The 72,089-nt window shown below is 43.2% G+C and overlaps 1 pseudogene; it reads left to right on the top strand.

Annotated features, from left to right (window-relative positions):
- Positions 1-20,473: 20,473 nt before the first annotated feature.
- LOC126238228 (5S ribosomal RNA) lies at positions 20,474-20,591 on the top strand (annotated as a pseudogene).
- The last annotated feature ends 51,498 nt before the right edge of the window (positions 20,592-72,089 follow it).

The raw sequence follows: 72,089 nt of genomic DNA, 5'->3' as shown, positions 1-72,089 counted from the left end.
GGCTCACGGTTCGTGGTGTGCACACAACACTCAATCACTGAAATAACGGGCCACTGAAATAACGGGCGAATGGCGAAAACTAGTCCAGGTCAACAGTGTGGCAATGCTCTTCGTTTAGTTGCATGGCGAAGGAGTAACAATCACCAACACAGTGCGTATTGAACAAAATTTTTATTAAATAACTGTAGCACATATACACAAAGCGTGAACATTCGAGAGAAGAACCGCGTGAAGACCGACGTATCAAAGGTCCTCAATCAAAGAGTCTACAAGTCGAAATCGAAGCTATGATGTTTCCTGAGGTAAAAAGCCACCACAGAAATATTCACTGAATACAGTTTAGATGCTGGATCTCAACCAGGCTAATGAAATACATAGAAAGGAGAAAACGAAAGTCTGAAATACAGTGTGTTAAATAGATGAGTAAATCTTGAAAAAAAGGTTATAATCTTGCTTGGTTAGATGAAGTGACAGTTAATAACTCCAGTAAATAGGAATTTCATATCATTTAAACTCCTTATTTTTCTCCAGACAGAATTCCTGAAGTTTCTGTTCATGTGATTTTAATTGGACAGGTCGTGTAACAAGGGATATTTGTGCAGTGACTTAATAAGGCTAAAGTCGTCGACGTTTATAATTATAAATGAAACAGCAAGCAACAAAATAAAAAAGGCAGAAAACTCAAATAGTTTACGAATTTTACCGGCCGTGAAACGTGGGTGTACGGAGTGCCTCCCCCCCCCCCCCCTTTCATAATAAAATACTTCACTAGCCGAAGTCACATCCCGCCTCACCATACAGACAGAAGAATCAAATCAGTTTCAAGAAAGAGGGAACAGGTATAATGGTGGCTGAGTAGCAGAAAGTGTGCCCAGCACCTTCTGCCATGATATCTAAAAACAATTTCGCCATTGTTATCTGCGTCCCCCCTCCTCTCCCCCAGCTCAGATCCTGGATACGGTCTGACTGTGCGGTGACAGAGATAACTCCACTGGACATGCGCCAGTCACAGCATGGTGGCGCCGACAGCACTGTTGGCGTAGGCGATGTCATGTACTGCCAGAGGAATGAGCGCGGAGCGCTCACGGCACAGTCACGTGATATGTGAATGTGAATCGACCCTTGCTGTCACAAATATTATTTGTTCTTTGCGCGACATATTCTCCAGAATATGATACTTCTTCCTCAGCTTCAACGGTGACAACGCAGAGATGTGTAACTCGGTGCGTGAAGAACGCTCGTGTCACGGAGGATATATTAACATACTCACGAGAGTGCCGCGTGCGCTGTGGACAGAATTCTTGACCTCTGGCAGGGGCGAGGGGCCGACCGTGTTTGCTGACAGCATCTGGATTGTCCTCGGAAGGGGCAGAGACACACGCAGCTGCGAGGCCGCGGTTAACCCTAACTGTCGGCCGCGACCGTTACGCCGCTCGCTGGGGCAGGTACAGAACGCAACAGGACAGCTTGCGTCGCTCAGGTCGCCTACGAGGCGAGGGCAGACTGCGATACCCTTCAGCGTCTCCATCGTCTGCAACTGGTAACTCATCGCGACGTGTCCCTAGTGCAATTTCTAACATCACTGCTATAGTAAAACTTTGCCCCCATGGACAAGAGACACTTACCTAGATGTCTGCGTCGATACTTGAACTGTGCCCCCATGGGCAAGAAACACTTACCAAGATGTCTGCGTGGATACTTGAAATGCTATCCGTAACTCAGCCGCAAGTCCTTGATCCGCATCCATAACCACATACAGCATCTATTTCAATCAGACGGACTCTCTTTCTTTCTACTGTACTGATTTTCAAATAATTGCTGCTTTAAATGTACCCATACCTCAACACACAGCTTAGAAGCCCCAAGCAAGTCATGTCTTTAAAAGCTTTGTGATGTTTTAGACGATCAAGGTGGCTATAGTCCAAGCTGCGAGTGCACTACCATGACAAGCAGGGTCAGTAAATACAAAATTCCTTCAGATTATGGGCTAATACCGACAATTACAGACATCGATACGGTGGATTTTGTATTATCACTCTGTAGTTTCGTACGTGATTCTTTTAAAGGGGGAGGGGGTAAATGCCTTTGTTATACGTGCGTTAGTCTCCGTGCATAGTCTCCGTGCATCAGACGAGCTGTGAGATAAAGTGCTAGAAGATGTGGAAGGTGCTCCTGGCTATTGGAGGTGCGCAATACGTACGCAGTGTGTGTACAACACGGTGATGGTGGCCGACAAGAGGACTATCAAGGGAAGTAAACGAGGATAATTCAGTTTCAACATTTAATTATTTTTTACGAACTGATTTGTGTTTTTATTCACCGAGAAATTTTGATTCATGTGCTGGTATCTGTGGGTGAAGAGGGAAGCATGTGCTATCGAAACGCATCATGTTAGACATGATCAGATTCTACCGTGAGGAACATTACACGTATTAATGTGGTTGAGCCGAAATGTTATGTGAAATTAGGAACTACTGCTCCTTAAACATTCGTTCAACATTGCTACAGCACATAGGCGTTACTTCCTAACAGGATGTGCGAGTAACTGGATCTGATTTTCATAAAGCTCCTGAAGGAATAACTATATCGTATGCCCTCGCGAAATCTCTGTCATGTCAGTAACTGTACTTAGACGAAGCAAAACATGACGTACACTTACCTTACGTTGGCTAAGGAAGTAACGCATAAACAACATAATTACAGCACTAAATTTTGTACTGAGCCATTTAACACATTGACTGTAAGGTTGTGTGTGGAATGATGCATTCCATTTCCGACAAATAATTTTCTCGTTCATCGACTGCGTAAAATTTAAACTTTATTACTACAGCTAATAATGAAACACATTATTTATGTAAAAGACAGGTAAGAAATCATTTCGTAACCGATTTTATACGTTATGAAAGATTGATCTCGTACTTTGGATTCCACAAAATAAGAGGGCAGAGGTCAAATTTTTAGCCAACGCGGCCTGTAGCATTATTGATACGGTCCGCTGGTTATAAAATTCGATCACAATTACTGGAACGATTTGATGAAATATACTGCAGATGATTCCCGCGACGTTGGGAACTCATGTTACAACTTGTCGTCACCCATCGCATACTCGTATTGTTAGGTATTAATCGCATGTTTTGTTCATCATGTTGTTGTATATGTCTGAATCCTAAAACTGAATTGATGAAGCTAGTTTACCCTATGCAAACCTTTTCATCTTTGCATGGATACTGCAGTCCACATCTACTAGGACATGCTTGCGGTGGTCAAGCTTTGCCTTCCCTCTAAAATTTTGCCGCCCACACTTGTACTCATTACCAAAATGATGATTTCTTGGTTCCCCAGGATGTGTCCTACCAAACGATCTCTTTTCAGCATTCTTCTGTAGCACCACATTTCGAAAGGTTGTATTCCCTTCTGTTCTGAACTGCTTATTGTACACGTTTCAATTCCGTATATGACTACATTTCAGACAAATACCTTCAGAACAGACATCTTTAATTTATATGTAAAGTTACCTAATATCTCTTTTTCAAAAACGCTTTTTTTTGCTATTGGCAGTCTGCGTTTTGTATCCTCCCTACTTTGGACAACGTGGATCATTTTTCTCCCCAATTAGCAAAACTCATCTACTGCTTTTAGTGTCCCGTTTCCTTATCTGTTTCTTTCAGCACCTCTTGATTTATCTTGACTGTTTTCAATTATTTTTGTTTTGCTTTTCTTTATGTTAATCTTATACGGTCTTTTCAAGTTATTATCCATTCCGTTCAACTGATCTTCCTTGCCGTCTCTGACAGAAATTACAATATCATCGACAACGCGCATAATTTTTATTTCTTCTCCTTTCCAAATTTCTCCGTAGTTTCCTTTAATTTTTGCTCATTGTACAGATTGGATTTCATCGTGGATAGGTTACAATCCTATCTCAGTCCCTTCTGAACTACTGCTTCCGTTTCGTGTCCTTCGACTCTTATAATAGCCATCTGGTTTGTGTACAAGATGTAGATAACCTTTCTCTCCCAGGATGTTACTCGTGCTACCTTCAGCATTTGAAAGAGAATATTCCAATAAACAACGTCAAAAGCTTTCTGTAAATGCAGAAGAACTATAAACGTAGATTTTCCTCCGTGCAGTCTATCTATAACTCGGGAGGTCAGTATTGTCTCGCAGGTTTATACAAACTGTTCATCCCAATCTAATCTTTACCGAGATTGGCTTCCGCCAGTCTTTCCACTCCTGTGTAAATAATTCGTGTTCTTATTTTGCAACCATTATTTATCAAACTTAACTAAAAGTTCACATCTGCCAACACATTGTTCTTGAAACCTCATCGTTCGTGCTTTAATTTGTTAGAGTTTTAAAGAAAGTCAATGTGCTACTCATATCGGTGTTATGAGCGTCCCATTGGAGTGTACTTGTAACTATTTTCAAAGGAACTGTGGATAGGTGTACTGATTTTCTACCGGACATTATTTAAGTCATTTCTGATACAGCAAGAGGAGTCAGACAATAAAACCAAGATGAACATTACTTGACTCACATGTGATAGACCAACAGGAGATACTTAGTACCACCTTTCCCTCAAAAGAAGCGGGTAATAGAAATACATGCTCATAATATCTGGAAACGATCCGATCAGCGCTAAAAGAAAGTGTGGAATCTACTCTGAGCTACAGGTAATTTACTGTTGAATAACGTTTGGAGATTACCGAGAATCGGAAGAATACCCTTCACTGCACGCTGCTGTTCCAATTGCTGCAGTATATCTTCTCCTTCATAAGTGATACGACACAGGAAATCATGATCTTTCACAAGATGCCGGGCCAACGAGTCCAATGCAGCAACTTTTTTTTTCTGCCACTGTTTTCAGCAGTCATGATGCACTTTTTTTCCTAGTCTTCAGTTCTACATCCTCCATTTTTGTGCAGAATTTTCATGAGTTTCTGGAAACTTGAACGCAAGTTTCTTGAAGCTGGAACGCAAATTTAAATCGTCTGTTCTCTCTAGTCGCTCCTTCTGACGTGTCCATCAATTTCTCAGTTTCGGCGCCCTGAATGGAAGATTTGCATCTGCCTAAGAACTACTGATGCACCCACTGTCTCGTATGCTTATACCTTTGGCGTCTGGTGGTGAATATAATCTGCCTGAGTCGCACATATGGCTGTATCACGGTATTATTCATATTTGTAAAAACATTCCATCACTTGCTCAAAATAAAAGTACCTGAGTATGTATCTGTTCACAAATAAAACATTTTTGTATGGCGCATGATATTACAGTTTCAGTGACTATTATTACTCAGATGAGCAAAAACAGCTGCAATTTGGCTATTGTTCTTGCAAACTGACCATTTTCCTGTTGAGATCGAAGACATTGAATTCCAATCCGTTTTACAGCTGTTTTCGTAATATTCCTGCTTCAACTGTTCTTTTACCCGAGTAGTGTTGAAGGTAGAGTGCGCACTTCTTTCTATGGTAAAAGTATGTCTTGCCTCTGTTTTGCTATTCATCAAGTACACATAGTAATTGTGGCATAAATAAATTACCTGTGATCTGGCTTCATCAGAATAGTGGAATAACAAAATGCGTTCTAAATGAGCTCTAAATGAAATGAGACACTGCTTTTGCAAACATTGTTTATCTGTGTGCTCAGGTTGTTGAACACCTTACACTAAATGTAAGTAACGTAGTTATCCAAGTGTATACTGTGTCACACAAACTATTTTAATAATACCAACGCATGGCGAGATAGAATCAATAATCCTAACAATTTACTTTCGGGGAAAGAAAAGAAAAAGCTGTACTTCGTTTCGTAGCGTCTGACTGCAAGATTAGGCATAAACACTACTTCCGTTTCCAGTCCCAGTTTTGTTACAGACTTATCTGTTTCTCATTATTACATCACCATCTGTACCAAAACAGCTACGTTTTCGCAAAAAGCAGATATTTGGAGTGACAGAGGCCATTATTCCTGTGGTATCACGTGTCAATACCATCTTAACGGCATCTCAAAGTTGGCAACAGGATTGCATGTTTTCGTCAGATGATGATAGCTATCATGTGGCATCTGGCGGACCCAGTGGAGCATGCCCGCTGTCCCGCACCTTCAGTGCCCTCTGCTGCCACATATAGGACGGTCGGCGGCAGGAACACGCCCCACTCACGCTCTGGCCCACTTTGCAATGCGATTCTACGTGGACGCTGCCTAGTAGTAGCTCCGACTCTACCATTCAAGCTTAGTTCAGAGAGCCTCATCCTTGTTGACAATGAGAGCTGCACTTAACTTCTTGCTGTGTTATTTGAAATGAGTCTTCGTACACCTAGAGAAATACAAGTTAAGTAAATCTTCTCCTCCCGTCCAGCTTTCATACATCGACAGTTGCTCCACCACTCTGTAGCCCAGCTCTTCCTACCACTGCGTACGAAGTTGCTTTTAGTTCTTCACAAATAGTGGCATAAACAGTTTTGTACTCTGTTATACGGCACTGAACCTCTAAGTGCTTACTGTGTACAGATCAATCTCCTTCCACATTCTTGTCCAACTCAGCTAATGAACCTCTAATAATCTTGATCTTGATGTACAATAACTCACCTTTCACAGAGTTTTCACTTCTTTCAGTTGGATAATCAGTGAGTTAGGGAAATTTGCCTATGCCCTTGTTGAATCTTTAATGAGAACACACGACATGCATCCCTTGATAAATCATTAGGTATAATTCGAAGTACAAGCGAGAGCGCAATGTATGCACAATATAGACGAAACAACTGAAATTACGCTGAATTTCCTGTACAAATGAGTGCGTCTACGCACACATATGAACTTTGGATAAGGAATCTCTCAATACATTTTATTATGAACAGTATAAATTGTTTTATTACAAATAAGTGTAAGGTATACAGTAATGGAACAAAACTGTTGATTTGTTAGTGTCTATGGTTAAAAGCAAACTATGAGCTACAGAAAGAAGTTGTAGTAGCCTCATAAATTGCAGATGCATGGGAAGTTCTTCATCCATTCATTTATTTATTCATACCATGACAAAGGAGAATGTTAATGGATGGGAAACAAGTCAAGGTATACAGGGTGGTCCATTGATCGTGACCGTGCCAAATGTCTCACGAAATAAGCGTCAAACGAAAAAACTACAAAGAACGAAACTTGTCTATCTTGAAGGGGAAAACCAGATGGCGCTATGGTGGGCGCGCTAGATGGCGCTGCCATAGGTCAAACGGATATCAACTGCGTTTTTTTAAATAGGAACCTCCATTTTTTTATTACATATTCGTGTAGTACGTAAAGAAATATGAATGTTTTAGTTGTACTCTTTTTTCGCTTTGTGATGGATGGAGCTGTAATAGTCACAAACATATGGCTCACAATTTTAGACGAACAGTTGGTAACAGGTAGGTTTTTTAAATTAAAATACAGAACGTAGGTACGTTTGATCATTTTATTTCGCTTTTACCAATGTGATACATTTGCCTTTGTGAACTTATCATTTCTGAGAACGCATGCTGTTACAGCATGATTACCTGTAAATACCACATTAACGCAATAAATCCTCAAAATGCTGTCCGTCAACCTCAATGCATTTGGCAATACGTGTAACGACATTCCTCTCAACAGCGAGTAGTTCGCCTTCCGTAATGTTCGCACATGCATTGACAATGCGCTGACACATGTTGTCAGGCGTAGTCGGTGGATCACGATAGCAAATATCCTTCAACTTTCCCCACAGAAAGAAATCCGGGGACGTCAGATCCGGTGAACGTGCGGGCCATGGTATGGTGCTTCGACGACCAATCCACCTGTAATGAAATATGCTATTCAATATCGCTTCAACCGCACACGAGCTATGTGCCGGACATCCATCATGTTGGAAGTACATCGCCATTCTGTCATGCAGTGAAACATCTTGTAGTAACATCGGTAGAACATTACGTAGGAAATCAGCATACATTGCACCATTTAGATTGCCATAGATAAAATGGGGGCCAATTATCTCTCCTCCCATAATGCTGCACCATACATTAACCTACCAAGGTTGCTGATGTTCAACTTGCCGCAGCCATCGTGGATTTTCCGTTGCCCAATAGTGCATATTATGCCGGTTTACGTTACCGCTGTTGGTGACTGACGCTTCGTCGCTAAATAGAACGCGTGCAAAAAAATTGTCATCGTCCCGTAATTTCTCTTGTGCCCAGTGGCAGAACTGTACACGACGTTCAAAGTTGTCGCCATGCAATTCCTGGTGCATAGAAATATGGTACGGGTGCAATCGATGTTGATGTAGCATTCTCAACGCCGACGTTTTTGAGATTCCCGATTCTCGCGCAGTTTGTCTGCTACTGATGTGCGGATTAGCCGCGACAGCAGCTGAAACACCTACTTGGTCATCATCATTTGTTGCAGGTCGTGGTTGACGTTTCACATGTGGCTGAACACTTCCTGTTTCCTTAAATAAGGTAACTATCCGGCGAACGGTTTGGACACTTGGATGATGTCGTCCAGGATACCGAGCAGCATACATAGCACACGCCCGTTGGGCATTTTGATCATAATAGCCATACATCAACACGATATCGACCTTTTCCGCAATTGGTAAACGGTCCATTTGAACACGTGTAATGTATCACGAAGCAAATACCGTCCGCACTGGCGGAATGTTAGGTGATACCACGTACTTATACGTTTGTGACTATTACAGCGCCATCTATGACAAAGCGAAAAAAGTGGTCCGACTAAAACATTCATATTTCTTTACGTACTACACGAATATGCAATAAAAAATGGGGGTTCCTATTTTAAAAAACGCAGTTGATATCCGTTTGATCTATGGCAGCGCCATCTAGCGGGCCAACCGTAGCGCCATCTGGTTTCCCCCTTCATGCTAGACGAGTTTCGTTCTTTGTAGTTTTTTCGTTTGATGCTTATTTCGTGAGATATTTGACCCGGTCACTATCAATGGACCACCCTGTATATTAACAAGAGATAAGCAAATCATAAAAACTCAATCTTTAGCACCGAATTAACAATAAACCATCACTATATTGCTTAGTGCTATACTTGTTTATGCCAGCTGAATTCAAGCAAGTAAATTAGGAAGGAAGTTGGTAATTTGATAAAAGCAGCTGCTTCCCTACATTGTGTTAACAACTGCTGTTTAATACAACGATATGGCCAAAGAAGGTAGTTACTAAAAATCTGTAAACACGAGGGTCATTCAATAACTAAACAAACATACACTGAGGTGACAAGTCGTGGAATACCTCCTAATATCGTGTCGGACTTCCTTTTGCCCCGCGGAGTGCAGCAACTTGACATGGCATGGATTCAACAAGTCGTTGGAAGTCTTGTGCAGAAATACAGAACCATGCTGCCTCTAAAGCCGTCCACTGTTGCGAAGTAGTTGCCGGTGCAGGATGTTGTGCACAAACTAGCCTCTCGATTATGTCCCATAATGTTCGATGGAGGGAAGCTAAATCATTGTCTCAAACTGTCCAGAATGTTCTTCAAACCAACACCGAACAGTTGTGACCCGACGACATGGCCCATTGTTATTCATAAATTGTTTGGGAACATGACGCCTATGAATGGCTGCAAATGGTCTCCAAGTAGCCGAACAAACCAGGAGGGCCAGTCCATTCCACATAAAGGCAGCCTACCTCATTGTTGAGGCAGCACCAGCTTGCGCAGTGCCTTGTTTACAACTTGGTCCATGGCTTCGTGGCTTCTGCGTCACACTCGAACCCTACCATCAGTTCATACGAACTGAAAACGGGACTCATCTGACAGGCCACGGTTTTCCAGATGTCCAGGGTCCCAGCAATACCGTCACGAGCCCAGGAGATATGCTGCAGGCGAGCTATTAGCAAGAGCAACCACAGCGGTCGTGTGCTGCCATAGCCCATTAACACCAAGTTTCGCCGCACTAACGGATACGTTCATCGTACATGTCACATTGATTTCTGCGGTTATTTAACGCTGTGTTGTTTGTTGATGCCACTGACAACTCTACACAAACGCCGCTGCTCTCGGTCGTTTATTGAAGGCCGTCGGCCAGTGCGTTCTACGTGGCGAGAGGTAATGCGTGAAATCTGATATTCTCACCTCACTCTTGACATTGTCGATTTCGTAAATTTTGAATTCCTTAACGATTTCCGAAATGGAATATCTCATGCTCCAACTACCATTCCGCGTTCCAAGTCTGTTAATTCGTGTCGTGCGGCCGTAATCACGCCTGAAATCTTTCACATGAAACACCTGAGTACAAGTAACAGCTCCACTAATGCACTTCCCTTGTGTACGCGATACTACCGCCTTCTGTGTATGTGCATATCGCTATCACATGACTTTTGTCACCTCGTGCGTATAGTGAAGGCGACGACTAATATAAGGAATAGAAGCATTCGTATGTGTTATTTAACAACCTTACGAAGAATGTTCGTCATTTGTACCATTAAAGCTTATTAAACATAACATCATGGTCTTATCTACGATGGCGTATATGTTCGAAAAAAGTATTTTTGAAGAACAACGTTCTGTGATCAGGTTTTTACTTTAGGAAAGTCTACAATAACAAGACATAAGGGTACGGATAAAAATACCACAAATACGACGTATTAACATACCTAATACGGGGTACGAAAAGCACCGGCATTCCAAATCGCTTCCAGTCATCTCGGGTTGGGTAAGTATAGGTGCTGAATGGTTTCCAAATGCTCATTATACCATTATTCCTGGAAAATAGTGGCAAAAAATGGTTCCAATGGCTCTGAGCACTACGGGACTTAACGTCTGATGCCATCAGTCCCCTAGAATTTAGAACTACTGAAACCTAACTAACCTAAGGACATCACAAACATCCAAGCCCGAGGCAGGATTCGAACCTGCGACCGTAGCGGTCGCGCGGTTCCAGATTGTAGCCCCTAGAACCGCTCGGCCACCCCGGCCGGCCCGAAAATAGTGGCAAACTCAGGTAACGATAATGGAGGTTGATAACGATCACTCACCCTGCTCTGCAAAGTAAGCTCAGAGGATCGATAATATTGACATCTGGTGACTGTGGTGGCCACACGAAGTGTGACACTTAATCCTCATTCTGACGGAACCACTCCTCATTGATGCGAGCCGTGTGAACAGGGGCCATGTCATCTTGGAATACATCACCACCATTGGGGGACGAAGATTGCACCATGCGACGGATCTAATCGGCCAAAATGGTCACACAATCCTTGGCAGCAATGCTATTTCGCAGGATAACAATAGGGTCCATGGAACATGACGATGCGGCTGCCCAAATCATCAGCAAACCCTTGCCATGTTTCCCCCTTGGGAAATAAACGCAGCTAGAAGTAGGAAACAATGGAAACAAGACTCATTCTACGAAGTGACATTCTTCTATTTTTCCACAGTACAGGTTTTATGGCTTCAGCACCCCATTATCCTATTACAGGCATTTGCATCACTGATGAGTGGTTCTGGAATTTCAGCTCGCCCTGTATTTCCTGCTTATGAAGGTTCCTTCTTGTTGATTTGGTGCTGACAGGGTTCGCGAGTGCGACATTCACTTCTGCACTGACTTTTGCAGGTGTAGTCGTCTTATTTTTCGCCAGACTTATCTTCAACGACCGCCCTTCATGATCACTCAGTATACTCTTTTGTCTGCATTGCGACTTAGCGGAGATGTTTTCCCCCTTCCCCTGTATGCGCTAGAAATCTTCTATACGGTGCCTCTTGAAACTTCAAACTTTCCGGCTACCTTTGTTGCGAAAGCCCCCACCGAACTAGCACCAACAGTTTCCCCATGTTCGAAATCACTTCAGATCTACACGGAACACTTTTCTGACCACAACTAACACTTGCAGCGTTTTGAGGACTTTTACAGATACCGTTCGTATCAAGTACAACAGCGCGACCTGCTAACATCTCCGCCGGCCGGTGTGGCCGAGCGGTTCTAGGCGCTACAGTCTGGAGCCGCGCGACCGCTACGGTCGCAGGTTCGAATCCTGCCTCGGGTATGGATGTGTGTGATGTCCTTAGGTTGGTTAGGTTTAAGTAGTTCTAAGTTCTAGAGGACTGATGACCTCAGATGTTAAGTCCCATAGTGCTCAGAGCCATTTGAACCATTTTGCTAACATCTGCATTTATGTTCAGGTATGTGTTTCTATCAATGTTTCCATGCTGCTGTCCAACCCATTTATTCCCATTTATTCACTAGGCTGAACGATCAAAACGGCAGTAGTTGCATAAAAGATGCGAGTTTTAACGCGTGGTGGGTGCAGAAGTTTAAAAGTGACCACAAAAATGTAACCAACGAAGACCGCTCCTGCCCCAAGTACCAGTATCTAGCTCAGTGTTGCACGCTCGTATTGCTTCACTTACCGAAAAAGACCTACGACCCCCATTTAAACTAACTGCAGAAAAATACTGAGAAAGTATTGGCACAACTCAATGCATCTTTGAAAACAGACTGAACTGCTGTAAGACTTGTACAAGTTGGGTTGCCAGAGAGCTTACCATTCAGCATAAAGAGCACACATTTTGCACTTAGCTCAGACACTATTTCAATAACGAAGGTGATCCATTTTTGGAAAGGATTTTAACCTTAGATACATTAGTTTGATTCGGAGAGCGAGGGTCAAAGCATGTTTTAGAAAAATAATGAATCGCCTATCCGTATGATATTCGAGACACTACCCTCGGCTGGTAAGGCCATTTAGACTATCTTTTTGAGTGCCACGGTCCAATTTTCTGTGACTTTTTGGAGGAGCAACCAGTCTATATTATTGAAGCATCAGTGAGAGCAAAGTTAAATCCGCGGTGAAGAGGAAATTCCCGGGCTGACAGAGAAAAGTGCTGCTTCTTCAAAACAACGCTCGACTTAATAGTTTCAACTCACGCTGGAAACTACTGCCAAAGTGGATTGGCAATTCCTACCTCATCCTTCTTACAGCCCTCACCTTGCCGCTTCGGATTTTATCTGTTTGACCCGATGAAAGAAGCTCTAAGTGGGAAGTTCAAAGGCAACAAAGAGGTACAGGAAAAAGTTCAAAACTGGCTTCGAGACAGTGTAAAGACTCTTCGCTGAGAGGATAAGAAGACTCGTAAGAAAATGGGACAAGCGCATAGAAGTAGATGGGTACTACGTGGAAAAGTAGACAAAAGTATTTCTGCTTTAATAAAAAATTATTTCTGCACCATTATTTGTCAGTTTAATCATTGAATAACCCAAGTACATAGTCCTGTTTATGGTACATTATTATTTCTCATGCAGTTTTCCAACGAATACGCTTACTTGCCATGCAGCTAAGAGAATTTTTCAATCTTCCAACCCAAATTTGTAGATAAATCGTAGAACTAGTGGCTAGTGAGGTAATTTTTTAAATTTTATGTTTCTGTGGTTGGGATTCATAATTTCCTGTTTTACGTTGTTAGGAGCTAGTTGTCATACCGTTGCAGCACAGTACATCGCTCTGAACTCTAGACAAGGCTGCAAGGTTTTGTTTTATATTGTATTAGTACAGTTTATGGTTTAACTAAAGCTAATTTGTGTTTTAGGAAACCTATTAAAGTGTATGTGTACTGGGAACTGAGACTAAGAATTCCAAGACCTTAAAAGGCTTATGCAAGAAGTGCAGTTACCTGCTTCACACAATATTGTTACTGCTCGCTTCTACTGTGTGAACACTTTATTTGCATTTGGTGCACAGCCACAGAAGAAAACTTGTATGACAGTAATCCAACACCCTTGTGTTTAGGTCACCACAGTGAGGGATGCTTCTAATGGTAATTTTTCCAGAGGGGAAGGGATGAGCTGAGGATTTTGCAGGGGAGAGGGGATAATTAATGTAATCAATTTAATTAATAAATTAATTTACTATAATAAGTGGCACAGAATCAGCGAGGGGGAGGAGGAGGTGGAAGGGAGAGGGGGAAGGGTGGGGGAGGGTCCGCCATCTTCAATAAATTAAAATTGCGCCAGAATCGGCTTGATTCCACTACTCTTTTAATAACTTTCAGATGTCTTGAACACACTCTTTATTATTTCCAAAACGACCCTAAACATTTCGACATACTATAATTTTTAAAGGTTATAAAATACAATACAAAACTGGTATCATAATATGTGAAAAAGTATTATATTCCACCCTTGATTCGAGACATAGTATAATGAGTAGAATATCGTTTTCTAGCTTATCTATGTTATGTCGATCTCATAAAATTGTTCAATAGATACATTGTATCTCGTCAACATTCTTAATCACGAGACGAGTGGACTCTGCTACCAAGGAAAAAACAGGAAACCAGGCGGCGCTGGATCGTGGCACACGCTGCATTTGTTTTTCCTAACTATATTTTTCATTTTATATAATGTAAAACAATTTCATCAGTAAACAGCTCATGGAAATCACTTGACAATGTTCTACTAAAAGTTATTTTCTTTTACAAAACAACATAACAGGTCTTTAACATGTAAGGTGGTTTTGGAAATACACTCTTAGACAAAAAAGACGGCGCACTATGAAGCAAATATGCGAATGGGATGGAAATCGGTAGATGTGATGTACAAGTACAGACAAACAAATGATTACAATTTCAAAAAGTTAGAATTTATTCAAGAGAAAGAGCTTCACAAATTGAGCCAGCCAATAACGCATCGATCCACGTACGACCGTTATGCAAGTAGTTATTCGGCTTGGTACTGATTGATAGAGTTTTTGAATGTGCTCCTGAGGGATGTTGTCACGAATTCTTTTCAACTGGCGCGTTACGAGGTGTGGTTAGAAAAAAACCGGACTAGTACTGGTGAAACAATAAAACGAATGCAATAAGGCTGAAAGTCGCGTGGCCTGTCACGTGACTCTCGCTCCGCCTACTGCTCGAGTTTCATCTGCCTCCTGCACTCAGTCTGCCCGTGGCGTCTGTTTTAAGTAGTTAACGTTTTGTCTGTGCGTCGGAAAATGTTGAGTGTACAGAAAGAACAGCGTGTTAACATCAAATTTTGTTTCAAACTAGGAAATTCTGCAAGTGAAACGTTTGTAATGTTACAACAAGTGTACGGCGATGATTGTTTATCGCGAACACAAGTGTTTGAGTGGTTTAAACGATTTAAAGATGGCCGCGAAGACACCAGTGATGACACTCGCACTGGCAGACCATTGTCAGCAAAAACTGATGCAAACATTGAAAAAATCGGTAAACTTGTTCGACAAGATCGCCGGGGTGGGATCACTTTCAATGTTTTCCAGGATGTCAGAACAAATCATTCTTCGGCGTCCCTTCTGTTCAATTGTGAGACACTTTGGAACCATTTTTGAACACACTTCGTTCATGTTGAAACTTTCATGAAGAATCTGCCTAACACTTTCCTTGTCAACTCCTGTTAACTCAGACACTGCTCTGATTGTTAAACGGCGATCTTGTCGAACAAGTTTACCGATTTTTTCAATGTTTGCATCAGTTTTTGCTGACAATGGTCTGCCAGTGCGAGTGTCATCACTGGTGTCTTCATGGCCATCTTTAAATCGTTTAAACCACTCAAACACTTGTGTTCGCGATAAACAATCATCGCCGTACACTTGTTGTAACATTACAAACGTTTCACTTGCAGATTTTCCTAGTTTGAAACAAAATTTGATGTTAACACGCTGTTCTTTCTGTACACTCAACATTTTCCGACGCACAGACAAAACGTCAACTACTTAAAACAGACGCCACGGGCAAACTGAGTGCAGGAGGCAGATGAAACTCGAGCAGTAGGCGGAGCGAGAGTCACGTGACAGGCCACGCGACTTTCAGCCTTATTGCATTCGTTTTATTGTTTCACCAGTACTAGTCCGGTTTTTTTCTAGCCACACCTCGTATATCGTTAAAATCCCGAGCTGGTTGGAGGACCCTACCCATAATGCTCTTGACGTTGGGGAGTGATCCGACGCCGTTGATGGCCAAGGTAGGGCTTGGCAAGTACGAAGACAAGCAGTAGAAATTCTCGCCGTGTGTGGGCGGTTATTACCTTTCTGAAATGTAAGCCGAGGGTGGCTTGCCATCAGGGAGAACAAAACGGGGCGTAGAATACCGTCGACGTACCTCTGTGCTGTGAGGGTGCCGCGGATGACAACGGAAGAGGTCCTGCTAAGAAGAGAAATGGCACCCCAGATGATCACTCCTGGACGTCGGGCCGTTGGCCGATAATAGTCAGGTAGGTACCCCATTGCTGTGCTAGGTGTCTCCAGACAGGTCTTCGTTGCTCATCGGGGCTAAGTTCGAAGCGGAACTCGTCACTGTAGACAGTTCTACACTAGTTAATGAGATTGAAGGCCGGAGACATATCGGAGACGCCCTGGACAACGGTGGGATACCAACCTGACAGTCGCCCGCGATACTGTCCGAAAACCAGGAGCTATGCTCTGGGGTGCTATTTCTGTTTGTTTTGAACCAACTGCAGGACTCTGCAGCTATTATCTGATCTGCGTCTGGCAAGGTTTCGTTTAGGCCATTGATTACACTAACTTGTGCCAACGGCAAATATTAATGTTTTTGACCTGCAATTTAAAGTAAGGTGACAGTATTTTCCATACCCCTATTTGTACAGAAACCAGATGGCAGTTATAAGAGTCGAGGGGCATGAAAGGGAAGCAGTGGTTGGGAAAGGAGTGAGACAGGGTTGTAGCCTCTCCCCGATGTTATTCAATCTGTATATTGAGCAAGCAGTAAAGGAAACAAAAGAAAAATTCGGAGTAGGTATTAAAATTCATGGAGAAGAAGTAAAAACTTTGAGGTTCGCCGATGACATTGTAATTCTGTCAGAGACAGCAAAGGACTTGGAAGAGCAGTTGAACGGAATGGACAGTGTCTTGATAGGAGGATATAAGATGAACATCAACAAAAGCAAAACGAGGATAATGGAATGTAGTCAAATTAAATCGGGTGATGCTGAGGGGATTAGATCAGGAAATGAGACACTTAAAGTAGTAAAGGAGTTTTGCTATTTAGGGAGTAAAATAACTGATGATGGTCGAAGTAGAGAGGATATAAAATGTAGACTGGCAATGGCAAGGAAATCGTTTCTGAAGAAGAGAAATTTGTTAACATCGAGTATAGATTTAAGTGTCAGGAAGTCGTTTCTGAAAGTATTTGTATGGAGTGTAGCCATGTATGGAAGTGAAACATGGACGACAGTTTGGACAAGAAGAGAATAGAAGCTTTCGAAATGTGGTGCTACAGAAGAATGCTGAAGATAAGGTGGGTAGATCACGTAACTAATGAGGAGGTATTGAATAGGATTGGGGAGAAGAGAAGTTTGTGGCACAACTTGACTAGAAGAAGGGATCGGTTGGTAGGACATGTTTTGAGGCATCAAGGGATCACAAATTTAGCATTGGAGGGCAGCGCGGAGGGTAAAAATCGTAGAGGGAGACCAAGAGATCAATACACTAAGCAGATTCAGAAGGATGTAGGTTGCAGTAGGTACTGGGAGATGAAGAAGCTTGCACAGGATAGAGTAGCATGGAGAGCTGCATCAAACCAGTCTCGGGACTGAAGACCACAACAACAACAACATATTCGGGGCACATTACAAAAACAAAAAGGTCTTAATCAAATGTAATAAATACAAAGTATCACTTTAAGTTATGAAAAGTAAACGCATTTACAGTGTATTATCACCTTCTAAGACGAAGGTGTGCGAGCGGATCAACTGTATTCATTAGTGCTGTGAATTTTCTTCAGCTTGTTTGTATTCTTTAACAGAGTATGAAAAAAATTCAACACAAGTCACTCACACTGCTTCCATAGTTTCTACAGCAAACTGTGCTTTGTCACTGGTCCATATAATATTCGTGTGTGAAAATACACTTTCTATAGCAGCATTAGGGTCAGAAAGGCAGAAGAGAGACTCCACTAACTTGAGCGCTAACAGCACAAGGTCCAACAACATTTTCTTCTAGAACATTTGCTCTGACGCAGTCTGTTAAATAGTCTCTCACAACAGCTGCTGTTTCTTCAGGCAAATATTTTAATTGAGATAGTCTTACTTTTACACAAGTTTTGTAATCGAAATATCTGTTGTTGTTGTGGTCTTCAGTCCTGAGACTGGTTTGATGCAGCTCTCCATGCTACTCTATCCTGTGCAAGCTTCTTCATCTCCCAGTACCTACTGCAACCTACATCCTTCTGAATCTGCTTAGTGTATTGATCTCTTGGTCTCCCTCTACGATTTTTACCCTCCACGCTGCCCTCCAATGCTAAATTTGTGATCCCTTGATGCCTCAAAACATGTCCTACCAACCGATCCCTTCTTCTAGTCAAGTTGTGCCACAAACTTCTCTTCTCTCCAATCCTATTCAATACCTCCTCATTAGTTACGTGATCTACCCACCTTATCTTCAGCATTCTTCTGTAGCACCACATTTCGAAAGCTTCTATTCTCTTTTTGTCCAAACTAGTTATCGTCCATGTCTCACTTCCATACATGGCTACACTCCATACAAATACTTTCAGAAACGACTTCCTGACACTTAAATCTATACTCGATGTTAACAAATTTCTCTTCTTCAGAAACGATTTCCTTGCCATTGCCAGTCTACATTTTATATCCTCTCTACTTCGACCATCATCGGTTATTTTACTCCCTAAATAGCAAAACTCCTTTACTACTTTAAGTGTCTCATTTCCTAATCTAATTCCCTCAGCATCACCCGACTTAATGTGACTACATTCCATTATCCTCGTTTTGCTTTTGTTGATGTTCATCTTATATCCTCCTTTCAAGACACTGTCCATTCCGTTCAACTGCTCTTCCAAGTCCTTTGCTGTCTCTGACAGAATTACAATGTCATCGGCGAACCTCAAAGTTTTTACTTCTTCTCCATGAATTTTAATACCTACTCCGAATTTTTCTTTTGTTTCCTTTACTGCTTGCTCAATATACAGATTGAATAACATCGGGGAGAGGCTACAACCCTGTCTCACTCCTTTCCCAACCACTGCTTCCCTTTCATGCCCCTCGACTCTTATAACTGCCATCTGGTTTCTGTACAAATTGTAAATAGCCTTTCGCTCCCTGTATTTTACCCCTGCCACCTTCAGAATTTGAAAGAGAGTATTCCAGTCAACATTGTCAAAAGCTTTCTCTAAGTCTACAAATGCTAGAAACGTAGGTTTGCCTTTTCTTAATCTTTCTTCCAAGATAAGTCGTAAGGTCAGTATTGCCTCACGTGTTCCAACATTCCTACGGAATCCAAACTGATCTTCCCCGAGATCAGCTTCTACCAGTTTTTCCATTCGTCTGTAAAGAATTCGCGTTAGTATTTTGCAGCTGTGACTTATTAAACTGATAGTTCGGTAATTTTCACATTTGTCAACACCTGCTTTCTTTGGGATTGGAATTATTATATTCTTCTTGAAGTCTGAGGGTATTTCGCCTGTCTCATACATCGTGCTCACCAGATGGTAGAGTTTTGTCATGACTGGCTCTCCCGAGGCCATCAGTAGTTCTAGTGGAATGCTGTCTACTCCCGGGGCCTTGTTTCGACTCAGGTCTTTCAGTGCTCTGTCAAACTCTTCACGCAGTATCTTATCTCCCATTTCGTCTTCATCTACATCCTCTTCCATTTCCATAATATTGTCCTCAAGTACATCTCCCTTGTATAAACCCTCTATATACTCCTTCCACCTTTCTACCTTCCCTTCTTTGCTTAGAACTGGGTTTCCATCTGAGCTCTTGATATTCATACAAGTGGTTCTCTTCTCTCCAAAGGTCTCTTTAATTTTCCTGTAGGCAGTATCTATCTTACCCCTAGTGAGACAAGCCTCTACATCCTTACATTTGTCCTCTAGCCATCCCTGCTTAGCCATTTTGCACTTCCTGTCGATCTCATTTTTGAGACGCTTGTATTCCTTTTTGCCTGCTTCATTTACTGCATTTTTATATTTTCTCCTTTCATCAATTAAATTCAATATTTCTTCTGTTACCCAAGGATTTCTATTAGCCCTCGTCTTTTTACCTACTTGATCGTCTGCTGCCTTCACCACTTCATCCCTCAGAGCTACCCATTCTTCTTCTACTGTATTTCTTTCCCCCATTCCTGTCAATTGTTCCCTTATGCTCTCCCTGAAACTCTCTACAACCTCTGGTTCTTTCAGTTTATCCAGGTCCCATCTCCTTAAATTCCCACCTTTTTGCAGTTTCTTCAGTTTCAATCTGCAGTTCATAACCAATAGATTGTGGTCAGAAACCACATCTGCCCCAGGAAATGTCTTACAATTTAAAACCTGGTTCCTAAATCTCTGTCTTACCATTATATAATCTATCTGAAACCTGTCAGTATCTCCTGGCTTCTTCCATGTATACAGCCTCCTTTCATGATTCTTGAACCAAGTGTTATCGAAATATCTAAGGAGAGGGAAACCTTAATCTCTTTGTGGTTAGATGCATCTGTCATAAGTGAAATAAACGTTACCTTTTGCTAATCAAGCCAACGGCTTTGTCGCAGTGGTAACACCGGTTCCCGTCAGTTCACCGAAGTTAAGCGCTGTCGGGCTGGGCTAGCACTTGGATGGGTCACCATCCAGTCTGCCGAGCGCTGTTGGCAAGCGGGGTGCACTCAGCCCTTATGAGGCAAACTGAGGAGCTACTTGATTGAGAAGTAGCGGCTCCGGTCTCGTAAACTGACATACGGCCAGGAGAGCAATGTGCTGACCAGATGCCTCTCCATATCCGCGTCCAGTGACGCCTGTGGTCTGAGGTTGACACGGCGGCCGGTCGGTACCTTTGAGCCTTCCAAGGCCTGTTCGGACGGAGTTAAGTTTAGTTTCCAAATCACACCACAACATATCTGAAGCTTGGGGAGCTATGGCCTTTGTTTTTGTATGTGCAAGTGCAAATCTAGGCACTACTGTTGCTTGCAGAAGCTTCGATGTACAAACCATAGATCCGAAACTATGATTGTGCTGGATCGTATGATATGCTATGATTCCTGCAAATGAAACAAGTCTCTGCTCCTGAATACAAAGTTTCTCAGTTTCAAAGAATGACGTTAGTGTTGAACTATTCGCTGCTGTGGAGACTGTTCTCTTATGTTCGTCACTATTTAAGTGGAGTTGTGAATCACTACGTCTGCAGTGCCTTATTGAGAAACTAAAAGGACGTGTGTTGCATCTCACTTTTCTTTTAGTGTATGAAGAACTACTGTGATTGATGAGTGGACATTCATTTTGTCATGGTTTACTGAAGCGTCTTTGAAGTTCTTTTTGCTGGTAAATGTGGTTATGGATGAGGAAAATTAACTAAACCAATGCAACACAGCGTAACACTACGTAGCACTCAATACAGTCTGACGTAATTTAGAGTGTACAGAAGACATATGCTAATTTTTCGTTTTCTGTCGTTTATTAGTTTCTTAAAAATTCATATTCCGTCTTTGCAGATAAGTTTAAGGAAGTTTGTTTTTTTCCTGTATGCTTTTTGCTTCTATTATTTATGAAGCATCTTGAATGGCAATTAGCAATATTGTTAATTCATGTGTCGTCCTGTAGATGTCTCCATATACTACAGATGACAGATTTTCGGCGTTTTCTCGACCACATTTGTTTCAACATTTCACTTGCACTTTTCACTGTATAAAAATATCGATACAAGTGAAATCAGTTCGTGAAGAATTGTTAAATCCGGGACAAATAGGCATCAGGAATTACCTCTGAAAAAATTCGGGATAGAGTTACGAAAATCTTAACCGACCAAAAACAAAAGTTGTTAGAAGTTCATTGATTTGGTTAAAGACGAAAGTGGGCCCAGTACCGATTGTTGTGAAACCCAATATGTTGCGTTCCTCGCATTCTGTGGATAGCTTCAAATATGTGACACAGTCTGTCGATGAGATCATTTTCTTTCTGTTGTGAAAGTACTGCACCATCGATGTATCCTATGAATGCCACTATAATGAACAGTAACGGACATAAAATACTTCCCTGGTGTATTCTTGAAGCTCCTTTTAGTTGTGCCTGTTTCGCCCCGTTAAGAATGACATGTTTCTATTCTTTCTGAAAGGAAGTTGCAATTCCAATCACAAATCTGATCCGATATTCGGCATTAGGTCATGTAGAGTTCTAGAGTAGAATTCCAAACAGTTGGGTCTCCACCCCAGCTATAGGACGCAGCAGATGGATTCCAGGTCAGCTCGGACTATTGTCAGCCCACTATAAAGAACAGTAATGGTAATCAAGCTGGCGCGGTTAATTAGACGGAACAAAAAGCAGGCCAGGTCGTTGCTGGCTCCACCTTGAGTGCTGGGGAGAAGAAGTCGGCTGCCTTAGCGAGCTTTTCTCGGAAACGGTTTGGACTGGGGTTTCTTGCGTGCTGTACTGACTGGGAGGAGGTCGCCTAGCAGCGAATGAGTCGGCACGTTACCGGCGGCCGTTCACCTCTCCGCGGAAAGTCCTGCTGGAGACGCTCCTCCATCGCCCGCCCACACATGCCGCTAGCTGACCTCTCCAGTGTGCGTATGCTGCCTGGCACATGAAAGGGAACAGTTACTGCGCGAAGTTTACGTTCCCCATAACTCTTCTCAGAGCCAGTTCGACAACATTTTTACACATGCGACATATTATTTAGCGACCCCTTCCTGCCTCTAATGTTAGTTGTCATTCCTTGAGCTTTTATTCATGTCACAAAGATGATAATCCTCCTTTGAAGCTGGATCGTGGCGTTCACGCGGTGGACCTGTGTTCGGTTACAGGTGGTACTGTCGGCTTAAACTGACAGAGCCGTCACTGATGTGGCATCAGATGAAAATATCTACACCAACCTATGAGCAACAGGAGGTATTTTGTGTTATCTACCAATATTACAATAAACGTCGTTAAACGGGATAGTCAGAAAGTCTGGAAAGCTTGTGAGGCTGTTGCAAGGTAGGCTGTGCTCAGAAATAATTAAGAAAAAAAAATCGATACGTTGTGCCGTTTCCGAGTTAATTAGCCAATCAGGCCTTTCCTCGCGCTCCAGCGGCCCGCCAGAGACAATTAGTGTCAATTGTTCTCATAGCGCACGAGGCTGCTCAGCCTTTGGTTCGGATTTCGATGCTTAGTACCGTCCCGTGTCCAGTTCTTGTATTTCTCTCGTATTCGCTTTTAGGAGACCAAGCGAGGAACACGTCTGGTTACACCACGTCTGGCGGGCTGCTTGAATTTGCGAGCGCAACGACCTGACTGGCTAACTTAAATGCTAATTATCTCGGAAACGGTGCATCGTAACCAATTTTTTTCGTAACAATTTTTTCTCGGCACAACCTACCCTGCAACAATCTTACAAGCTTTCCAGCTTGTTTCTGAACATCCTGTATATACGGAGTCTGCAAACGAGCCGTAACTGCGATAATGTGGTTGCGAGGCGCCAATGACTTCAGAATGAACGATTGCCCTAGTTATTACAAATGTATTTAAAATGTTAACTTTTGGATTGAGTCCCTATCTACTTGGAATCATATTTCACTCATAGCGTACCTTACCTTGCACAACGTTGGGAACTGTGGTTTATGTATGATGAGGTACGGCCATAGTTTGCTGCCAGTATTCGACGACAATGGAAACGATAATATGATCCAAAATGGACTTGGTCGAACACAGCCTGTACCTTGGCCTCCAAGATCGCCTAACCTCAGAGCTCTGAATTTTTCTGACTGAGGTCATTTCAAAAGTGAGATGTACAGCACTGCCGTTTATACGGTTGAAGAACTGGACAGTCTTATCAAGATTTATCAGACAATCGGGGGATGTTTGATAGTCTGCGTAGCTCACTGGAGAGGCGAGTGGCGATGTAGGTCTCAAATGTGAGGGCAACACATGAAACACCTCCATTATAGGTATAGGGTGACAGTTATTGAACTATATAAAGAAATCTAAATTAGTTACAAACTACCGTGTGCACACACTTTATTCAACATGTAAACGTCACTACACATATTCGGATTTATGTTATCAGATGTTCGACATGCCTGCCATCATTGGCGATGATGTGGCGCAGACGAATAGCTGCTCCCCGCGGTCTTACCCTCGATTAATGCCGAAACTCACTATCTACGCATATGCGCCATCACAAAAATTATCCCTTGGTGTTATTTAGGTACGAGCCACGTGCGGCCCAGCAAAACAGGCGATATCGGGAAAAAATTAAAAAAAGAAACAGAAAATCTTGAGACGAAGGAAGTAGATGACATAATACATATCGCACACAAGTCACTCCTATAGTAAAGGAAAAAAACTAATCTCTACGCTAAATTTAATGCACTCATTTGATATTTAACTCTGACTTTTTAGTTACGTTACCCATGCCACGGGAATAGTAATTCTTTCGGAATAAAAGATAGCCTGTGTACTAGTTCAAGGGAGAGGCTACCTCCATTCCAAAGTTCATCCAGCCGTTTCAGCGTGAAGGAGTAACGAACATACTAACTCGAAGAAGAAGTGAAATGCCGTGGGGCTAGGACCTCCTGTCGTGTCGATCGCCTGGGGCAAGTCTTTTGAGTTGACGCCACTTCGGCGACTCGCGCGTCGATGGGACAATACAGTATCCACTCCCTGGGCGGAGAAAATCTCCAACCCAGCCGGGAATCGAACCCGTGTCCCTTTGGACGGCATTTCGTCGCACTGACCACTCAGCTATCGGGAGTGGACACCAGAAGAAGAAAATAAGCAATTTCTAGTTCAGAACAGCGCAAATTGTACAATATTTGTACGTGCGACAACGTCATCCTCCCACATGTGTTTGCATGTTACCAGCGGATACGCTCGGATATCATAATCAAATCCAGCTTCACTAAAAGCCTGCCAAGTTCTACGTGTAAAGGCACGTCGTCTCTCTGTGGTACAGTGTTTAAATGACACCGTCGTTGTCACTCTTCAACCATTTCAGAACCTTTAAGACATGCCTGACGCTCAGCGGCCGAAATGCACCAGGGTTGTGTGGAAGTATGGATTAAACACTTTGAGGGTTGTATACGCATTGTATTCATTACGTTGAATCCTATTATGTAGGAGATATTAAACAATAAAAGCGTTTTCACAAATATGATGAAGTTCAAAAGTCAAAGAGTATATAGCTTTTTCTAAGTGTAATTATTACACCATATTTCACGTCACATCCTACAAATAGCACTACACACTTTTAAAAGTAGCCTGTGTGTTAATACATGATGTAAGCTATCTCCATGTCAAATTTGATCAAAATCCGTCTAGCCGTTTTAGCGTAACAAACATATACAAAAACTTCGCATTTATAATACATAACGCTGTAATAATGGTGCTACATCATACACCTCATCCAAAACATTCAATAAACGTTAGGTATCAAGAGGCCTATGCGTGTAACGTTGATACTACCACAAATGATAGCCACAAAGAGAACAATTGCAATGACAACAGCAAAATACGAGTAATCTGAAAATTTCAGAACATCGTTTCTGACTCGCGTACTTGTTTGCAGATGGTATGCGTAAATTAAAACTTCAGATCCTTCACATCCCATCATATAATGACTGTTAAGTTGAGAAGAACCATTAGAAACCTGTGGGGGGGGGGGGTTAAAAACAAATAATTCAATAACTCTAACAAATCAAATTAAGAATAAATCGCTTACGAGCTCACCGATAATGTCGGAACAACTGTGGAAAGTTTATTTAAATAAACGAGTACTACAAACCTGCGTTAGTGGCATGTAGGAGCATCATCTAGACAAGTGCCAGTAAACCCCCACCGCTGATTCTTCAACGAATCGAACTCCCAAGTGTAAAACAGCTCTGAACACCTGATTACTTCAGAAATGAGTTAATGTGGAAAATGTTTTACGTTACACTTGTAATTGATAAACGGTCTATGAAATATCTGAAATTGTTGATAGTCGCAAAGTCCTCTCATTATCAAATACAGAACGCATATAATCTGAGTAATTAGCGCTCCATTTTAGGCAAAAGCTAATTTTTCGTACATCTCAATGTTTATGACGACATATCTCCTGAGCTACGGTATGTGTTCGCCAGTTCTATAATCTTGCAGGTACACTCAGTGGTACACGCGGATACTATCTTCATAATGTCATGCCTGATACTAAAGGTTTACTGCGTGAACAGCGAAAATATACTGAGGAATTAAGCAATAAACTTTCTTCCTTCCATCATTTTGTCGAGGAGTTAACCAGAAAAAGTGTCTGAAGGATTGAAATTATATCTAAAACTTTCTGTAAGTCCGAGTAATTAGAGCGTCATGAATTACACTACCTATACACAGTTCTTAACTGGAAAACTTGCCTTACTGAGTTAAACCTTTAACAGAAGATTATATCTCTTAATGAGTAGGTTATAACAGCACTTTAAATTTTTGAATGCGGTCAGTAATTACATCAAATATTGAAAATCAGATTTCTGTTACTCCTGGGCGCCGTTGGATAGGCAACCCATTAGAGGGACTGTGTCCGTGCACCAGGTTAACCGTTTAGCATGTAGACTGGCTGAGTACCCGACGTTGCTTGGTTATGTCTTTTCTCCAGTTCTATTAATCCACCTCCTCCTTCACCCTCTCTTGTCCGTCTCCTTCACCCGCCTTTCTCTCCATCTTCTCCCCACTCTCTCTGTTCAGCTCCTCCATCCCCCACGCTCTGTCCATGTCCTCGTGCATCTCTGTACATATGCTGCTCCTCCCTTTTTCTGTGTATCTGTTCCTCCCTACTCGAGCGTTCTCTCTCTCTCTCTCTCTCTCTCTCTCTCTCTGTCTCTCTCTCTCTCTATCAGCTCCTCTCCCCCTTTGCCCGTCTGCTACTTGCCCCTCTGTCCATCTGCTCATCCTCCCTCCGTCCTTTGGCTCCTTATCCTCTGTTCATCTCCTCCTCCTCCCTGTAAGTCCACCTTCCGCCGCCTCTATTTCCTTCTCACCCTCTCTATCGCTTCCTCTCTCCTCTTCCCCCCACGCCCTGTCTGTTCATCTCCTCCTCTTTCCTTTCTCTCCCCATTTTCTCCTCCTCCCCCACAACCATCTCTTCCTTCCCCATGTCTGTCTGTCCACCTCTTACCCGCGCCATTCTCCCTCCACATTATCACTCCCACCAATAGGAAATACCTCGTGCTTACTCCCACGTTTCTCTCCAGATACTGAGTAACATGTGTACCAAGTTCGATTTAAAATGATGCAGCGTTTAGAAGGAGTTTTTTTATCTGCGGTTTTGCAGCTGTACACACATGTAAAGTATATTTAACATACATTTAACGTACTTCACGCAACTCTGTACACATCTGTCATCTGTATCTCTAATGAATTTCTCCCTGCACTTTCGTTCCCACGTAGCTTAATGTTTATGACGTCATATCTCCTGAATTATATGTCGTACAATGATATAACATTGTAGTTACATTCAGCGGCATATGTGCATACTGTCTGCGAAATGTGTTGCGAAGAGAGTTAGTAATAAGTTTAAACGCCATGCATGATGCAACGCAGTTTCACGTATCTCAGTGTTTATGACGTCATATCTCATGAGTTATGTGTTCTACAATGATATAATTGGCCGGCACATTCAGTCGTATATGTGAATACTGTTTGCAAAATGTGTCGCGAATACAGTAAGTAGAAAAGAAGCAACAAATTAAAACACATGCCTGATGCGGCAGTTTCACTTCATGGACATTGAAAATGTAGTAAGCGATAAATTTTTTTCCTGTCATCATTTTGTGGGGATTATCAGCGAGAAGAAGTTTCGTAAAGGTTTGAAATTATGTAAAGTTTATTGCAAGTAACTAACTACTCACATTCTCAAATACTGTTTTGCGGTCTTCAGTCCTGAGACTGGTTTGATGCAGCTCTCCATGCTACTCTATCCTGTGTAAGCTTCTTCATCTCCCAGTACCTACTGCAGCCTACATCCTTCTGAATCTGCTTAGTGTATTCATCTCTTGGTCTCCCTTTACGATTTTTACCCTCCACGCTGCCCTCCAATACTAAATTGGTGATCCCTCGACGTCTCAGAACGTGTCCTACCAACCGATCCCTTCTTCTGGTCAAGTTGTGCCACAAACTCCTCGCCAAATCTATTCAATACCTCCTCATTAGTTATGTGATCTACCCTTCTAATCTTCAGCATTCTTCTGTAGCACCACATTTCGAAAGCTTCTATTCTCTTCTTGTCCAAACTATTTATCGTCCTCGTTTCACTTCCATACATGGCTACCCTCCATACAAATACTTTTAGAAATGACTTCTGGACACTTAAATCTATACCCGATGTTAACAAATTCGTCTCCTTCAGAAACGCTTCCCTTGCCATTGCCAGTATACATTTTATATCCTCTCTACTTCGACCATCATCAGTTATTTTGCTCCCCAAATAGAAAAACTCCTTTACTACTTTAAGTGTCTCATTTCCTAATCTAATTCCCTCAGCTTCACCTGATTTAATTCGACTGCATTCCATTATCGTCGTTTTGCTTTTGTTGATGTTCATCTTATATCCTTCTTTCAAGACACTGTCCATTCCTTTCAACTGCTCTTCCAAGTTCTTTGCTGTCTCTGACAGAATTACAATGTCATCGGCGAGCCTCAAAGTTTTTATTTCTTCTCCATGGATTTTAATACCTACTCCGAATTTTTCTTTTGTTTCCTTTACTGCTTGCTCAATATACAGATTGAATAACATCGGGGAGAGCCTACAACCCCGTCTCACTCCCTTCCCAACCACTGCTTCCCTTTCATGTCCCTCGAATCTTATAACTGCCATCTGCTTTCTGTACAAATTGTCAATAGCCTTTCGCTCCCTGTATTTCACCCCTGCCACATTCAGAATTTGAAAGAGAGTATTCCAGTCAACACTGTCAAAAGCTCTCTCCAAGTCTACAAATGCTAGAAACGTAGGTTTGCCTTTTCTTAATCTTTCTTCTAAGATAAGTCGTAGGGTCAGTATTGCCTCACGTGTTGCCATATTTCTACGGAATCCAAACTGATCTTCCCCGAGGTCGGCTTCTACCAGTTTTTCCGTTCGTCCATAAAGAATTCGTTTTAGTATTTCGCAGCCGTGGCTTATTAAACTGATAGTTCGGTAATTTTCACATCTGTCAACACCTGCTTTCTTTGGGATAGGAATTATTGTATTCTTCTTGAAGTCTGAGGGTATTTCGTCTGTCTCATACATTTTGCTCACCAGATGGTAGGATTTGTTAGGACTGGCTGTCCAAAGGCTGTCAGTAGTTCTAATGGAATGTTGTCTACTCCGGGGGCCTTGTTTCGACTCAGGTCTTTCAGTGCTCTGCCAAACTCTTCACGCAGTATCGTATCTCCCATTTCATCTTCATCTACGTTCTCTTCCATTTCCATAATATTGTCCTCAAGTACATCGCCCTTGTATAGACCCTCTATATACTCCTTCCACCTTTCTGCTTTCCCTTGTTTGCTTAAAACTGGGTTTCCATCAAAGCTCTTGATATTCATGCAAGTGGTTCTCCTTTCTCCAAATGTCTCTTTAATTTTCCTGTAGGCAGTATCTATCTTACCCCTAGTGAGTTAAGCCTCTAAATCCTTACATTTGTCCTCTAGCCATCCCTGCTTAGCCATTGTGCACTTCATGTCGATATCGTTTTTGAGACGTTTGTATTCCATTTTGCCTGCTTCATTTACTGTATTTTTATATTTTCTCCTTTCATCAATTAAATTCAATATTTCTTCACTTACCCAAGGATTTCTATTAGCCCTTGGTCTTTTTACCTACTTGATCCTCTGCTGCCTTCACTACTTCATCCCTGAAAGCTACCCATTCTTCTTATACTGTATTTATTTCCCCCATTCTTGTCAATTGTTCCGTTATGCTCTCCCTGAACCTCTGTACAACCTCTAGTTTAGTCAAATTATCCAGGTCCCATCTCCTTAAATTCCCACCTTTTTGCAGTTTCTTCAGTTTTAATCTACAGTTCATAACCAATAGATTGTGGTCAGATTCCACATCTGGTCCACATCTGCCCTTGGAAATGTCTTACAATTTAGAACCCGGTTCCTAAATCTCTGTCTTACCGTTATATAATCTATCTGAAACCTGTCAGTATCTCCAGGCTTCTTCGATGTATACAACCTCCTGGTAATGCTGGTTTTGCAATTTAGCTTTGTTGCATAATCACCTCCTCCTTTTGGCACTGCTGGTCCCCCTCTGGGGTTTGACCTCCATTACTAAATTTCGCTTCCGTAGTGTGAGCCATTTGGGGAAGAGCACCTTACCTAGTGTCTCCAATGTATGCCCTCCTAGTTCATTCCACCTTTTCTTTCACGTCATTGTCTGATGCTAGGGTGCATAGCCAGCACAGTAGCCAGCCCGTGTTGGGGTCGCTATGTACCCTTTTGGTTGAGACCCCTGAACACACAGGGATCACACTTCTGATACCTGAGCTGTGACCTCCTCATGCAAGCCTTGGAGTAGTTGCTCATCATCCTGGGGCATCGGAACTCCCAGCAATGGCCACCGTGCCAGATGGCCCTTGCTGTGGCTGGGTGGCGACCATGAGGAGAGCCCCTGATTGGAGTGGGTGGTATCAGGGCGGACGCTATGCAAATGAAACGCATACAGGTCCAGAACTCTGGCCGTTCTTCTGCGGCCATCTCTCTGCGTGGAACTGATTCTTCTAGTGCTGCTTCTCCTGCCCCTTCGGCCTTTCCTTCCATGGCTACCCCACTGGGAAGAGGATCAGGCCCATCGGCTAGGGGCAAAGCCTTTTCCCCGCTATCTGGTTTGCACCAGGACTGATGGGGATACTTTCACCAATACCAAACCTTTATTCTTTGTGGAACACATTGAAGACAAGTTTGGCAAAGTGGACTCCCTGAGCAAGATGTGGTCGGGTTTGTTGCTGATCGAAACTGCTTCAGCTGCCCAGTCTGCGGCCCTTCGTGCCTGTACCTATCTTGGCACAATTCCTGTGTCGATTACCCCCCACCAGTCTCTAAATATGGTTCAAGGTGTGAGGTGTGATTTTTCACAGGGACCTCATCCTTCAAACTGGTGAGGAACTTCGGGACAATCACGGACAGCGGGGTTTTCACTTTGTTCTGCGTGTTCAGAAGGGTCCTAAGGACAATCGCATTGATACTGGTGCCTTTATCCTGGCCTTTGAATGGGATACCCTCCCTGAGAAAGTAAAGATTATGGTTTATCAATGTGATATGAAGCCATACATCCCACCTCCTATGAGGTGTTTTAAGTGCTTGCATTTTGGACACATGTCTTCTCGCTGTTTGCAGGCCCCTCTCTGTGGTGACTGTGGACGTCCACTCCATGAGGAGAGTCCTTGTGTTCCCCATCCTGTGTGGTTAATTGTCATGGCAATCATTCTCCACGTTCACCAGATTGCCCAGTATATAAGAAGGAAAAGAAGATTCAGGAGTATAAGTCTCTTGATCGTTTAACCTACACAGAGGCTCGTAAGAAATATACACCTCTTCACCCTGTGTCCATGACGTCTAGTTATGCTTTAGTAACCTCTTCACCCCTTCCTCCCCCTTCCTTACCCCAGTCCCAGACCCCTTTCCTCCCCCCCCCCTCCCCTGCGGCTCCCACATCTTCTCCTCTGGGCGCTGCTCCCCCTGTCCAGCTGGAGAAGTGTCCCACTCCTTCGGCGTCTGCCGGTCAAGGGCGCCCCTCCCGGGAAATGCCCCTTCCCGGCACCTTCCAGGCCAAAGGTCTGCTGCCACGTGACGACCGCGAGAACCGCGGTCTGTCGGCCCCCAGGTCGCCCGATTTCTTTCTGTTCCCGATCTTGCTGCAGCTGGCTTCTTTATGCCACACAGCCCTCCTCGATCTCAACCAGAAAAGAAGAAGAAACATAAGTCCCGGGACAAAGAGCCTCTGGTGTCACCAGAGGTCCCATCCCTGGCTTCACAACCAGATTCTGACCTGTCGTCCATGCATGTCGCCCCCTCCTTTTCGGTGACGGGTGGTGACCCGACGGTGTGACTGGCTTTAGCCTGTTCAACCCCCATTTAAATCATCGTTCTGTGATTCTCCAGTGGAATTGTAATGGATACTACCGCCACCTTCTGGAATTGAAATCCCTTATTTCGTCTTACTCTGCAGCTTGTGTGGTTCTACAGGAATCTCATTTCACTGATGATCACTCACCGACTCTCTGTGGGTTCCGTGTTTTCTGTCGAAATCGGGTCGGATCCCTGCGGGCTTCTGGTGGCGTCTGTACGTTGGTCCGTACAGACATTGCTAGCACGTGGATTCCTCTTCAAACTACATTGGAAGCGGTTGCTGTTAGGGTCCATCTGGACTCTGAGGTCACGGTTTGCAATCTTTATCTCCCTCCTGACAGGACTCTTACACCTGCTGCCTTAACTGCCCTTCTTCAGCAACTTCCTCCTCCCTTCCTCCTTCTCGGGGATTTTAATGCTCATCATCCCTTGTGGGGCAGTGCATTTCCATCTAGACGAGGTCTTCTCTTAGATCAGTTTATTACAGACCACGACTTGTGCCTTCTTAACGATGGCTCCCCTACTCATTTTAGTGCCGGTCATGGTACCTTTTCTGCCATTGATCTTTCTTCTCCCTCTCTCCTTCCTTCATTACACTGGTCGCCACACAATGACCTTTGTGATAGTGACCATTTCCCGTTGATTCTCTCTCTCCCTTCCCGCTCCCCACTGGACAGGTTACCTCATTGGGCTTTCCAACGCGCCGATTGGCCTCTATACACAGCACAGGTCGTGTTTTCTCCCTCTTTGTCGGGTTGTATTGATGACATCCTACGTGACGTGTCTGACGCGATTATTCGCACTGCTAGCCTTGCTTTACCGCGCTCATCTAGACCATTTCGTCGCCGGCAAGTCCCGTGGTGGAGTACGGCCATTTCCATTGCCATCTGTGATCGCCGTCGAACTTAGCAACACCTTAAGAGGCACCCATCCGTTGCCAGCTTTATTACCTTTAAACGCCTTCGCGCTAAAGCCCGTTATTTAATCAAACAGAGCAAACAGATATGTTGGGAACGATTTGTTTATTCCCTCGGTTCTACTGCCCCTATGTCACAGGTACGGGCTACACTTTGCTCTCTCCAAGGTTGCCATCGGCAGTCCACCCTCCCAGGCCTTCGCCTCCCAGAAGGCCTTTGTATGGACCCGTTGATTCTTGCGGAACATCTGCGACCCATTTTGCAAAGGCATCAGCATCAGCCTCCTATCCGGCTGCTTTCCTTCACCGGAAACAGCGGGCCGAAGCTTCCACCTTATGTTTTACCCTTTGCCAGTCAGAATCTTACAACGAACCTTTTACTGAATGGGAATTTCTTTCCGCACTTTCTTCTTCTCCTGATACGGCCCCTGGCCCAGACTCCATTCATAACCAACTGCTTCAACATCTCGGTGCTCCACAACGACATCTTCTCCGGGTGTTTAACTGTATCTGGCTCCAGGGTGACTTCCCCTCTCAGTGGAGGGATAGCATCGTGGTTCGTGTCCTTAAGCCTGGTAAGAACCCCCTATTTGTTGACAGCTATCGGCCAATTAGTCTGACCAATGTTGTTTGCAAGTTACTTGAACGGATGGTAGCCCGTCACCTCATTTGGGTCCACGAATCTTGGGATCTATTGTCCCCTTACCAGTGTGGCTTCCGAGAGTGACAGTCTCCAATTGATCATTTACTTCGCTTGGAATCCGCAGTTCGGCAGGCTTTTTCCTAGTGCCGCCATTTGGTTGCAGTATTTTTTGACCTTTGCAAGGCCTATGACACGGCCTGGCGCCATCACATCTTACTTACACTTCATCAGTTCCTGTTCCATCGGTCATTCAGGGTTTGGGTTGGTACTGTTTTTAGTTCTGCACGAACCCAGGAGACGGGCATCCCACAGGGTTCTGTCTTGAGTGTACTTCTTTTCCTCATTGCTATCGATGGACTTGTGGCATCTGTCGGTCCTTTGGTCGCCCCTGTCCTGTATGTGGATGATTTCTGCATTTGGGTTAGTTCCTCTTCGATGGCCTTTGCAGAGCGGCAGCTCCAGGGAGCTATACGGCATGCCTCTGCGTGGACCCTCTCACACGGGTTTCAATTCTCTCCTTTAAAATCACGGGTGGTCCACTTCTGTCGCCCTGATCCAGAGCTCTATCTCGATGCACAACGATTGCCTATGGTCCCACAGTTTCGTTTCCTGGGTCTTCTTTTCGACAACAAGCTCACTTGGCTGCCCCATATCGGACTTTTGAAGGTAGGATGTTTCCGTAAACTCACTGTCCTTCGCTTCCTTGCCCACTCCTCTTGGGGTGCGTACCGCTCTCTCCTTCTCCGTCTTTAATGTGCTTTAGTTCTGTCTCGCTGGGACTATGGTTGTCAAGTTTATGGTTCAGCTGCTCCTTCCACACTGCACGTGCTGGATCCAGTCCACCATCGTGGTATCTGTTTGGCCACCGGTGCCTTCCCTACTAGCCCTGTTGATAGTCTCCTGGTTGAAGCTGGGATCCCCCCCCCCCTTTCTGTTCGGTGGTCCAAGTTCTGGTGTCTTATGCACTCGCTGTTTCCTCTGCCACTCATCCTTCCTATTCTATCCTGTTCCAAGACCATGGACGTCGCCCACCTGATTCCCACCCTCGGGCGGGTTTACTGGTTGGGCTTCGCCTTGCGTCTCTTTGCCGTGATTTGCAGCTTCCTTCTTTGTCCTGTCTTCCTCGCTCCCCCCCTCCACCCCCCCCCCCCTCCCTTAGTTCCTCGGCCTCGAATTCGGATGGATCTCCACCGAGGTCCGAAAGATTCCATCCCCCTGATGGTGTTCCATTCCTTTTTCCGCCGAATTTTATGGGAGTTTCGGGATGCTGTTGTTTTTTACACTGATGGCTCTAAATCTGCTGATCGTGTGGGATATGCCTTCACGTCCTCTGTTGGAACGGAAAATCATCTGCTGCCACCTACATGTGGGGTGTTTACTACGGAATTGATGGCAATTTCCCAGGCCCTTACCTTTATTAAACAGTCCCAACACAACCGCGTTTTGTTATGTACGGACTCAATGAGTGGCCTTCTGGCTACTGACCGGTGTTTTTCGCGCCATCCCTTGGTCTCTGCCATCCATGACCATCTCGCTGATATTCACCGTGCTGCTTGTTCCGTTGACTTCCTTTGGGTCCCTGGCAATGTGTGTATCCCGGGTAATGATCTCGCTGATCGTTTGGCTGGGGGAGCAGTCACTTACCCCCGGTTTTCTGCAACCCCTCCTGCATCGGATTTACGGCTTCACATCAAATCTCACTTCGCACAATCATGGGCCAACTCTTGGGAGGCTACTTCCCTGTCTAATAAACTTCGTGCGATTAAGGTGACACCAGGCCCGTGGCGCTCTTCCTTTCACCTCTCCCGAAAGGACTTGAGCACACTGTGTCGTCTCTGCATTGGCCATACCAGGCTGACCCATGGTTTTCTTTTGCGTGATGAGCCACCCCCACTTTGTGGTTGTGGAGCCTTCCAGTCAGTAGCCCACATTTTGGTTGAATGCCCCCTTCTTTTGGCTCTGTGTGCTAAGTACAGACTCCCCCGCACTTTACCTTTGATGTTGGCTGACGATTCCCGGATGGTCGACCTGGTTCTCGGTTTCCTCTGGGAAAGTGGTTTTTATTCTCAGTTCTAAGGTTTTTAATCTCTCTCTGGTGTTGGGGCAGGGCGGTGAGTGTTGGGATGTCTCCCACTGTAAGCCGTGTTTGGAGATTCCCTGGCCAAGATCCTCTTTTCTCCCCCTTTTACTCTGTTTTTATCATTTTTTCGGGTTGGTTAGTCTCCTTTTCCCATACGCACTTCTACATTTTAGCGGTTGCACCTTTTAAGTCGCAAGTGGTCTTGCCTCTGCTGCTTCAGAGGTGGGATGTTTCCTGCCTCTGACATAGCGTTGGGTTCGCTCTCTTGCTGACTTACCTCATTTTGTTTTTACCATTGACAACATGACTGCCTTTTTATATTTTTTAGCATTTTCCCTTTTATCGTTCTGTCTTTTCTGAGATGTCACACTATCGGATGGAACACATTTGAAACAAGGGACTGATGACCTTGCTTTTGGTCCCTTCAACCCCAACCAACCAACCACATCTTTGATTGGTAGGTGGTTCTTACCCCACAGCGATTTCTTCCCGACAGTAAATGCTATGTGTAACGAGTTTGGATGAAATCTGTCCAGTTGTATAGAGGAAGTGTGGAATACACGTACATAAGGAGCGACCAAAAAGTTTCCGTTCGAAGAGCTTACAGTCCAGAATCGGTATGTCAACCAGGCAAAATCGGCGGAAGCATCGAGGCAATCATCGTACTGACGCACCAGGCTGAAGATACCCGTTTGGTAAAACACTGGGTCCCGCTGCGTGAAGGAGTCCGTAGCTGTCAGACGCACATCCTAGTCCGACAGGAATCGTCGACCGTTAAAGGCCTTTTTCTAAGGGACCGAAGCCGTGGTAATCACATTGGGAGAAATCAGGACTGCTGGGTGGGTTATCGAACGTCTCCCATTTGATTTGGCGTAATTTATGTATTACGGTATTTCCAATGTAGAGATCAGCACGGAACTTGACACACCGTTCCACAACGTTCTTTTTCGATAGATATGCTGCCCCATACACATTCTTCATTCTCCGATGGATGTCTACCAGTGTTTGTCTTGCGGCGGCCAGGAAAGGAACGACGGCGCGTCAGTCTTGTTTGGACCCATTTGATAATAACGTCGCCATAGTTCACATTTCCGCATTTACCGCATGTGCGCAGGAAAGACACGAATGTCTCACTAATTCCATGGCTACATGTCGGTGCGTATATACCCGCATTGGAGTCGCGGTACGTTGCATACATGCTGCAGCAACACTCTGAAATGCAAATTTTTGATCGTCCCTTACACATACATACGAGTATATACACTGAAGCTCCAAAGAAACTGGTATAGGCACGTGTATTCAAAATATAGAGATATGTAAAAAGGCGGAATATGGCACGGCGGTCGGCAACGCCTAGTATAAGTCAAGTGTCGGGCGCTGTTGTTAGATCGGTTACTGCTGCAATGGCAGGTTATCAAGATTTAAGTGAGTCTGAACGTGACGTTATAGTCCGTGCACGAGCGATGGGGCACAGCATCTCTGAGACAGCGATGAAGTGGTAATTTTCCCGTAGGAACATTTCACGAGTGCACCGTGAATATCAGGAATCCGGTAAAACATCAAATCTCCGACATCACTTAGGCCGGAAAAAGATCCTGAAAGAACGGTATCAACTACGGCTGAACAGAATCGTTCAACGTGAATGAAGTGCAACCCTTACCCAGACTGCTCTAGATGTCTGTGCTGGACCATCAACAAGTGTCAGCGTGCGAACCATTCAACGAAACATCCTCTATGCGAGCTTTCGGAGCTGAAGGCCGACTCGTGTACCCTTGATGACTGCACGACACAAATCTTTACGCAGAGGTTCAAAGTTACCGTACTTAAGCACGTAAAATATGCACTTAATATCCGGTATAAGGGGCAACGGCCTTGCTGCAGTGGATACACCGGTTCCCGTGAGATCACCGAAGTCGGGCGTGGTAGGCACTTAGATGGATGACCATCCAGGCCGCCCTGCGCTGTTGCCATTTTTCGGGGTACACTCAGCCTCGTGATGCCAATTGAGGAGCTACTCGACCGAATGGTAGCGGCTTTGGTCGAGAATACCATCATAACGACCGGGAGAGCGGTGTGCTGACCACACGCCCCTCCTATCCGCATCCTCAATTGAGGATGACACGGCGGTCGGGTGGTCCCGATGGGCCACTTGTGGCCTGAAAACGGAGTGCTATGTATCCGGTATATGGCTTAAATGTAGTTTTAACTGCCATGGTGAACACATGGCATGGCGCTGTAGGATCGCTGCAAGGGTTCTGAGGTCACGAAACAATGTTTTTAGTCAGCATTCTTTCACCAATGAAACTTAATGGTGCTCTGTTACTGTGTAATGGGCACTTCACGCCCATAAAAATTGCCCAAAGTGGTACTGCAGTGGCAAAAAATTGGCTAAAATGGTCTTAATATACCTGAAAAGAACTTAAAATGACTGCCAATGATTGTGTAAAACTGGATAGATTGCAAATTCAGTAAAATATTTCGAATAACATTTTTACTCTTTTAAGATACAAATCATAAGCCAGACGTTTCCGATTAGCAAAGTATCTAGAAAAATTCGAAAGTATGTAAACGTGTATCTCCTACAGATCGTCAGGAACGTTTTCTATTGTGTTTCGGCACGTATTTGCACTTTTGTTTTCTGCAGGGCAATAGCAGTCAGTGCGGGGCAGGGCGGCGCTGTCGCTGCTGGAGTACTGGTTACTTTTCGTTTTTTACTATCCCTATTAATACACATCGATAAAGGGAATATCGCAACAGACTAATCCGGGAACGCTCTGTCGAATGAGCACGTAAAATTCTACTCTAAAATAATTTTACTTGTAGCGGCAAACAAACCGACGCACTGAGCGAGGCGGCGCAGTGGTTAGCAAACTGGACTCGCATTCGGAAGGACGACGGTTCACACCCGCGTCCGTCATTTTGATTCAGGTTTCCCGAGATTTCCCTAAATCGCTTCGGACGAATGCCTGCCTTAACGAAAAACATTTTGGTTTTAATGATTTCCACCCCAAATCCTCTATTATGTCCCTGACCCTCTTTCCCCTATTTCTCGATGATACATGACGTGCTGCCTTTCTTTAAACGTTCTCGATGGACTTCTATGGCAAGTTGTAATATATATATATATATATATATATATATATATATATATATATATATATATAGGGTGTTTCAAAAATGACCGGTATATTTGAAACGGCAATAAAAACTAAACGAGCAGCGATAGAAATACACCGTTTGTTGCAATATGCTTGGGACAACAGTACATTTTCAGGCTGACAAACTTTCGAAATTACAGTAGTTACAATTGTCAACAACAGATGGCGCTGCGGTCTGGGAAACTCTATAGTACGATATTTTCCGCATATCCACCATGCGTAGCAATAATATGGCGTAGTCTCTGAATGAAATTACCCGAAGCCTTTGACAACGTGTCTGGCGGAATGGCTTCACATGCAGATGAGATGTACTGCTTCAGCTGTTCAATTGTTTCTGGATTCTGGCGGTACACCTGGTCTTTCAAGTGTCCCCACAGAAAGAAGTCACAGGGGTTCATGTCTGGCGAATAGGGAGGCCAATCCACGCCGCCTCCTGTATGTTTCGGATAGCCCAAAGCAATCACACGATCATCGAAATATTCATTCAGGAAATTAAAGACGTCGGCCGTGCGATGTGGCCGGGCACCATCTTGCATAAACCACGAGGTGTTCGCAGTGTCGTCTAAGGCAGTTTGTACCGCCACAAATTCACGAAGAATGTCCAGATAGCGTGATGCAGTAATCGTTTCGGATCTGAAAAATGGGCCAATGATTCCTTTGGAAGAGATGGCGGCCCAGACCAGTACTTTTTGAGGATGCAGGGACGATGGGACTGCAACATGGGGCTTTTCGGTTCCCCATATGCGCCAGTTCTGTTTATTGACGAATCCGTCCAGGTAAAAATAGGCTTCGTCAGTAAACCAAATGCTGCCCACATGCATATCGCCGTCATCAATCCTGTGCACTATATCGTTAGCGAATGTCTCTCGTGCAGCAATGGTAGCGGCGCTGAGGGGTTGCCACGTTTGAATTTTGTATGGATAGAGGTGTAAACTCTGGCGCATGAGACGATACGTGGACGTTGGCGTCATTTGGACCGCAGCTGCAACACGGCGAACGGAAACCCGAGGCCGCTGTTGGATCACCTGCTGCACTAGCTGCGCGTTGCCCTCTGTGGTTGCCGTACGCGGTCGCCCTACCTTTCCAGCACGTTCATCCGTCACGTTCCCAGTCCGTTGAAATTTTTCAAACAGATCCTTTATTGTATCGCTTTTCGGTCCTTTGGTTACATTAAACCTCCGTTGAGAACTTCGTCTTGTTGCAACAACACTGTGTTCTAGGCGGTGGAATTCCAACACCAGAAAAATCCTCTGTTCTAAGGAATAAACCATGTTGTCTACAGCACACTTGCACGTTGTGAACAGCACATGCTTACAGCAGAAAGACGACGTACAGAATGGCGCACCCACAGACTGCGTTGTCTTCTATATGTTTCACATCACTTGCAGCGCCATCTGTTGTTGAAAATTGTAACTACTGTAATTTCGAAAGTTTGTCCGCCTGAAAATGTACTGTTGTCCCAAGCATATTGCAACAAATGGTGTATTTCTATCGCTGCTCGTTTAGGTTTTATTGCCGTTTCAAATATACCGGTCATTTTGGAAACACCCTGTATATATATATATAACCGTGGTAAGGCAAAACTTTTATATAAAACAAAGTTTTGCATCAACTTTTTTTAATATGTATGTATATCATAAAAAGGTTTGCATCACCCTGGTTCCCAGAACTCCTGAAGATAGACGTTAACTGTGGATATTGTATCACAGACACAGTCCCTTTGACTGTTCAGAGATGTCACTAAACCCGCCCATAGATGTAAACAACTATGCATGAGCAGCGCCTATTAGACAGAGGGAGTCCGACAGCCGATCAGTTCCAGTCATTCCATCAGGAAGGAGGTACACGGCTCGTGTTGTATGTAGTTCAACCATGCCTAGACGGTCAATACCACAGTTCGATCGCGTCCGCATTGTTACTTTGTGCCAGAAAGGGCTCTCAACAAGGGAAGTGTTCAGGCATCTCGGAATGAACCAAAGCGATGTTGTTCGGTTATGGAGGAGATACAGAGAGACAGGAACTGTCGATGACATGCGTCGCTCAGACCGCCCAAAGCCTGCTACTGCAGTGGATGACCGCTACCTACGGATTATGGCTCGGAAGAACCCTGACAGCAATGCCACCATGTTGAATAATGCATTTCGTGCAGCCACAGGACGTCGTGTTACGACTCAAACTGTGAGCAATAGGCTGCATGATGCGCAACTTCACTCCCAACGTCCTTGGCGAGGTCCATCTCTGCAACCACGACGCCATGCAGCGCAGTACAGGTGGGGCCAACAACATGCCGAATGGACCGCCACCTCTGAAGGTACAACATCCAATGTGTGGTTTTCATGAGCAATAAAAAGGACGAAGATGATGTTTATATTGATCTATATTTCATTTTTCTGTACAGGTTCCGGAACTCTCGGAACCGAGGTGATGCAAAACTTTTTTTGATATATAATAAATCCCTTCCCTCGACAGTCTCTTTCCCTCATACCTCCTCTGTGTTGCTACAGATAATGCGTCACAGATCTCATTTGTACTAAGACTGCAGTGCACGCGAGGTGCCCTGCGGGGAATATGTAAGTTCTAATAAATATTCACCAACCTGCAGTCTTCTATAGTTGTTGTCCCATGTGCAGAAAACAGCACGTAGGCCGTGAATCAGTTATCTTGGGCTGTAATATACTCTTAGCGAGGAACCAATATTTTAGAAATAATTAAATTTCCAATTAGTTTATTTATACGGGAAGCCACTCGCTTTTTACTAGCAGAACACGAGAAACTGCACTATTACATTCCGCTTTAGAGTCACAAACAATTCCCATTCTTCAACAAAATAATGAACTGCATAGTACCGTAATTGCTACCACACTTTTCTCAATTACATGTCCAAATACCAGAGTTAGCTAATAAAGTCTTAACTGATATGGCGGCGGATAACATGTCTGTCGCCAGAGACTGCCGAACCAGCTCTCACATTTATGAACTAGACATTGCAAATTAAGTATTAAGTGATATCGCGGCAGACAACATGTCCGTCCTCCGACGTTGCTAATCAAGTCTTAACTGACACCTACCGCGGCAGCCAACATGTCTGTCCTCCGACACTGCCGAACCAGCTATGATCTTACAGCCGAACCATTTCGCCCGCCATCCAAGTTAGGCATGTACCGAAGATCTCCAAAGTGCTTGGTATGCCTTTCCGTTTAGCAGTTGTTTATTATTCTGCTGGCTATTAATACTTGTGAAATAATGGAATGATAGCCCGCTATTGAGAGATGCTTTAATATGAAATGCAAGTAAATACCCTGTTTAGTTTTTCTAATATTAATAACAGAAGGCTGAAGTTTGAGCGCGCAACTACCGAACGCAGCAGCCAATCGTGGAGATGGACCACAATTTAGGCGGTTTTTCTCACGATATCCATACCGAACAAACTATCTGTCATCGGTACCTCACATCACATAACGTCATCTTGTCACTGCTGCCTTCTGAACTACTTTAACAAGAGCTTCTTGTAGGCGAATATGATGGCTGTATAGCCAGAAATATTATACTCCATTAATCCTATCCTATAAGGGTCCCACGCATTGCAGCAGTACTTCAGTAGAGGACGGAGGAGCGTAATGTAGGCAGTCGCTTTAGTAGATCTTCAGTGTTCTGCCAATGAAGCGCAGTCTTTTGTTCGCCTTCCTAACTACATTTTCTATGTCTTCTTTCCAATTTAAGTTCTTTGCAGTTGTAACTCCTAGATATTTAGTTGAATTTACGGTCTTTAGACTTGATTGATTTATTGAGTAACCGAAGTTTAGCGGATTCCTTTAGCACTCCTGTGGATGACCTCACACTTTTCATTATTTAGGATCAACTGCCAACTTTCCGTGAGCATGAAATTTCATTATAAGTCGTTTGTGAGTTACGGTGTCAAAACCCTACTGAAAATCTAGAAATATGGAATCAATTTAGACAGCACTCAACACTTTGTATGAGTAAAGAGCTAGGTGTTTCTAAATCCGTGTTGACTATGTGTCGATAGACCGTTCTCTTCGAGGTAATTCGTAATGTTCGAACACAATATATGTTCCAGAATCCTGCTGCATATTGACGTTAATGATAAGGGCCTATAATGTAGTGGATTACTCCTGTTGCCTTTCTTGACTACTGGTACTTTCCAGTCTTTGGGTTTGGATCTTTGGATCTTGCGTCGAGCGAGCGGTTGTATATGATTTTTAAGTATGGAGCCATTGCATCAGCATATTGTGAAAGGAACCTAACTGGTATACACTCTAGACCGGAAGATTGCTTCTATGAAGTGATTTAAGTTCTGCACTATTCCGTAGATATCACATTGCTCAACCTTATGTGAGGCGGATCCGTCGTGTGACATTCCGCCGTCAGAAGAGCCATGTCACGTCTCTACGTTTAAATCACGTGTTAATATACAGCATATAGTTTAGATCAGTTCATTGGAGTTTGCGTATTTATTTCCTGCAGTTGCTTTTGATTAAGCAGAGTTTCTGGTAAAAAGTAACTGCTGATACATTTGCTTTAAGAGTTTGCGGCTCTTGTGGAATCAGGCTATAGTGAGAACGCTGCAGTGTGGATTTTAGTGCTTATTTATTCTCCGCGTTATATTTTACGTACATTCCATTCTCAGCATCGCCACAGTCAGGTAATGTTCTCTTTTGTGGTATTTGCCAGTACTTTCTTAGTATTTTTTGAGATCTTATATCACTGTTTTACACACTACGATATGACTAGGGACTGTGCTTATTGTGAGCGGACACAGGGATAATTGGCTGCTGTCCGTTTGAAAATGGCAACTGCGTTGGTTTTGATTGACAAGCTTCTGGCTGCTGCTCAAAGCTGCGGCGACGTCAGGGCACCGGTGGCGAGATCTGCGGCACTTTCGGAACCGTTGGAATCCCTTAGTGATCTGGTTGTCGCTGCATCTTCTGATACGCAACATCTGACACCCACTCGAAAGTGGGTGGCAGACAGTGGTTGGTTCGCGTGTCACTGGGTGAAAGAGGAAGGTTGGCTCCTTATGCCTTAGCAACAGGTACAAGGTGCTACATCGTGCTTATAATACTGAACCAGCATGCCTGTTTCCTAGCCCCGTCTGGACAAATGGAGATGAAGGCACGCCAGTCATTGGGTGGTAAAACGTTAGGTGGGTGATGTAGCCCTCAGGGAAATAGCATGCTGGGTGAGAAAGAATGTTAATTTGCACTCGGTATGTTTGCCGGGGTGGGGGTGGGGGGTCTCATCCATGACGTAGAGGAGGCCCTGCCGGCGGCTATCGAGCATACTTGGTGCAACTATCTGCAAATAATAACACATGTCGGTACGAATGACGCCTACTTCTTGGGTTCTGAGACCACCCTCGCCTTCTTTCGGTGGTTGGCTGATCTAGTGAAGGCAGCTAGCACAGCAGGTGGGATGCAGTTAAGCTGTCTGTCTGTAACATTGTACCCAGGGTCGGATGCGAATTTCTCGACTTCTGCTGCCGGGTGGAGAGTTGTATGGTTCTCTTTGACAGGACTGGCGTGCACTACATGCAGGAAGCATATTAGGGTAATGGAGTACATGTAGTGTGCACATGGGTTTTTTTTTAGGTTAGAGAACGCCCCCCCCTCCCCCCTTGCCTGTCAAAATCGAAGTTACATCACCACAAAGTCCTCAGAAAATGCTCGTCCTCGCAGATCGGGTATAGAAAAGGTTAATATGATGTTAGTGACTACAAGAGCATCCAATGGCTGGGCCCAGAATTACCATCGCTTATTGAAGGTTATAACACCAGATACTATTAGGAATATCAATTTGTTTGAAACCGGGAGGGAATAGCAACGATATCCTAAGTTCAGATTTCAATATTTATCGTAAGGATAGTTTAGCCGCCAATGGTGGCGGCGAGTTTATTGCACTAAAGAGCTCGATAATATCTAGATAGTTTATCATAGATCACGAATGTAAATTAATCTTGTGAAGTTAAGCGTCAAAGTTTCGTCAAAGATGATAATCAGATGCTTTCATAGACCGCCTGGCTCAGGAGCTGTAGCGGTAGAGCACTTCAGAGAGAACTTACAGAGTATCGTTAGCAATTATTCTGCTCATACTGTTGCAATGGGTGGGTGGACCTCAACTTACCACGTACAGATTGGGAGAGTCATGCTATCAAAACGAGAGCCAGAGACAGGGATTCATATGACACTATTCTGAATGACTTGTTTGAAAATTACTTTGAGCAGATAGTTAGAAAACTAACTCGTGAATGTAACGCCTTAGATCCCCTAGCAACAAACAGGCCTGAACTTATCGAATCAGTTAACGTAGAAGAAGGTAACAGTGATCATAAGGCTGTGATAGCAACTATGACTATGGGTTTTACAAGGAATGTTAAGAAAGGTAGGAAGATATTTTTGCTTAGCAAGAGTGAAAGGACACAAATTTCAGAGTATGTGAGTAGTCAACATCAAATATTAAGTGATGAGGACGCGATGTGGAACACAAATCGAAGAAATTTAAAAGTATCTTTCAGTATGCCTTAGAAAAGTATATTCAGAGCAAGGTAGTAAGGGATGGGAAAGACACATCGTGATTTAATAGCCGTTTTAAAAAACTGCTGTGTAAAAAAAAAAGAGCCTCATCTCACGTTCAAGAGAAGTCAAAACCTAGTTGACAAACAAAAGCTGAGCGGAACGAAAATGAGCGTAATGAGATCAATGAGAGAAGCGTCAGTGAATCTGAAAGTAAAATTTGTCAACCGATCTGAGTAGAAACATCAAGAGGTTTTAGTCTTGTGTAGAACCAGTGAGTGGTTCGAAATCATCTGTACAGGCACTCAGAGACCATACTGGAACCGAAACGGAATATAACAGAGAGTAGGCCGAAATACTAAATTCGGTCTTCAGAAACTGTTTCACCGCGGAAGATGTAACACAACCCTTCCTTTCAGTCATCGTGCGAATGTCGAATTGGCAGATAACTGAGACAACCGATCGCGGAACAGAGAAGCAACTACAATCCTTGTTGTGGGAAAGCATCAGGACCAGATGAAATACCTGTAATGTTCTGCAAACATCAAGAACTTGCTCCGTAGATCGCTGGAGCAGCGAAAGGTACCTAGCGACTGGAAAATAGTACACGTCCTTCCCGTTTTCAACAATTATAGACCTACTGTATATCGTTGACGCCAACTGTTGTAGAATTATGGAAAATGTTCTTTGCTTAGAATTATGACGTTTTAGGAGAACGAAAATCTCCTCTATAAAAATCAACATGGATTTCGCAAACAGAGATCTTGTGAAACTCATCTCGATCTGTTGTTCCTCCTTGAGATTCACAGCGCCGTATACAGCGGCGCCCAGGTTGGTGCCATGTTCCTTGAATTCAGGAAGGCATTTAACAACGTACCGCACTGCCGATTAGTGGAAAAAATACGAGAGTCTCGAGTATCGGACCAGATTTGAGACTGGATTCAGAACTTCCTTGCGGATAGAACTCAACATGTCGCTCTTAACGGAACAAATCGATAGATTTAAAGGTAATTTCTGGAGTACCCCAAGGAAGTGCGGGAGGACGTTATTGTTTCCAATGTATATAAATGATCCAGTAGCAAGCATCGGATGCTCTTTAAGACTATTTGCAGATAATTCAGAATGACTTCCAGAGAATTGATGAATGGTGCAGGCTCTGGCAGTTAACCCTGACCGTAAATAAATGTAATATATTGTGCTTATAAAGGAAAAGAAATCCACCACTCTACAAAAACACTGTTGACACAAATTGCTGGAAGCCGTATCTACTGTAAAATGCCTAGGAGTAACTATCCAGAGTGACCTTAAGTGGAACGACCATATAAAACAAAAAGTGGGAAAAGCAGATGCCAGACTCAGATTCATAGGAAGAATATTAAGGAAATGTAACTTACCCGCGAAGGAAGTGGCTTATAAGGCGCTTGTTCCATCGATTCTTAAGTTTTGTTCATGAGCATGGGATCCGTACCAGGTAGGACTGATAAGAGAGAGAGAGAGAGAGAGAGAGAGAGAGAAGATTCATCGAAGAGCGTCACGTTTCGCCATGGGATCGTTTAGTCGATGCACGTGCATTATCGAGAAGCTCAGAAAACTCCGTTGATAGACGTTATAAGAGAGTCGTTCTGCATCACAGAGGGTTTACTATTGAAATTTCGCCAGAGCTCTTTCCCTGTAAAGTCGGACAACATATTACCTCCTTGCATATACATCCCGCGTAATGACCAAGAGTAGAAAATTTCAGCAATTAGAGCTAATAGAGAGGCTTACCGACGATCATTCTTTCCACGCGCCATTCGCAAGTGGAACATAGTAGGGCGGATCAGTTGGTGGAACCAGATCTACGCTCCACCACACACCATGAGGAGACGTAGTGTGATGCAAATGTAGATGTAGCGAGAGAAATTGACAGTGAAAGTGGAAGACAGATGGATGATGACAATCGCAGTGGGAGCCAAAGAGAGAGGAGAAATTGATGCTTTGTGAGAAACAGTGGCAGTAGAAGTGGAAGAAAAATGGATGGAGATAGAAGCAGTGGGAGAGAAAAAGGGAAGAGACAGTGGAAATGAAAAATACACATGAGTAGAAACTACCCATAGGTTTTGGGTGGTCTGGTCCGTCCCCGACCGAGGAACTTTAACACATAGGTACGGGGAAGGGCGCGTTTTGGACCGAAATTTTAAACACGTGGGTATAGGAGATTAAATAAATTGGACCCCGGAAATTTTGAGCTGCCTAGATATGGAGAAGATAGTAACAGTGGGGAAGGAAGGCAAAGGGAGAAAGTGTAAGTGAGAGAGAAGTCAGTGCAACTACGACATGCTGTAAATCAATTTGAGAGAAAGGAGACAGTAGGAGAGAGACATATACAGACGGTGGCAGTGAGAGGGTGATGCTGAGTATGAAGGCCCAATTGTAAAGAGAGACTGGGCAAAAGGATTGAAAGTGTTTTGTGGTAAAATTTTTGGTGAGAAGGTGGAATCAGTACTGAGGCAGCTGTTTACGTTTTTTTTCTGTCGGAGTCTTTTAAAGAGGAACATATTCGCCTTTTCGTGCTCTGACACAAGCATTTTTCCGCTGACTAGAATTAATTTAAACTTGAAATTTACGATCTTGTGTGGAAAAAATAGCTTCAGAGAGCGCTAACATGATATTGTATTGAACGTAGAAGTCATTTTCTAAACCCGTTACTGTCAAATAGTTATAAAAACTGCTATTGCCACACCATAAATACACTGACGGAAAAAACTGCAACTTCAAGAAGTAAAGTAATTGTGCGACATAAACGAAAGTTGGTGGGCGTGTTACTACTTCTGAAATATGATGTCTATTCACATTTCTCGCCAGTCGCATAATAGTGGCTCTAGTAGCGCCGTTCCCTGAGGATGCGCATCAGGTTTGCTTTAAATACAGGCTGTAACGGTCGTGAACGTTAGTTACTTTTGAGATTGAACGTGGTGAGTTGATGTTAGCCAAGAATGCAATTATCAACACTTCTCTGGGTTTGAACGAGATCGTGTAATAAGACTACGAGAAGCTGGGTGTTCCTTCTGGTTTACTGCAGAAAGGCTTGGCAGGAATGTAGCCACTGTGTATGATTGCTTGCAGTGGTGGTCACGAGGATGTACGGAAGACCGGACCTCTGACGGCCAAGTGGCACTACCGAAAGGGAAGACTGTCGTGTTGGAAGTATGGCTCTGGCGCATCGTACTGCATTTGCAGCAGCAATTTGAGCAGCAATTAGCACCACAGTTACACAACGAACTGTTACAAATCGGTTACTTCAAGGATAGCTCCAAGCCAGAAGCCCTGCAGCGTGCTTTTCACTGCCCCCAAACCACTGCCACATGCAATTTCAGTTGTATCAAGTGAGATCTTATTGGAGGGCAGGGTGGAGGTCTTTTGTGTTTTCTGCCTGGGTGCCAGAGATGGCCGTGTGTTAGTTAGTAGGAGGCCAGCTGAGGGCCTGCAACCAACCTGTTGGAGTGCTAGACACACTAGATCTACAGCAGGAGCTGTGGTGTTGGGTGTGTTTTCGTATAAGGGCAGGAGCACTCTCTTGGTTATCCCACGCACCCTGAGTGCAAATGTGTACGCCAGTCTGGTGATTCGACCTGCTGTGGGGTGCCATTCATGAACAGCATTCCACAGGGTGTTTTCAAACAGGATACAGCTTTCCCACATGCCGCTGTTGTAACCCAGCATACTCTACAGAATGTCGACGTGTTGCCTTGGCCTGCTCGATCACCAGAACTGTCTCCAATCGAGCTCATATGAGACATCATCGGACAACTCCAGAATTATGCACAACCAGCATTAACCATCCCTGTACTGACCGTAACAGGCGCCTGAAATTCAGCTGCCTTGTATACTTAACATAAGACTTACAAGATATGCACGGTATTAAAGCTGCTCTACGTGATGTATTTATCATTCTTATGGCTAACAGTGCACTAAAAATTCACTGGGGACGGGTCTCATTTAGACTCGGGGAGCAGGGATTTACTGGTAATACTCTAGATGTTGACTCTACCTTGCGGAAAAAACAATTTTATATTACTTGTAGATTTAAATAAACGTTGCACCGTTGTTGTGGCATTATCGTTGGCTTAATTTGCGGGTTTATCCTTGAATTAACATTAATTTTGGTTAGAATTATTGTATTATTTGTTTTTAATCCGCTTATTTTTACTAATAGTTCTCAACTATTATGGAATTGTATGGTGTAATGTGAAGGATCTAATGATTCTGCATAAGTCACTACTTTTCCAATGCAGATATCAGCCTACATGACTTCTCCTGTCTTTGATAACGAGGACGGAGGGGGGGGGGGAGGGGGGAAGTAGTGGAGGGCTGATGTGTGAACGGACGGGGGTGGGCTTAGAGCGCTCGTCTTCAAAATATTATGCATTTGTAGATACAGAATCATCTGCAAACAAGTGTTCATGTTAAAAAGAATGTTCGGAAATTTTCAGATTCGTTTGCTGTTGACACTGCAATTGCTCTCTTTCTGGTTATAAGTTATGATAATATCAACGTTTCACACATTGGCCTCTTGATGATTTGTGAAGTAATGACGAGTTTTGGAGAGACAGGGCGTGTCGGGAGCCATCAGGTATGGCTTTAGGTCATGACTAGTAGTGGCTGAGACAACTCTGATGGCACAGTGGTACATCACGGACATCCTGTGTCCTCATGCGTTATCTCTCACAGTACTGTGGTGCCATTTGTTCAACAGGACAATGCTCGCTCACACATGGCACACGTCTCTGTGAAGTGACTACAGGATGTTGAGGTACTCTCATGGCCAACAAAATTTCCACATCTGTCGCCGATAGTACATGTGTGGGTTCAGTACTGAAGTCAGTTCTGCCGACATTAAGAATCAGTTGTGGTCCAACTTGCCCCTGTACAACGTCTTTTGATACGCTTCCCATCCGATCCAGTGCATGCATTCAGACCAGTAGGAGATAACGTCACACAGATAAATGGGCTCATACTGCTCGTACCTTTGCAAATTAGACTCGATTTTGTAATCACTGAAATAATAGTTCATAAATCATTACGATCTAATTGAAATGAAAATGACACGAACATTAAATTACTGTATTACAAACAATAAAAATATAGAAGCCATAACGTATTTACACCTGTATATCATTCTAGAGATACCCTTGGGTATTTGCCACCTGATGAAGTTTTGAGATCTGTCTGTTCAGACTGGACATCATCTGCTTTTGGTTGGTTGTTTTTGGGGAAGGAGACCAGACAGCGTGGTCATCGGTCTCATCGGATTAGGGAAGGATGGGGAAGGAAGTCGGCCGTGCCCTTTCAGAGGAACCATCCCGGCATTTGCCTGGAGTGATTTAGGGAAATCACGGAAAACCTAATCAGGATGGCCGGACGCGGGATTGAACCGTCGTCCTCCCGAATGCGAGTCCAGTGTCTAACCACTGCGCCACCTCGCCCGGTCATCTGCTTTTTCCAGATACTGTCTGCAGTTACTAATGGCATCGTTGTTGCTATATTCCCCTTAATTAATTATCCCTCTGATAGCGTGTATATATACAAAGTTATTAAAACTCTGAGCAGATTATGTTTTCAGAGCTATAATTACTTATTACTGTTTGAAAGAATATAAGATACAGCTAGGTAGGATAACATTATATCTGACTTATCCAGGCGGTTCACTTCCACCTTCAGTTGAAATAAGCCACGAAAAATAAGATATAAAACTAATACCGACTTAGGCCGCCCGGCCAGCCGCGCGGTCTAACGCGCTGCTTCCCGAGTGGAAAGGCGTGCCGGTTCCTGGCACGAATCCGTCCGGGGATTAGTGTCGAGATCCGGTGTGCCAGCCAGCCTGTGAATGGTTTTTAAGGCGGTTTTCCATCTGCCTCGTGAATGATGGCTGGTTTCCTGCATTCCGCCTCAGTTACACTATGTCGGCGATTGCTGCGCAAACACTGTCTCGGCCAGCCGCTGTGGCCTAGCGGTTCTAGGCGCTTCAGTCCGGAATCGCGCTGCTGCTACGGTCGCAGGTTAGAATCCTGCCTCGGGCATGGATGTGTGTGATGTCCTTAGGTTAGTTAGTTTTAGTACTTCTAAGTCTAGGAGACTGATGACCTCAGATATTAAGTCCCATAGTGTTTAGAGCCTTTTGAGCCAAACACTGTCTCCACGTAAGCGTACACCTTAATTACTCTAGCATTTAAACATTTGGGGCTACACTCGTCTGGTATGAGACGTTCTCGGGGAGGGGGGACCGCACAATAACCCAGGGTTCGGTGTGGGGCGGCGGTGGTGGGGGTGGTGTGGGGTTGTGAACCACTGAGGGCTACGGCGGGGCGAAGCCTCTCCATCGTTTCTAGGTCCCCGGTTCAATACACAATATACACACACAATACCAACTTAACACTAAAAAATACTGTATTGATTCAAAAGTTTTACCTTTTATTGTCTGAGGATAAATATGTTATTACACTGGCATTGCCTGTCGATAGAAGTTTTTTCCTCTACCAGAGTAATTGTATTTTACTGTAATAATCAGATGAAATTAGATCGCAGGAGATTTGAAGCGGAATGTTTACAATTGTTATCTGTTAGTAGGAACTAATCTACATCTCGGCTATTTTGTGCAGTTTATCGAAAACAGTTTCACTGTCCGTGGGCTCCTCAAGGATTTTTTCCAGTAGTCCCAAGACATACTTTTCTCTGTCCCTCTTCTCTGATAGCAAATCATTTTCCGTCTGTAAGAAACAAAAGCGAACAAACATATAAGACGTCAAACACTTTTTCTGCGTTTACATTCGTATTATTTCAAGCGTAAGATATTTATGTACAGCTACATAGTACTTTGCCAATGTCATGGAAATACGTGGAACTGACAACTTTTTCGGAATGTACCGGAGGGCCACTGTCTACACTTATTGCAGTTAGCTTTCTATGGGAAACGATTGATACAAATTATGGATAAATACTGATGATTTTGCTTGGGTTATTATTTTCCACCTCAGATCTCAGCCTACTTCGTTTCACCCTCTTTAATAATACGAGCACGAGTGCGGAGTGGGGGAGGGGGAGGGTTAGGGCAGTGGAGGACTAATGTGTGGGAGGGAATAGGGGGAGAGGGTTGGTGAAGGGAGCTCATGTTGAAGATTTTGCCATCCACAGAAATTTATTATTGACTGGATGAGAATAGCATAAACGATTCTGGACTATGGTATTTATGCTTAGTATTGTACCATACCATAGTGCACTTAGTAGTATAACCATGATGTCTCAAGTGTCGGCTGCCTACATGCAGAGTCAGGAGAGCAGTAAGATGCTTTGTCAGCAGCTACCTGACACACACACACACACACACGTGCGTGTAAAAAATTGTTACAATGTTATTTCTACGTATGATTGTATTATTTAACAGTAATACGTAAACTTTATCAACAACAGGCAGGCGCAAACACAAACACAAACTCTAACACGTGCATCACAATTTTATATTCAGTTGCAGATAAGCATGAAAGTTTTACAAATTGTCCCAAACGTTATTGTTTTACGTTAAGTTACAGACAGGCATAAATTTTCAATAGTCCTGTAGCAGGGGAGACAGAGGGAAGTTGTTACACGAGGCGATTTGTTACATTCGAAGTTTTACTTGAATTTAGTACACTTTGTAACAACTAACCCTGATCTCCCCTACTATAGTGCGATTGAAAATGAAGCTTACCTGTAACCAAACATAAAATGGCGATATATGGGCCAGTTTGTTACAATTACTTCGATGCTTTTCTGTAACCAAATATAAAATGGCGATGTATGGGGCAATTTGTTACAACTTCGTTGGTGGGTAGTTGTTGCAATATAACGAACTGTCCCATGTTACATGCGTGGCAGTGTTACAGTGTATCAACTTGCTCCCTGTCACCAAACATGTATCCAATTCAGATGCAAAAACTACTCTTCAGTCTCTTATTTCATCAAAGTGTTATGAAAACTCGATTATTAGCAGAAGACGACAAATATTTTGTTGAGCAAGATGAAGCTTTCACCCCAGAATAGAGTCGCTATAATTTTTGTCTGTCTTTGAAAATTAATTGAAAGAGGCTAGTTGAAAGTGTAGCAACCTTTATTATAAATGTGTTTTAAATTCATATGTTAAAGCTACTGTTCGGTACGCTATTTCATCGAACTGTGACAGTGTAAGCCAATCTTGTCAAGTGTACCATAAACTGTAGGTTAGATCAGAAGTGCCAATAAGTGATCCATGTGTTTATGTAACAGTGCAGAACAAATCTTTACGTGTTTTCACAAGTAATACAGCCAGTTTCAGTGAAAAGATTCTACCAATTAACAACAGTTTGTCTTTGACTTGGTGCTGTGCGATATTTAATGCACATCTGCATCTGCATCATACTCTGCAAGCTACCTAATGGTGCGTCGCGGAGGGTATTTTTTGTTCCACAAACGCAGCTCTCCGACAATGTTCCACTCGCGAATAGCGCGTGGTAAGAACGGCTGTCGGTAAGCCTGTGTATTGCCTCTAATTTCTCGAATTTTCTCGTCGTGGTCAATTGGTGGGATGTATGTGGGGGAAGTAACATGTCGTCCAACTCTTCGCGGAAAGTCTCTCTTGTAACGTCTACCAGCGGAGTTTATTAAGCATCTCCGTAACGCTCTCGCGCTGGCTAAACGATCCCGTGTTGAAACGCGTCGATCTTCGTTGAATCTTCTCTATATCTTCTATCAGTCCTACCTGATAGGGATCTCAGATAGACGAACAACGTTCAAGAATCGTTCGAATAAGTGCCTTTTAAGCCACTTCCATTCTTAAGATTCTTTCTATGAATCTGAGTCTGACATCTGCTTTTCCCACTATTTATTTTATGTGGTTATTCCACTTAAGGTCACTTTGGATAGTTACTACAAGGCATTTTACGGTAGATACGGTTTCCAGAAATTTGTCTGTAAAGGGGTGGTTGTAGGGTAATAGATTTCTTTTCCTATATAAGCGTTGAATGTTACTTTATTTACTGTCAGGATCAACTGCCAGAGCCTGCACCATTCATCAATTTTCGGTAGGTCATTCTGCAAATAGGTACTATCTTATGGCGTTGCTAGTTTAGACATATGCGAATAGCCTTAAGGATCATCCGATGCCTTCTACTATATATATATATATATATATATATATATATATATATATATATATATATATATATATATATATATATATATATGCGAGGGCTATCCAGAAAGTAAGTTCCGATCGCTCGCGAAATGGAAACCACTGTAAAAATCCGATGAAGCTTTGCACAGATGTGTTGGGCAGTGTCTACATCTACATGAATATTCTGCAAATCACATTTAAGTGCCTGGCAGAGGGTTCAACGAACCATCTTCACAATTCTCTGTTATTCCAATCTCGTATAGCGCGCGGAAAGAATGAACACCTATATCTTTCCGTACGAGCTCGGATTTCCCTTATTTTATCGTGGTGATGATTCCTCCCTATGTAGGTCGGTGTCAACAAAATAGTTTCGCATTCGGAGGAGAAAGTTGGTGATTGGAATTTCGTGAGAAGATTCCGTTGCAACAAAAAACGCATTTCTTTTAACGGTTTGCAGCCCAAATCCTGTATCATTTCTGTGACACTCTCTCCCATAATAATACAAAACGTGATGCCTTTCTTTGAAATTTTTCGGTGTACTCCGTCAGTCCTATCTGTTAAGGATCTCACAACGTGCAGCAGTATTCTAAAAGAGGACGGACAAGCGTAGTGTAGGCAGTATCCTTAGTAGGTCTGTTACATTTTCTAAGTGTCCTGCCAATAAAACGAAGTCTTTGGTGAGCCTTCCCCACAACATTTTCTATGTGTGCCTTCCAATTTAAGTTGTTCGTAATTGTGATACCTAGGTATTTAGTTTAATTTACGGCTTTTAGATTAGACTCATTTATCATGTAACCGAAGTTTAACGAGTTCCTTTTAGCACTCATGTGGATGACCTCACACTTTTCGTTATTCAGGGTCAACTGCCACTTTTCGCACCATTCAGATATTTTTTCTAAATCGTTTTGGAGTTTGTTCTGATCTTCTGATGACTTTATTATTCGATAAACGACAGCGTCATCTGCAAACAACCGAAGACGCCTGCTCAGATTGCCTCCCAAATCGTTTGTATAGATGAGGAACAGCAAAGGGCCTATAACACTACCTTGGGGAACGCATGAAATCACTTCTCTTTTACTCGATGACTTTCCGTCAATTACTACGAACTGTGACCTCTCTGACAGGAAATCACAAATCCAGTCACATAACTGAGACGATATTCCATAAGCACGCAATTTCACTACTGCCGCTTGTGTGGTACAGTGTCAAAAGCCTTCCGGAAATCCAGAAATACGGTATCGATCTGAAATCCCTTGTCAATAGCACTCAACACTTCATGCGAATAAAGAGCTAGTTGTGTTTCACAGGAACGATGTTTTCTAAACCCATGTTGACTGTGTGTCAATAAACCGTTTCCTTCGAGGTAATTCATAATGTGCGAACACAATATATGTTCCAAAATTGTGCTGCATATCGACGTTAACGATATGTGCCTGTAATTTAGTGGATTATTCATGCTCTGTAGAACGCCCGTTGATCGCATCACATCGCTCTTTCCAGTTCTGAGCGCACAGTGAACACGTAAATGTAGCTATTATAGAAAATAGTGTCTCCCGCCAAGTACGAGAGCCTGGTTCGAAATTTCGCCTGAAGCTATGCAGCCCACGCAACACAACTGTCACGCCGTTCCTTCTTCGTGACAATTCCCAGCTGCACTCTGCAGGGGCAATGAGGATCCCCCTGCAGCGTTTTCAGTGGAAAGTGTTCGATGACCCACAATACAGACCGCAATTGACCCCCTGAGTTTCATCTCTGCTCGCACGAACCACTGACTACGAAGACAACATTTTGGCACAGACAACGAGCTGTAGGCCTGCGTAGAGAATTAGCGGAAACCACTGGCGGCTGCCTTCTATGACGAGGGTATTGAAAATTAGTACAACAGCACGACAAATGTCTAAGTCGGAGCGGCGATTATTTAGATAATTAGCTGAGAGTTGTGGCTAGCTGTTGCAGAGAAAACATTTTTGATTTTTACAGTAGTGCCCATTTCGCGGACGATCGGAACTTACTTTCCAGATAGCCGTCATATATATATATATATATATATATATATATATATATATATATATATGTGTGTGTGTGTGTGTGTGTGTATAACCGTGTTAGAAAACTTCTTCGTAAATAAAGAGAACTTCATCTCAGATTCAAGAGAAATAAAAACCTATCTAAAAAAAGTTGAACGAAGAGAAAATGAGCATAACAAGAGCAATGTGATATATATATTGCAAACAATAACGGTCGTATCACACTTCCTTGAGGTACTCCGGAAATTACCTTTATATCTGTCGATTTTGTTTCGTTAAAAGTGACGTGTTGAGTTCTATCTGCAAGGAAGTCTTGAATCCAGTCCAAATCAGCTCCGATACTCAATAAGCTCGTATTTTCATCACTAATCGGCAGTGTGGGACGGTGTTAAATGCCTTCCTGAATTCAAGGAACACGGCAGCAACTCTAAGCGCTGCTGTCTACGGCGCTGTGGATCTCATGGAGAAACAAAAAGAACTAAGCTTCACAAGATCTCTGTTTACGAAAACCATGTTGATTTTTATAGAGGATATTATCATTCTAAAAAAAAAGCTGTAACTATTGTGCATAAAACATGTTCCATAATTCTACATCAGACTCATGTCAACGATATAGGTCTATAATTGTGTGCATCTATCATAAATTTAGAAATTTGTGGTAATGACTATGGTACCAAAGTGCTGAGTTCATCGGTCCTAAGCTTACACACTACTTAATCTAACTTACGCTAAGGACAACACACACACCGGTGCCCGAGGGAGGACTCGAACCTCGGACGGGGGCATCCGTCCTAAGGCTCTTCTTAAAAACGAGAATGACATGTACTATTTTCCAGTCTCTAGGTTCCCTTCGTTGCTCCAGAGCGATTGTCGGTAAATTACTGCTAGAAGGAGAGCAATTTCTTTCGCGTAATCTTTGAAGTATCTTATAGATCTCATCTGGTCCTGACGCCTTTCCATTACTAAGCCATTGCAGTTGTTTTCCTATTCCGCGATCGGGTATCGCAATATCTGCCATTTCGACATTCAAACGACGATTGAAAGGAGAGAGCGTGTTATGATCTTCCGCGGTGAAACAATTTCGGAAGACCGAATTCAGTATTTCGGCGTCCTCTCTGTTATCTCCCGTTTCGGTGACAGTATAATCACTGAATGAGTGAATAGATGATTTTGACCCACTTTTACATGCGACCAAAACTCAGATCGGTTGACAAAGTTTCACTTTCAAAGGCATTTAACGCTTTTCTCATTGCTCTTGTTATGCTCATTTGCTCTTCGTTCAGCTTTTTTTTAGACAGGTTTTTACTTCTCTTGAATCTGAGGTGAAGTTCTCTTTTTTATTTCTCTTGAATCGGAGATGAAGTTCTCTTTGTTTACGAAGAAGTTTTCTAACACGGCTATTAAACCGCGGCGGGTCTTTCCCATCGCTTAAGACCTTACTCGGAACATACTTGTCTAGGGCATATTGTATGATGCCCTTGAATTTTTCTATCTTTTCTCCATATCTTCGTCGTTATCACCGAATATTTGATGCTGACTGCTCACATGCTCTGAAATTTATATCCTATCACTCTTGCTAAGGAAAAATTTCTCCCTACCTTTCTTAACATTCTTTGTAGGATCCGTTGTCATAGATGCTGTCACAGCCTTATGATCACTGATACCTTCCTCTACGTTAACCGATTCAACAAGCTCAGGTCTATTTGTTGCCAGGAGGTCTAAGACGTTACCTTAACGAGTTGGTTCCCTAACCATCTGCTCTAAGTAATTTTAGGATAAGACATCTGGAATGATGTCACACGAATTCCTGTCTCTGGCATCAGATTTGATAGCATGACTCTGCCAGTCTATACCTGAAAGGTTGAAGTCACCCCCTTTTATAACGTCATGATCAGGAAATTTGTTAACGATATTCTGCAATTTACGTCTGAAGTGCTCTATCACTAGAGCTCCTGACACAGCCGATCAATAAAAGCACCCGATTACTATACTTGACCGATCTTTGATACTTAACTTCACCCAGATTAATTCACAATCAGAGTCCTTGATAAACTCGCTAGATTTTATCGAATTCTTTGCTGTAATAAACACGCCGCCACCATTGACGACTGACCCACGATAAATAGTCTAAAAAATGTTAAAATTTGTGTGAAATCCTATGGGACAACTGATAAGGTCATCAGTCCCTAAGCTTACACACTACTTAACCTAAATTAGCCTAAGGACAAACACACATACCCATTCCCGAGGGAGGACTCGAACCTCCACCGGGACCACCCGCACAGTCCATGACTGCAGCGCCTCAGACCGCTCGGATAATCCTGCGCGGCGATAAATAGTCTAATCCGAACTTAAGATTTCGTTGTGATTAACGTCCAACTTTCTGTCCCTAATACTATCTGTGTATTGTAACCTTCGGAAAGCGATACTCCATTGGATGCTCCTGCTGTTTACTAAAATCACACTAACCTTCTCTATATCTGAACTGCGACAACAAACATTCTCTTAGGACACTGTGGCTATGTATCAGGCAAATCGTCTTTGATTGCAAGGAAGAGTTTCTCTAACCAAAAAAAGCCTCATGTGCATGCCACACGTACTCCGCTACCCTAGTAGCCGCTTCCTATGTGTAGTGCACGCCTGACCTATTAAGGGGAATTCTACAATTCTGCACCCGATAGCGGAGGCCGAGCAATTCGCATCCGATACCGTCGCAGAGTTGACTTAGAGTCTAGTTTAGATCTTCCACTCTGCTCCAAAACCAGAGGACCGCGATCAGCGTTGGGGACGATAGAGAGCTTAGCCTGCAGCCAGTATGCGATGCTAATTGTCTTCACCAAATCAGCCGAAAGGAGCCGACGAAATCCTCCGAACCAAAGCGGAAGGCGCCATTTGTGCCGAAATGTGCCACTACATGCAGCCGGTTGCACCCAGAGCGCTCGATAGCTGCCGGCAGGGCCTCTCCGACATCACAGACGAGACCCCCCGGCATAAATACCTAGTTCATACTGGCATTCCTTCCCGCATCGCCTGCTATTTCCCTGAGGGCTCCACCACGCACTTAAAACTGGAGCTCCCAATGACAAGCATACGCACCCTCTGCACTTGTCCGGACTGGGCAGGAAAATCGGCCGCTGGCCCAACAGGAGAGGCATCCTGTGCTGGCTCAGAGTTATTATCAACAATGGGTATCAGTGTTGCTAAGGCGTAAGGAACCAGCCGCGCGACCTGCTCCGTCTTTCGCCTTCCACCCAATGACATGCGAACTCACCACTTTCTTCCCTCTACTCTCGAGTGAGAACGGACCGGTCAAATGCTGCGTATCAGAAAATGCATCGACACCCGGATCACCAGGGGAGTCCAACGACACCAAAGATGTCACGGGTCTAGTCACCAGCAACCCGATGTCGGCGCAACTTTGAGCACTATCCGGAAGCATGTCGACGGTAGCCAACGCAGCTTCCAGCTGCTTACAGATAACAGCCAACTCTCCTTGTGTCCGCTCGCAACTAGCACAGGCCCTAGCCGTATGGTAGCGTGTAAAAAATAGATGTAAGATCTCAAATGGCACTGTTGAGTTTGGAATGTACGCAAAATATAACGAGGAGAATAAACGCTGAAACCGCCCTGCAGATTTCTCACTATACTCTGAGGCGGCAAGCTTTTAAACGGCCGGCCGGAGTGGCCGAGCGGTTATAGGCGCTACAGTCTGGAACCGCGCGACCGCTACGGTCGCAGGTTCGAATCCTGCCACGGGCATGGACGTGTGTGATGTCCTTAGGTTAGTTAGGTTTAAGTAGTTCTAAGTTCTAGGCGACTGATGACCTTAGCAGTTAAGTCCCATAGTGCTCAGAGCCATTTAAACAGAAATAAATTTCTCTACTGAAGTGGATGTATCTACAGTTATCTGTTACTAGAAACTCTCCTTACCCAAAAGCTACTGCACGAAATATCAATATATTTTCATGATTCTGACATACAGTTTATAAATTTGATGGCAACATTGTGATATTTTATTTGAAAGCCCGTGATGCTTCGTGTGACAGCACAAGTCATCCAGTCAGTCATTGACAAGTGAATCTTATCTTAGATCAGTAGTGCCCCGTGTATTTTGTACCGTTATAGAAAAATTCAGACGTCCAAATAACACTGTAATATTTAAGCGAGGGTCCTTGCACTAAGTGTGATGCAGAGATCGAATTTTGCTCATCAACAAGTGCAGCTCAACCAGTGACGGTAAAATACTGGATTGTGGTTTGTGTGTGTGTGTGTGTGTGTGTGTGTGTGTGTGTGTGTGTGTGTGTTGTGTGTGTATGTATGTGTACGTGCTTGCTTGCACGTGTGTGTTTCAGATTGCTTCAGAGACAGCAAGGTCTCTGATAAATCCAGACGTGATAAATCTATCGCACTGCTGATAAAGCATTCCACTGCTCTCCTAGCCTCCACCTGGCATAATTTGCTTTCAACAGTCACATGCAAATGTCACTGGGCTACATACTGATTGCCTGTTTTGTTTACGAAGTTCAGATGTTTGGGCCTTGAGAATATGGTCAAGATGGTGGAGGCTCTTGGACTACAAGGGTTGCCCAGAAAGTAATGCATATCGCATTTTTTTCTTCAACAAGTCTTTATTGAAAATAATGAGAATTACACACAGGAAATAATGGTGTTTTATCTACACACCCCATTTTTCCACGTAATCTCCATCCCATTCTATAGCCTTCCTCCAGTGGGAAACAAGGGCATGTATGCCCTATCGGTACCAATCCTTGTGCTGGTTGCGGAGCCAGTGCCTCACTGTGTGAATCAACTCCTCATCGTCTTCAAAATATCTTCCACTAATGACATCCTTTAACGTTTTAACGGCCCAAACAAGTGGTCAGGTGTGACAGCCGTGTATGGTCTCCCCGACTGCTGCAAATCGTGGAGCTCCGCTGAATCGCCTTTTGATGACCTCACTCTCCGTGCTCAGCGACTAACTGTACTTCTGGCGACGGAAGATACTCCATAGACTTTGCAAAAGCGTTTGTGAATATTCATCACAGGTTCTTTCTCTGCAGTGAGACATTCAATGACGGCACGTTGCTTGTAACATACAACTACAGACGCTATTTTGAAACTGTCGTGCAGCTACGCTTTCTGTCGGGAATGACGGAAACTAGGCGCGCTCACTCAGGGGACTTTAAATAATACATATGTAACATTTCACGATCGTAGCATTGTTTTCGGCTGAGAAAAAATGCGGTGCATTACGTTCTGGGTGACCCTCGTACACAGATTATTTCGTTTACGCACTTCAGGTAGTTGGAATACTTCTGAACATGGCCAAGATGGCGGCTCTGGTGTTATATACAGACAGGTTGTTTCGTTTGTGCAATACCGTTCATTCAGATGCTTTTGAACATGGTTAAATTGACAGCTGTGGGGCTACATAACTGATTGGCTGTTTCGTTAATGCAATTCAGATCATACGGGTGCACAGAAATAACAATTTTATGAACATGTGTGTGTGTGTGTGTGTGTGTGTGTGTGTGTTTTGCTGACGAAGCTGTGTCAGGCTGTTGTTGACACACAACCTCACTGCACTCCTGCACCTGCATGAAGGGAATCTACATGTGTGATGTCATTGGTGTGGTACTATAGTTGAGTTGATTTAAGAAGATGCCTGGCGGCTGGTGGAATTGTTGCCGGCTTTCAGCTGCAAAGCACAAACAACTGCATGCGAAAACAGTAACTGTGTATAGGGTATTGTCAACACTGAGATGTTGCCATAGAGACGTTAGCAAAATTGCGTTACATTGTTGTTTGAAGTAGGCGAGCAAACTTGAATTGCCCAGCCCACTGCAACTGTCAGGAATCTTCTTATGCCAGCAGGACCATAAGTACATTATAGCACTAAGCATATACAGGATGTCCCAGGACGAATGGTCAATACTCAGAGATACTGTATAGTAAACATGGGCGCTAAAATGCATACCTTAATAGCTAAGAGCATGTTTTCAGTAGAAGAGATGTGTTCCACCCTAGCACAGATGAACAATCCTCACTGCTCCTAAGGCATGTACTTTAGATCCCATGTTTACTGGACATTTCTTTCTTGTTTTGGTCTATACAATCACATCACAAAATATGGAAATCAAAGAGCTTGCAATAGAATACATTTGTTTCACAGTATTGAAGATGAAGCAGTGCTCATAGCTGTTAAGGTGCGCTTTCTAAAGCCAGTGTTTGCTAGACTTTTTTGTTTCGAATGACCGTTCCTGTTCTATCCCTTAATACTCAATATTCCTCGTCGGACATCCTGTATACTGTGGATCAGAAGATGCATGGCTAGTGAGGTAATATGTTTTAAAACATTTTATTTTAGTGCGTTAAAACAATATTGATGGACATGAAGTAATTGCAAATTAAAAATCACTAATGAAACTGAAGTTTTTGAAAATTAATTTAATGTGGCTGAGTGACCACTGGTATAGAAACCAAACAAGAACCAGCCACTCTGATAAATACTGATGGAAACAAGTGTTCGTCATGAACACTACCTTCCATCTGAAATTATTTTTAGGACGCATAAGAGGTTGTAAGTGCCAACGTTTTGTGAACAACATTGCATACGTAACTAACTTTCGTCAACAAGTGCAGTTTAATTGGTTAGATCAGTAGTAGTGGCCACATGTATTTTGCAATGCTACAGAACCAGTTTAAGTATTTAATTGAACTTTAAGTCTGGTACATAGATCTAACTAAGGCCGTCGACTAATTTATTTAAGCAGTGGAAATAAGCAAGCTGTGCTTCTTTTAATAAGTAATACAGACAATTTAGACGAGGAAACAAAATGAAGAGCTGCTGTGATTCCTAATTGGGGTGCAACAATCAAACTTTGTCAACAAGTGCTTCTTAACTTACTGATTTTATCATTATTGCCAATATGCCAATGATCTATACGCCTTTTTTGATCTTATAGAACAACTAATTTACGTCAGAAGTGCCATGTGCGTTTTGTACACCAAATCTTACACATTATTTGAAATAACACAATTTTATTTTGCTGCTAAGTTCGAATTTTCATTCGCGATGATTGGTCTGTAATCAGGGTACTTGTATTTTCTGATAATCAGTCTGCAAGTAAGTGTACTCAAACTAGTCAGTTAGTGTAATAAATAATTTTATCTTGATGCAAAGGTTGTATTTCCCACCCCTGTCTTTTCGCATTATTGCTTTGGACCACGTTCCAACTCTGTCATGTTCCAGTACCATCTTCGTTCGTGCTGTGTTGAATGCAAAAATTGCATAAGTTCTCCCAGTGTAACAAGAAAGTATGCCTTTTAAGTGCTACATTGCTGTTAATATCTCGTCAAAACACCTTCTTCCTACCTTCCTAAAATTGTGTTTAATCAGTCCGTTTGCCCTTTGAGTAAGTTGTGTATGTGTGTGTGTCTTTGTGTCACGTTTTTTGATTAGATTTTGGTATTATTTAGGAGTTGATCATAGTAAAGACAGCCAGAAAACATTTTAAAGTGCTGTGGTACCTCTGTTACAGTTAGTAAATATTGCAGCATTCCTTCAAACTTTCTTTTTGTATATAACCTGCAATAGATTCAGTTCAGATGCAAATAAAAAGCAATATTAGCCTGTTAATATAATCGATCATATTTTCCTAGTGTAGAGCGTGATGCATTATCTTCGTCCACCCTAAAATGCTGCTTGATAACATAAAAAATCACCGAAAAGTTTGTAAAAACGCTAGCTGATGACAGTTCGTTCTGTGAACCATCAATAACAAAGCATCGGTTTCAGATGCCAACCATCTTATGTATTTTAAACATGGTGATACTATAGTAACACTTGACGAGGTCCGTAGAACAATTTACACATGAAAATAACTAATTTGAGTCTCCACTTTGCCTTACACCAAGTGTGGTTCATATACCAAACTATAAACTTTTACAGATGCTGCAATCTGTTGGCAATGATAAGCTATAGGAGCGTAAAGCATTAGTTGATTTTATTTCACAGTTTGAAGTTTCGCTGAATAGTAGTTCCTGTAAAACTCATCTTTAGTTGCTACATATCTCTAACGTGTTCCTTACATTGCACACTTATCTCATATACCATGACGAATGGTGTATATTACTGTTATACGTGTGGCGTCTGTTCCTTCAGACATGTTCGAAAGAACATGCGACGTTGCCCTTTGATTTTATGCTGACCAGTTGCTCACTAAAGAACTTCCCACAGGAGCAGACCAGTTGCGACTTCATCTGATGATGCTCGCCCCTTAGGTAATGGGGCAATGTACGGCTCTGTTTAAAAAGAAGATAATAATAATGTCGCAGGGTAGAGCTGCACACATCTGCTTTCATGCCTGGCAGCTATGTCGCTGCAAATAATAACTTGTAGCTGTGCTTTATGTATGCACTGGCTAGATTTGCGAATTAATAAAATAAAATGACTTATTAAATAAAGATAAATGAATAATTAATATAAAAGGAGTTCTATTGTAACGCCTGTAACTGACGTAGATGACAGAGAATTATGTTGAATAATAATAATATCAGAATCGCCAAGCTAAATAGTCATCCAGGACATGCGAAAACTAAGTCCATCTCATAATCAAAATAGACGAAATATTCACAAGCTCAAAATAATTGAGTATTGAACATGATAATTTAGAAATTAAGACGCTTGAGATAACGAATAGAAACTCATATTCTATTCTCAATTCTGTAATGCAATCGGAAAAAATTAAGATTATTGTAACGGCTGCTCCCCGCCCACAATCAACCACCTATACGATAGAATCACGCATGTTATCACAGACAGGTCTGCATTCTTCTAGAACCAACATGAAAGTGTCTAGAATCTCTTCCTTAAGTGTACCTCTCGAAAAGACGTCTGTCTCCTCCTGACTCCACTGGTTTTCTGCCACAGTCTCTCATTGGCTAATGGCCATCTCACCCAAAAATACATCGTTCTTATGTTCTGCAGACAAGATTTGACTCAACTGCACCACTTACCAAACTAAACTAATATATTACAACAATATTTAGATAAAGAAATGTTACAAACTTCAGTCACACCCAGACTATTTACAATATCAGTTTGTTCGTAAATAAATAAGCCAGCATTCTTGCACCAGTGCGCTCACGTTAGACAACAACAAATTAGCTTTAAATATTGATTAAAAAGTTATTAATGTCTCTATTCTTTTGGCATTCTTTACATTAGTAGTGTCACTAACACTTGCGATTGACCACTTTTAAATTACTACTGTTTTTAACATCAGTTTTAATAAACATCTAAATAAACTTAAGGGCAAAATAATAAAATATTCCTTAAATAGTTACAAAAGTATGACAAGATATGAGGTATTCACGCTGCATTCATTTGCTGTGTCACTGTGGGGAATACAATGTTCTTATGAACATTTGCACAATGAAAACTTGTAAAAAACGTAATAATTCAAGAAACAAACTGGATATAGAAATGTCGTTTTCAAAGGTGATAGCTATTTATAGTGCAATGCTATCATCAGAGATGTCGTTTGCTGACATCGATAAAGCGTTTAAAAGTTGTTTATTCAGAGGTTCCTTGTGTAAATGCTTAGTTCTGTAAAATATTAACTTCTGTAGTTTTCAAGATATCGCAAATATTATTGTTTCTTTCGATGTGCCTCATTCTTATGAGATCGCAGATGTACTCAGATTTGCTTTTTATGTAACTGTGATTTATTGTTGAATTTCAAAGAGTTGCAAGAGGCCGTCTTCAGCTTGTCTGCAAGTCCACCATTGCTGGCGCATTCCACATTCTTCTAAGCGACTGATTGCTATCCAAATTCCCGGCTTTGGGGTTTACCCATTTCCTGTGAAGACTTTGTAGCCACACTTAGGCTCGCGAGCAACGGTCGCAGCGGCTGGACCAGCTGCAGTGCATTGGTGGCTCTGGGGCTGTCCACCAGTGCTCAGCCTCACAAGCTAATTCATCTCGTCTCGTGCCAGTTCCAGGCGGCTGGACAACTCGCCTACATATGCGTAATGTTACAAGCAGACTCCACATATATAATAGTAATATCTACGCTATAACAGCGATACGTAAGAAATCATCAGTGTGGATGCATCCTAAGTCCAGTCCCTTGCAGAAATCCAGCTAAAATGCGACGAGCAGTGGGGAAGATGGACAGGGGGGCATTACGGAAGTACGGTGCGACAAGTGGGGAACTGTGGTCAGATGGAAGTCGTGTTTGGATAGCTGACGTGGTCAGGGCAACCACTTGCATCAGGCAGGAAATCTGGGTTCGAGTTCTGGTCCAGCACAAATTTTCAACTTTTGCCATTGCACTACAGAAATGTCTTGAGCAGCTGGGAGTCATTTCTTACCTATCCCTTTCTCTTTCTTCCCCCTTCCTCTGTTTCAGAAAATGAAGTGCAGGCTTCATCATCCCAAATGTTAATATAATCGTGTGCAACAGCTCTCGTATGTTTAGGTATGAATACACAAACATCGTTTGCGCCACTACAAGAAACAAGAATTGTGAGTAGGAGGTGTAATGGACGGGGGAAGCTGCAATGCAGCATGCGATACATTAAGACTCTGGGACAGACGGGAGACATGTCCGGGTAGCTGAGATGGTTAAGGCTATAGTTCTAGAGAAGCAGAGCATCCGGGTTTGAGTCTCGGTCTGGCGCCAATTGTCAACTTTCACCGTTGCACTACCGCAATGCCCTGAGCGGCTGGGAGTCATGATTTCCCACCTACCTCTGTCCCCTTCTTCCTCCGTCCTCTATTTCAGAAAATGAAATACAGGCCACGTCATCCCAAGTATTTTCTGTTCTGTCAGACACGTCCAAGAGAACAGGCAACACTCATTTTAATAGTACACAGTTATTTGCTGGAGATGTGAGTGGGCAGGAGAGGAGGAGCACGAGGGTGTGACTTGTCATATGATACGTAAGAGAGTTGTGTCTTGCTACAGTTGTGGATTCTGATGTCAGAGGGGCGTGGTCTCCACCAGCCAGGGTCCAGACAAGCCTCCACATGACCCAGTCTGGGGAATGGCAGGTGTACATATCTGTTCCAGGGTCGCCATAGCACACCTATTGAGAGGTATTCTGTGGTGTGAACAATGCGGCTCGGTTCAGTTTTTAGTGGTCAGATCATCGCCAGTGTGTCCATAGATGACATGCTGAAAGGTCACAGGAAGCGGTAATTCTCAAGACCTATATCTCTCTGACTGCTCGAATCATAGCGTGGAGATACCTATGTGGCAAAAAGACTGATATGGTAATTATTGAAAGGGGCCTGAATGCTCATCAGTTTGTGGTAAGAATGGAAAATCCTATTGTCGCATTCTCCATGACCAGTGTACCAAATGGCATAGTCCAGCAGGATAATGCAAGATCTCACGCTGTAGAGGGGTTGAAGAAGCTAGTACAACTTATTGGAAATTGCTTAGAAGCGAACGTCGATTAAATGGGAAAATGAAGTAAGTTTGTAGGAAATTTTCACAGTCAATAAACATTTTTCGGTTGAAATATATCTTTTATGACCGAACTCTCCTGTTTGTATAAACTTTATGGAATTGCTTATGTAACAAAAATCCTTATTAAGACTTTTAAGGACAAGATCAGTGGAGAGGTAAGCTGCGAGGTAAGCTGCAGGAGGATGGGTTATTAGGAGAGTGAGCACAACATATTTGAAATTATACTGCTGTTGTGCATTAATTATTTGAGCCACAAGTGTTGAAGCAGACAATTCCTGGCTAAAAATTCCAGATGGGATTTATTTTAGCGTAGCACATACAACTCATTCTAATCACCGAATTAGAGAAACATACGAAATTACTCCTTCATACACCAATTGGGTGGATGTAAACTAAAATTAGCCGATTGTACTGAACGAAGTCGTACCCTCTTTGCGTTTCTTTCATCTTCAAAAGGCGAGAAGAAGGTCGATTATTTGCCTGAGAGCTTAAGGTAAATTATTAACTTTGTCATCATCAGACTGTGGGTTTACAGTTTATGATGGAATGAACACAGTTCTGATAAGAGTGGGCACTGTACAGTAGACGTTTGAGTACACACACAGACTGTTAGCTATTTACTACTTTGGGTCTAGCTGTGTGTACCACTGACGCACTTTCTAAATAAGTTTGTGCTGCTTTTAAATGGGACATATGTGGCCATCGTGGTTCTCGTCTTGATAATATTTTGTTAAAGGGAGAATTATTTTTTATTTACTGTTATTGTTTTTAGTGTATAGGTTAGGGGTGGACCATCAGCAGAACAAACATTCCCCTCTTCAGCCTAATATTTTAAAAATACTTAATCGATAGAAAATAATTTTAAACTTAAAAAAATACATTTTTTTTAACTGGCTGAAAAGGAGACTGTCATTGACTTCACATTTTTCGATGTTAAATAAAAAGGAGGTGCGGAAACGGGGTATATGGTGAAATGAAGCACTGAAAAAGAGGAGGAGCTGCACTGGAAAGCATAGAATGGAGAAAGAGAATGTCTGATTTTTGAGGTGTCAGAGTGTGAGTATAAACAAAGAGGCTGTGTGTGTTAGAGTGGAGATGAGAACATACGTAGACTATTGAATTCAAAAGTGGATTATGGGACTATGGTAAGGATAAGGCCTTGGTACGAAGACTAAAGGAATGGAGGAATATGATGACCATAGTGGAAGGGGGAGAAGGGAGGGAACACATGATGTAGGGTAGGGTAGGTAGGAGCGGATTTCATTCTCTAGGAGAGGGAGTCGATTTAAGTTTCGGCGTTTTGTGTAGTTGAAGGGCTTGTAGAGTATTTAGGTTTAAGATCTGCAACTTCCTAGGATTGGAAATTAGAGTGACAATGAGATTATTTCTGTAAAGAGTGAGAAGATATGTAGGCCACCGTCCACGAATGGAATGGGAACAACTGTTAATATGATCCATATTGTGACTGCAGGGTTACAATTTTGTGTACCATTGCTTAAGAGTGAAACTTAGACCAGACTCTGGAGCAGCTAAGAAGAATGCTTTCTAGGGGTGAAGTGCGGAGAGGAAACAGTTTTTCCCCTCTCTCCCTTCCGCAGCGTGGTTGCCTGTAGTCTTGTGTTAGTAGCCATCTGGAAAACATTACCTAACCAGCAGACTTCATTTTGCGATTCATTAGTAGCCGTTTATGAGCACTCCGTTGTTTTTATTTTTTTATATTTAGCGCCAGTTAAAAAGCGAATATAGTGAAACTTGCATGCAGACATCTCATCCACGCTGCAAGGTACAAACCGACGAGAAAGCCTTACCACTGGCGATGTCTTAACCCAATGAAATGAAACGTATGTTCTGACGAAAAAAGGCGTTTCAGTAGTTGCATATACAAAGTGATGCCGTGATGATATTACAAACTTTAAGTGATGGTGAAGAAATTTAAATGTATTGATCTGAGGTAAGCGACCCTGGTCCAGAGACGACCGAGTCCAAAGTTCAAGTGAAAATCGTTCTGATACCTCAAATACATTTACTGGTGCTGTTGTTGCTAAGACTGTATGGTAGGTAACTGTCATTTTAGAGTCCATATTTACCGGGCGTTTTTCTCTTGTTTTGGTCCATTGTGACGAAAAAAGGCGTTTCAGTAGTTGCAAATACAAGTTGCAGAAAAAGAGGTCAACTATCAAAACTATCATAACGATTGTCGCTTATAACTTTCGATTCGTTCATTTACAGACCAAGGTGCGTTACCTCAAATTGCTACATTTGTCCTTCTCCAGCATCTCTGGAAGTTTTTAAGATGCACAGAGTCACCCTTTATAGTGAGAGCGTTAATAAATTATTTATACAGCAACTACTGATACTATGTAGATTCAAAAGCAGAAGTTAATTGATGTTATTTCGGAAGTATCAGTGCACTAAAGCAATGAGACGATTTAATAGATTTACGCCCAAGAACCTATAACTGACAGTTATACTACATTTATAAGTACTTTTACGAAAATGTTTTTAGAATGGCGCCTACTATTTTGTTCCGGAGCATATAAGAACACACAGCCGTGTCTCTGTGGCATCCCTGTCATGTACAGTATTCTCAGCTGTGGATAGCGCAGCATGGGCTGCTGAACACAAGACCACGTATACTCACCAACCAAGGGGCGGGAGTGTCACGGCGCGCCAACGGAACCACCACTTCTTCTTCTTCCACTTCTGCCTCGTTATCACCAGCGATGGCGTCTGGCAACTGCGAGCTGCTTTTTCCAGCATGCTATTGAGAAGAACAAATAACATGTTATGGTGACGTATACAGGAGAATGTGCTGGGAGAAGAGTGGGGTGGCAGTAATGTAGGAAAACAGATAATATATTGTGGTAGCGTATACAGAGAAATACGCTGGGGGGGGGGGGAGGGGGAGTGGGACGGAGGAAAAAGATATGCGGAAAGCCTGCAGTGTGTTAGGGTTATAGGTACAGATATGGTGACAGATACCTTAATATTAGCTTGGTCCATAAGTTCGTAGCATATTTGTTTTGCATGTTGATCTTACGGTTCCTATGGTTTATTTATCGATGCTATGTCCGTCCCGATAGCTGAATGGTCAGCGTGACGGACTGCCGTCCTAAGGGGTTCGGGTTCGATTCCCGGCTGTGTCGAGGATTTTCTCCGATCAGGGACTGGGTGTTGTGTTGTCTTCATCATCATTTCATCCCCATCCGGCGGCCGTGCGGTTAAAGGCGCTGCAGTCTGGAACCGCAAGACCGCTACGGTCGCAGGTTCGAATCCTGCCTCGGGCATGGATGTTTGTGATGTCCTTAGGTTAGTTAGGTTTAACTAGTTCTAAGTTCTAGGGGACTAATGACCTCAGCAGTTGAGTCCCATAGTGCTCAGAGCCATTTGAACCAACCCATCCGGCGCGTAGGTTGCCCAATGTGGCGTCGAATGTACACTACGGGCAATTAAAATTGTTACACCACGAAGATGACGTGCTACAGACGCGAAATTTTACCGACAGGAAGAAGATGTTGTGATATGCAAATGTTTAGCTTTTCAGAGCATTCACACAAGGTTGGCGGCGGTGGCGACACCTACAACGTGCTGACATGAGGAAAGTTTCCAACCGATTTGTCATGCACAAACAGCAGTTGACCGCCGTTGCTTGGTGATGCTTCGTGTAAGGAGGAGAAATGCGTACCATCACGTTTCCGACTATGGTAAAGGTCGGATTGTAGCCTATCGCGATTGCGGTTTATCGTATCGCGACATTGCTGCTCGCGTTGGTCGAGATCCAATGACTATTAGCAGAATATGGAATCGGTGGGTTCAGGAGGGTAATACGGAACGGCGTGCTGGCTGGATCCCAACGGCCTCGTATCACTAGCAGTCGAGATGACAGCCACCGTATCCGCATGGCTGTAACGGATCGTGCAGCCACGTCTCGATCCCTGAGTCAACAGGTGGGGACGTTTGCAAGACAACAACCATCTGCACGAACAGTTCGACGACGTTTGCAGCAGCATGGACTATGAGCTCGGAGATCGTGCCTGCGGTTATCCTTGACGCTGCATCACAGACAGGAGCGCCTGCGATGGTGTACTCAACGACGAACCTGGGTGCAC

The sequence above is a fragment of the Schistocerca nitens genome, chromosome 2 (assembly GCF_023898315.1).
Source record: "Schistocerca nitens isolate TAMUIC-IGC-003100 chromosome 2, iqSchNite1.1, whole genome shotgun sequence".
Taxonomy (NCBI): domain Eukaryota; kingdom Metazoa; phylum Arthropoda; class Insecta; order Orthoptera; family Acrididae; genus Schistocerca; species Schistocerca nitens.
Note: the sequence above shows the minus strand (reverse complement) of the source record. Positions and strands in the feature narration are given on the sequence as shown.